At 36.5% G+C, this 60,948-nt stretch overlaps 4 protein-coding genes, 2 non-coding genes and 1 pseudogene across 6 annotated transcripts; 3 read left to right on the top strand and 4 right to left on the bottom strand.

Moving 5' to 3' along the window:
- Nucleotides 1–23,749: 23,749 nt before the first annotated feature.
- On the bottom strand, nucleotides 23,750–23,824 carry TRNAK-CUU (transfer RNA lysine (anticodon CUU)). The gene has a single exon. It is a non-coding gene; the product is annotated as a tRNA-Lys (tRNA).
- Nucleotides 23,825–25,577: 1,753 nt separating this feature from the next.
- On the bottom strand, nucleotides 25,578–32,698 carry LOC132607102 (syntaxin-71-like). The gene is made up of 9 exons (XM_060320921.1): nucleotides 32,413–32,698; nucleotides 31,933–32,058; nucleotides 27,610–27,769; nucleotides 26,844–26,929; nucleotides 26,644–26,712; nucleotides 26,522–26,566; nucleotides 26,184–26,246; nucleotides 26,013–26,089; nucleotides 25,578–25,858 (listed from the first exon to the last, which is right to left on the bottom strand). The coding sequence occupies exons 1-9, from the start codon at nucleotides 32,566–32,568 to the stop codon at nucleotides 25,843–25,845; spliced, it is 798 nt and encodes a 265-aa protein (XP_060176904.1). The 5' UTR covers nucleotides 32,569–32,698; the 3' UTR covers nucleotides 25,578–25,842.
- LOC132608390 (5S ribosomal RNA) lies at nucleotides 31,677–31,792 on the bottom strand (annotated as a pseudogene).
- Nucleotides 32,699–33,241: 543 nt separating the features above from the next.
- LOC132607101 (protein FAR1-RELATED SEQUENCE 7-like) lies at nucleotides 33,242–37,624 on the top strand. Its single transcript, XM_060320920.1, has 2 exons — nucleotides 33,242–35,759; nucleotides 36,980–37,624. The coding sequence occupies exon 1, from the start codon at nucleotides 33,423–33,425 to the stop codon at nucleotides 35,724–35,726; it is 2,304 nt and encodes a 767-aa protein (XP_060176903.1). The 5' UTR covers nucleotides 33,242–33,422; the 3' UTR covers nucleotides 35,727–35,759; nucleotides 36,980–37,624.
- Nucleotides 37,625–38,418: 794 nt separating this feature from the next.
- TRNAP-AGG (transfer RNA proline (anticodon AGG)) lies at nucleotides 38,419–38,490 on the bottom strand. The gene has a single exon. It is a non-coding gene; the product is annotated as a tRNA-Pro (tRNA).
- Nucleotides 38,491–46,136: 7,646 nt separating this feature from the next.
- Nucleotides 46,137–47,640, top strand: LOC132605408 (uncharacterized). The gene is made up of 2 exons (XM_060318564.1): nucleotides 46,137–46,400; nucleotides 46,953–47,640. The coding sequence occupies exons 1-2, from the start codon at nucleotides 46,197–46,199 to the stop codon at nucleotides 47,460–47,462; spliced, it is 714 nt and encodes a 237-aa protein (XP_060174547.1). The 5' UTR covers nucleotides 46,137–46,196; the 3' UTR covers nucleotides 47,463–47,640.
- Nucleotides 47,641–58,610: 10,970 nt separating this feature from the next.
- On the top strand, nucleotides 58,611–60,762 carry LOC132605407 (peroxidase 21-like). The gene is made up of 4 exons (XM_060318563.1): nucleotides 58,611–58,781; nucleotides 59,293–59,458; nucleotides 60,230–60,480; nucleotides 60,691–60,762. The coding sequence occupies exons 1-4, from the start codon at nucleotides 58,668–58,670 to the stop codon at nucleotides 60,760–60,762; spliced, it is 603 nt and encodes a 200-aa protein (XP_060174546.1). The 5' UTR covers nucleotides 58,611–58,667.
- Nucleotides 60,763–60,948: the final 186 nt, after the last annotated feature.

The following is a 60,948-nucleotide window of genomic DNA, read 5'->3' as shown; positions in this document are numbered from 1 at the left end:
TTATATCATTTGGACAAAATGCCATGAATTCACTGACTATAACCAGGGTTTAAGCATACAAAGTATTAGCATGTCTTTAGATTCTCAACTCACAGGGAGCACAGGGAGCTGGCATGTGAAGACCTAAGTAAATTATCAATGGGTTATCTAAAGCAAGATGGATCTTGACAGCACATTTGACCCTCTTCAGACTTCATGTTACATATTGCTAAATAGGATTTAAGTGATTTAAACTCCAGCAGGCAAATCATCAGGAATTTAGGCATGCAAACATGATTAGAAGGCATTCAATCTATACCAAACACATGACTAATCTCGTAGCAGTAGACAATGTCTGTATTAACTGACCTCTGGTATTTTAGACTTTAATTAAGAGTATACTTGAGTTAGAGTAAAGGGACATGATTTAGCCGTACTAATAATTCATCATGCATTTACTATCAACACTATGGCTGCATTAACAACCTGCTTAATTAAACTAAACAAAGAAATTAATTAACAACATTATACTTAATGACTACTTGTCAAACTACAGCTGGGCAATGATTCACGGACAAGCACAGTCAACTAAAACTAACAGATAATCACAAATGACTAAAACAAGCACACAACTAACAAAATAAAAAAAATATGCTAACAACTGCACTAAACTGTCATATAATCGATTATACAGGACCAGAAAATGTCAAAACAGAGAAGGAGTAGAAGGAGTAATTACGGACCTTCTTCGGGTGCAGCGAAGTGAGGCGGAGTCTCAAACCTACGCTCGAACACTTCGAATCTACTTCGATCCAAACCCGAATCAAACTTGTATATTCTCGGATCCGACGCAATACCAAGGGAAAAAATAAAGCAGAAGATCGATTTAGTATGTTAAATCGATATAAAAATGTTAGGACTGCTGCAAACTTAATGCTTTCCGGGGGATTTTTGGCGATAAAATGAAAGCTTTTCGATTTCTACCCAATTTTCCGGCTAAAGGGATCAATTTTTTTAAAGGTTTTTTTGTGTGGTTTCAGAACTTAGTTCTTGCGGAATTTTCTCAATACCCAAAAAAATCCAGATTCTATGGGGGGTTTTACCGATCGAAGAAGCCACCCCTCTTTCGAATCTTTCCCCTTTCTTTATAGTTGTTTGAAGGAAGCGAGCGAGGGAAGAGCGTGGGGAACAGGAAGGAGTGGAGCAGAGGGGAAGTGGGGGTGTCAGAGGTAAGTGGAGAGGACAGAGGGAGACGGAGGAGAGAGAACGAGTGGGGTGGCGATGGGGGAAGCGGTGAGGGAGATGGGGTGTGCGGCGGAGAGGAGGGAAAGAAAAGGAAAAGAATGAAGGGGAAACCCTAAAAGGGTTTCCCTCATTTTGAGCGGAAATGGGCCGGACCCAGTCCATTTGTGGACTGGGTCAAATTTTGGACTGAGTATTGAAAGAATGGGCTAGAATTAAAACATAGACTGGTCTAAAAAACTTGGGATCAAAATATGGGCTGGTCAAAATATTTATGAGTTGATTGGACTACTACATTTAAATAAAAGACCAATTTAAATTACTTAATATAAAATGTGCGATTACTAATACTCGGATAATAAATTATATGTCGTCATAATAGCAGTGCAATAATCTTTGAAATTCAACAGTAAGTAAATGCTGTTATTTAATTATGCGAAGATAAATGCGATGCGTGTGCGTAAGACGGTAAAAAATGTTGAAATGATAATTATGATAATACTAGTAATAAATAAATAAAATAGTAACAAAATAATAATAATAATAATAATAATAATAATAATAGTAATAATGGTAGTAATGACGGTAGTAAAAGATAATGACAGGATAATGAAATACCGGTATTAATAAAAGCTAATTATAGTAGAAATGCAAATAATTATTTTTTTAAAGTTGCCAAAATATTAGAAGTGAAAAATAGGTATTTTGGAGGAAAGGTGGGACAAAATTGGGTGTCAACAACTTGTCCCTCTTTGCCCGGTAATGATGAAAAGAGTTGTCGGGCAAAGACGTTGACTTAGTAGCCTATTTTGTCCCGGCTAAAGTATTATGGAGGACTAAGGGTAAAGAAAATTTACGGTCGAACTCTGGTCTCTGAATCGCCTACATATCTCGGGTTGCACGAGAAATCAGGCCGTGTGTAGTTTTGGGATGACTACGATACCTATGACTGGAAAACTCACGCTTGGCGCGAACCTTCGCAAAATATTGTCCCAGTGTCGAGTTATGATGACACTGGGTATTGTGATAGAACTCTGAAAATTGAGTATGCTGGAACGCGGGTGAGATATTTGGAATTGGAGCCGAGTGTTCGAGGTAGATCTTTGACCCTTGTCGGGAAGTCTGCTCATCCTTCCCGACGTATTGCCCCAGTTCGCTGCCGAAGAAATAGTTCCACGTTGCGCTAAAGCTCTTGCGAAACTTTAAACTAGACAAAAATAGTCAGTAAAAATAAATATTGAAGTAAAGCCATGCGAGTGCGGTGCAACGCGGCTGCGAGCATATGCAGAGGCATTAAGAGAATAATAATAAATCAAGGCAAGTGTGGTGCGGTGTCTTATGCAGAAAATTTCCAAAGGGCGATGCGCAGCCCGTGCAACATATGAAAGCGATGCAAAGGGCGGTGCGCAGCCCATGCATCATATGAAAGGCGGTGCGCAGCCTTGTGCAGAAATTATAAAAGGACGGTGCATGGACCAAGCAATATATGAAAACGATGCAAAGGGCGGTGCGCAGCCCATGCATCATATGAAAAGCGGTGCACAGCCTTTTATGCAGAATTTTAACAGGGCGGTGCATGGCCCAAGCAATATATGAAAGCGATGCAAAGGGCGGTGCGCAGCCCATGCATCATATGAAAGGCGGTGCTCAGCCTTATGCAGAAATTTAAAAGGGCGGTGCATGGCCCAGGAAATATATGAAAGCGATGCAAAGGGCGGTGCGCAGCCCATGCATCATACGAAAGGCGGTGCACAGCCTTATGCAGGAATTTAAAAGGGCGGTGCATGGCCCAGACAATATATGAAAGCGATGCAAAGGGCGGTGCGCAGCCCATGCCTCATATGAAAGGCGGTACACAGCCTTATGCAGAAATTTAAAAGGGCGGTGCATGGCCCAGGCAATATATGAAAGCGATGCAAAGAGCGGTGCGCAGCCCATGCATCATATGAAAGGCGGTGCGCAGCCTTATGCGAAAATTTTAAAGGACAGTGCATGGCCCAAGCAATATATGAAAGCGATGCAAAGGGCGGTGCGCAGCCCATGCATCATATGAAAGGCGGTGCACAGCCTTATACAGAAATTTAAAAGGGCGGTGCACAACCCATGCGACATATAAAAGGCGGACGAGCTTAAAATGTCCTATTAAAGGCGGACTAGCCTAAAATGTCCAATTAAAGGCGGACAAGCCTAATGTCATATTAAAGGCGGACAAGCCCAAATGTCCAATTAAAGGCGGACAAGCCTAAATGTCCTATTAAAGGCGGACAAGCCTAAATGTCCTATTGAAGGCGGACGGGCCTAAAATGTGGTGCTTTTGCGAACAATGATGATGTGCCTTTGCAGGGCATTTGAAAGTAATAATGTAATGCAGGTGCGGTTGCTTTTGCAGTGCGGGGCATTTGAAAACAGTAGTGCGTATGCAGTGCGTGGTATTTAAAATAGTAGTGCATGCGGTGCGGGGAGTTTAAAGCAATAGTGCATATGCAGTGCGTGGTATTAAAAATAATAGTGCATGCAGTGCGGGAAATTTAAAGCAGCAGTGCGTGGTATTTAAAATAGTAGTGCATGCAGTGCGGGGAATTTAAAGCAATAGTGCATATGCAGTGCGTGGTATTAAAAATAATAGTGCATGCAGTGCGGGGAATTTAAAGCCGCAGTGCATGGTATTTAAAATAGTAGTGCATGCAGTGCGGCGAATTTAAAGCAATAGTGCATATGCAGTGCGTGGTATTAAAAATAATAGTGCATGCAGTGCGGGGAATTTAAAGCAGCAGTGTGTGGTATTTAAAATAGTAGTGCATGCGCAGTGCATTTGAGAGCATTTGAAAGCAATAATATTTGTGCGTCGACATGTTTGAAAAATCATTTGCAAGACTCAAGCATTAATTTGTTGCGAATCTCGCAAATTATTGATACTCGAGAGGCATAATTGTTATAATAAAGATCAAACCGTTCGACGTGCAATCCTTGCAAGGCTGCGAACATTATATATTTTGGCTTCTGCAACTTGGGAACCGTGAAACAAAGCGAGCGTCCTTTCTCCCAAGTCTTCTTTTTGCCTGATGACTCTGTTGGCCATATTCTCTTTCCTGTTTCTCGATGTCGCTTGCGATGATGCCCTTAAAAATTGTCCCAGTTACTCGCATAAGAGGGTGTCGTTTTGCGATGATGCCCCTTAAAACTGTCCCAGTTTCTGGTATAGGAGGATATTGAGCTTTTGCAGTGATGAGACCGAGCCTGACATAGGCTGCCTATGTATCCCACTAAGGGAATTAGGTCAAGCGTAGTTCAAATTACAAAGCAGAATAAAATTGAAATAGAAGGCGGTGCTCGGTCTTATGCTAAAATTTCAAAGGGGCGGTGCACAGCCCACGCAACATATAAAAGGCGGTGCTCAGCCTTATGCAGAAATTTCAAAGGGGTGGTGCACAACCCATGCGATATATAAAAGGCGGTCAAGCCCAAAATGTCCTATTAAAGGCGGACGGGCCTAAAATGTCTTATTAAAGGCGGACGAGCCTAAAATGTCCTATTAAAGGCGGACGAGCCTAAAATGTCCTATTAAAGGCGGACTAGCCTAAATGCAGTGCTTGATTTATGATTACTAAAATTAGTGTGGAGAGAGGAGCTTTTGCGATGCTTTATTTGTATGCGGTGAGACGAGTTTGACGCAGTGCGTAATTTGCAGCATCAAATGTTCATGACGTAATGCCGAAGATTTGGGGACCTTCTACCCTGCCAAAATTTGCATCTAAAAAAGTTCCTGCACTCAAAGAAATTTGTAAGTTTCAAATTTAATTAGTATTAAGTTGACTTTGCCCTTTGCTCTATCTGAATCTTGCAATTGCCGACTTGATACTGTGCGATATCCTTCAAAAATAGCTAAAATATGCCCCTGCGTTACTCAAAGAAAATTTGTTAGTGTAAAATAAAATGGTTGCCTTGCATTGAACACCAAAGCTTTGGCGTTGAATCTGCATTTCTTGAGGTGATGTCATTGCAACAATCTGGTGACGCTAATACATTGCTCGAAATTTCGATTCATGCTTTTGTCGAATAATGATAGGCCATTTGCAAAGCTGCCCCAGTGTTGCTTCGTGGAAAAAATGGAATTTTCCACTATATTAAGACCGTGTCCAAGAATGGACTGCCTACATATCCCGGAGGAACCAGGTCAAAAGTAGTTCATACAAAGTTTTAGCAAAATTACAAGAAGGAAAGCTTATCATTAAGCACGTGGGTGAAGAATGCTAGTGACAGTAGATCCTTTCAATCATCTTACTTAGTTCCGCGCTTCCTTTTCAAATGTCTTGGTGCCAATTTTGATGAATCACCGGTAACAATAATTGCATTTGCAACTGGAGGGTCATCATTGTCGCACAATTTATTTTGTTGCACGCTTATCTTATCCTTTTCGATCATGTTCTGGATCTTATGCTTAAGTGCCGGACAATTTTCTGTGTCATGACCTGGAATATTAGAGTGGTAAGCACAACTCTTGGACCAATCAAAATCTGGCGGTAGGCTTTTAGGGATCCATCCTTTCTTTGGCTTCAGGAGTCCCTTGACTTTCATTCTCTCAAATATGCTGGTTAATGACTCTTCAAGAGGAGTAAAAGTGCGGAATTTTACGTGCTCTGACTGTCGTAAGCTAGACTGTGCTTGATCGGGTTGATATTGGAAGCCTCGTTGGTGAAGAGATATATGATCACGCGAAACTTGATAGTTCTGTCGTGATTGCGGCTGATATGTAGACCTGGCAGCTGAGTCGGTTTCTCTCTTTTCGCCTTGCAAGTTGTTGAATGTCTCAGCTTGTACTGATGAAGTGTCAACAATTCTTCCTGCTTGAATGCCCGCTTCTACTTGCTTTCCAATTTGAATTAGATCAGAGAAGTCATGTAACCGCGCACATAACAACTTTTCATAATATATGCCCTTTTGCATGTGGATGAAAGTTGAAATCAACTCATTCTCAGGTAATGGAGGACATATTTTTGAAGCTTCCAATCTCCATCGGATGGCATATCCCTGAAAACACTCATGTGGCATTCTTTCTATCTCAAGCATATCATAAAGATTCGGACTAACCCCGATGTTAAAATTGAAATGTTCTACAAAGTCGCGGGCCATGTCCTCCCATGTGTACCATTTGCGAAAGTCTTGTTCTATGTACCAATCTAATGCTAACCCCGATAGGCTCTGAATGAACAATTTCATTCGTATGGTTTCATCTTGTCCAATTCCCATTAATCTGCTACAATAGTCCTTCAAGTGCGTAACAGGATTTCCTCTGCCATTGAAGGTGTTGAATTTTGGCACTTTGTATCCCGGCGGCAACTCAATGTTTGGAAGCATGCGCAAGATTTCGTATCTTAAACTTTGGACATTTCTTGCCCGCATCTCTTCTTCGACAACTCTCCTTAAATTGTGAAGCTCTCTATCCGAGTCATCCCAATTGATTGCATTTGTTTCATTTCTCAATCTCTTGTATGGGCATACCGCTAGCTGATTTTGCTGGTTTTCTGTGAAGGGTGCTGCAAGTGCAGGCTTTTGAACATTAGGCACCAACGTGACTTGCAAAGCTTCTGGTTTAATAGAGAATCTTGGTGGTATATATGTAGGAGCTGGGTGAGGAGAAATAGTGAAGGAAATGTTTTGGGTTGAGCTGGAAGCTGAACTTGTGTTAGGAAGAAGGCTGAAGGTATCTCCCAAATTGACCAACACGCTTCTTTGTACTACATTCTTCTCGCTATCCTCATTTTGCGCTTGCGCCAATCCCACACCGATGTCGAATGATTCAAATCTTTTTGCCATTGTGTCTCGTCCTTAATGCAGATTCGCCGCCAAAACAATGTTCAATGCCAGACAACCTTTTAAAGAGAAAAGTAAAACTTCATAAACAAAATAAAATGTTAGTACATGAAGAAAATGCCCAAAATAATATATATATATATATATATCCCTTTTAAAGTTAGATTTGTTCGTGATCTAATTAAGCAGGCTCTAGATTAGAGATGACTTGAGTCATATAAAGGAAACGAATGGACGAAAATGAATCATCAGCTATTTAGCTCTGACGGTTGAGAATGAATCGAAAGAAAAGAAAACTACATTGGAGTAGAACATGCCATTTGAAGAAAGGTTGACTTATATCGAACGCCAAAGCTTGGTTCTGAGTTAATTCTTACTAATTTCAGCATATTTTTTAAAAATTTGTCCCAGTTTTAGGACGTTTTGAAAAGATGTCTTGGGTTGCATTCCAAAGTTGTCTCGGTCTCATGCTCCTTCGTTTGGGGAATACTAAAATTTGTAGTAAATAAGATCGGGCCTTATATAGGCTGCCTACGTATCCTGTATCCGACAGGAAATCAGGTCAAACGTAGTTCGGGCGGTGTGTAAAAAGTTTTTTTTTTTTAATGATGCAAGAGATTAGCTTAGAGAAGATCATGATTGATCGGGCGCAAGACAGTTGAATTTAAAATACCCGAGAGTTACGAAGCACTGGCGGGTTGCAAAATGTCAAGGACAGGAGACCTATGAGATTGTCCTTCGACTTGTATGCCAAAAAATTAAAATTAATGGGTACGCGAAGATAAATTTCAGCGACCCAGAATAACGCGATTGACTGAGCGAAGACTCCGCAGAAGCAAGGTACTTGAACAGTCATTCTTGAACAACTTGATGGCAAAAATCGAGCAATCGAGAAGTGCCATTTGATAGATTGGACCAATAAATTCGGACATCTACCAATTTAAGAAACGATAAATGCTGAAAATGATAGAATTTGAAAGTAAAAGTTCCATGACGTAAACCGAGTGCAAAATGGATTCTACGAGGCGTGGAGCTAACGGGTCAAATGTTTCGTCGTTTGAGACAGAAGATCATACCCGTAAAAGAAGGACACAAAAAAAAGCTCTAGAATTTGCAGTTTGATGCAAGACAAATTGTTCGACACTAATAGATTTGAGTAACTAAGCAAATAATGATAAGAGAATGCCTATTAAAACAAAGTTGAATGATAAGAGTTAACTTTAAGGATTTTCAAGGCTGGTTCATGTATGCGAAAATAAGGAAATTTCCTCCGACGATTAGAATTTGTCGGGAGTCATGCTAAGAATGCGAACGATCTTAAAAGTGCTCTAGAGTGGCTAAAGTGCGCTAACCGCGGAATAAATAGTTTTTTTTTTTTGAAGTGAAGATGATGCAAAAATAATTAATGAATAATATGCAATTGTGCGGCAAAGCAAATATGAATTTTACTTTTCTTCTGAAACAAAGATGATGTTAGTAAATATCAAGTAATAACTTTTCATAAATAAATTCAAATAAGAGCCTGCAAATAAACTTAAGTAATGAGCTTGGCATCAGGTGATAATCGCAAATAAATTCAAGTAAACCACTTAGCAAACCAGCACGCAACTTAAAAGCTTATAACACAAGTATATAAAATAACAGCCACGCGTGTTAATACGTAGGGGACCTCCTTATGCCCGAGGTAGGCCTAGCGTGTACTTGAAAGATGAAGGTGCCATTATATGTCATCCCATTTGCTCTTTAATTAATTAAGCGAGTCTATTCCCAAAATGAAGTACATAAATATTTTTAAGCTTTATTACATGCCAAATAAGAAAAGAAAAAATATTCCTAAAAATAAGCTAAGTTCCATTGCGTTCAAGCTTCATTCAAAACTTGCGATCTTCATGGCTATCTGCATCACAAAAGGTTAGTTAAACCCCACCATCCTAAAGTTTAATTAATCAGAGCAATGGTCGATATTTGGCCCAATCAACTTCAAATAATGCACACATAACATGATAAGCGTCGCTTGGGGTCATGAACCCACTTGGACATTTTGGTAACGTTTACTAATGGACTTAATACACCTTGGGTATTAAGCCTCTTAGGCTCGTGCATGTCCTTAAGAGGGTTTTGGTTTAGCTCTATCTTAAGCTGACTAGGAGTTGTTTTTCTATGACACAAGGCTCCCCCAAGCGGACAACTTGGGAGTGGAAAGTCCGTGGCCGTCGACTGCACCGCCGATCGACTAAATCCACTAGACCAATCCAAGTAAAGGGTAATTTAGTAGTGCACGGGCGCGAACCGCGAAGCCGCTTTAAGTGTGTGAATATGTGTGAGTTTTCCAGGAGTGGAAGAAATATGAACGGAATGCCAGTTAAAGAAAGCAGTAACATATTATTACATAGAAAATTTCACATAATAAAACAATCACTTAAAAGAACATAAAAGAAACAAATAAAGCAACAATAAAGGCAAAAAATAAAGAAAAACAACCAAACATCCAACAAATTAATTATTAACCTAAATTTGTTATGGTTAGAACCTAAGTTCCCCAGCGGAGTCACCAAGCTGTTATACCCTATTTTAACCGGGTTGAAGCGGAGTACAACATATTGGAGATTCCTAAATCATTTCATTTTAAGGAGTCGCCACCTAATTAATTTAACGGTGAATTAGGACACCTAACTTATTAACTAAGATAAAGATAGCTAAACCTCGTTAATAGTCTGCTTAATCAGTGTGATTCTAGGTAAGGGTTCTATATTATCCTAAAGGGAAGGGATTATGCATCCTTTAGAATCCGTTAACTACGGTTATCCGGCCAAAACTTAGGTCAATTAATCAAAGCTAAATAAGATGCTTGAAATTTTAAGAAAAGAGAGTAAAGAAATGTCGCTTAGCTTTTTTAAAGAAAAAATATAAAAATGATGCTTTAAGATAAGATTTAGAGAAAAATATAATAATTTGCATAAAAGAAAATTTTTAAATGCCATTTAAAATAAAATTTATAAAAGTTGATAAGGCTTAAAATAAAATGCTATTTTAGAATGAGATTTTGTGGAGAATGTAATAATTTGCATATAAGGAGACTTCAGATGTCATTTAAAATAGACTTATAAATGCTGCAAAGGCTTCAAATAATAATGTCATTTAGAATAAGATTGCATGAAATATACAAGTAGAAGAAAATGCGGATTTGTGCAATGTTTAATGAATATTTGGAATAACTAGTGAAAGCTCTTTTTATCCTTTTCATTACTTCTTATTAACTGTGCTTCGCTACAATTTATGATTGATTCAAACTTAAAGAGTTATTTAAAAAGTATACTTACATTCATATTTGTGCATTAATGACGTTTTGAAAATATGATTCCCTTTTACTTGAAATATATAGTCATTGTTCCATATGCATTTTTGCAAATCAATTATTCTAAAGAAAAAAAAAAGTAAATACTATAAATATTTTTGACGTCAGAAAGGGAATGAAATTTATGGAACTAATGTTAATATCTTTCTTAAATTTACTACCCGTTATAGTAAAGCAAAACCCGCTAATTTTACTAAGGTTCAATTTAAATCAACAAAACACAAAATGTTAGTCGGATATACGAATTAAATACACAAACAAGTAAAATCGAGGAGTAGATGAATTTAAATGGGCTCAGCCCATTTTAGGACTGCTGTGATCAGGAACGGACTCAGCCCATTTTAAAGGCTGTTATGATCGGCTGCTGTTGGGCTTCAGCCCAAAAAAAATTATTGTATTGCTGCGGACAGAGGGCTGATGAGGGATGACCCGAATAGATTGTGGTGGGCTTAGCCCAATAGCGCATACAGGAGAAAAACGAGTCCCCCAGACTCGTATGCGGTGATCATGCGTAAAACAAAAGGAAAATGATTAGTAACTGATCAACGAATGAGGTTAAACATGTAAATATTAGACTCCAAAAAAAAATCAATAAGTTATGTATATTATTGTATATATTGAGGTATATCTCATGTATATGTCCAACATGTAAACATATATCCTCTAAAGCTCAGATAGAAACAGAATAGCCACACTTAGAGGCGCAAGAATTCTAACATATAATGACTTATACTAATCATATTTTTCGCATAGACCCATAATAAGAGGAAATAGATTCAAAGTTCAACCAATGGTAACTTTCAGCAAAAAAAAACAACTAGCACAATAGGTATCTATTGTGATCAACCAGGGCAAAAATCCATGTATAATAAGTATATATTTTTCTTTTTGCACAGCTGCCAAAGCCTGAAATAGCCCCCCTAATGCATGTTTAACTAAACAGATCAAACAACAATTAAACCATGCTTAATAGCCAACCAGACTAGCATATGTAATTCTATTTTTTCGAATAAACAACTGGGACAATTCAACCTATGCTAATCTACATAATTTGAACAGCAGCATACCAATGCTGTCAACTAAACTACATAGACCAACTTAAAGAAGAAAAAAATGCAGAAAATTTAGAAGAGAAGGGGAATTGGAGCAATAAGTTTTAGGACACATTAGGCTATAGTTTGACCAACAAATCCAAATACCATGCAACTACTTTAAAAGCATACTTTGGATTAAAAGGGTCGCTTTAAGTTAAAGCATGAGACATACTGAGACAGATTAGGCTTGAATCAATACAACAACTAGACAAACTAAGCTAAAAGCATCCTACGAGGAGCATGACTTAGCTGTATAAATCAATTCAAACTATCACAGAAGCATATCCAACTAAACCAAATTCCAGCCCACCACAGTTCTGAAACAACCAAACATGTAGTTGATACTTAATGTCAACACAAGGAAAGATTATCCAATTCAATTTGTTATCACTAAAGAGTAAAACTATTGGCAAGTCCAAATAAAGAGGTTTCAAAACTGGACATTAGGGAACAAAGAGGAAATACACTCAAGACACATATATTTCCAAGTAACTTCTGATATCAAACAAGACCCATGGACTTACTAATGACAGGTTAAATCATGCTAACTCCATTTTTAAACAAGTCGCAGGCCCAAGCATATAAAACAGTACAACACTTAAGGTTCAAAAGGCATTCAAAGGTTTAAACAGATTTGGTTCAAGCACAGAGAATTTCAATCATACATGACTTGGCCTTAAAAACAACTTGTTAGGCAATATTTGACTACAGCAACTAGATAGCGACTTGAGAACATTGAATTATATCATTTGGACAAAATGCCATGAATTCACTGACTATAACCAGGGTTTAAGCATACAAAGTATTAGCATGGCTTTAGATTCTCAACTCACAGGGAGCACAGGGAGCTGGCATGTGAAGACCTAAGTAAATTATCAATGGGTTATCTAAAGCAAGATGGATCTTGACAGCACATTTGACCCTCTTCAGACTTCATGTTACATATTGCTAAATAGGATTTAAGTGATTTAAACTCCAGCAGGCAAATCATCAGGAAGTTAGGCATGCAAACATGATTAGAAGGCATTCAATCTATACCAAACACATGACTAATCTCGTAGCAGTAGACAATGTCTGTATTAACTGACCTCTGGTATTTTAGACTTTAATTAAGAGTATACTTGAGTTAGAGTAAAGGGACATGATTTAGCCGTACTAATAATTCATCATGCATTTACTATCAACACTATGGCTGCATTAACAACCTGCTTAATTAAACTAAACAAAGAAATTAATTAACAACATTATACTTAATGACTACTTGTCAAACTACAGCTGGGCAATGATTCACGGACAAGCACAGTCAACTAAAACTAACATATAATCACAAATGACTAAAACAAGCACACAACTAACAAAATAAAAAAAATATGCTAACAACTGCACTAAACTGTCATATAATCGATTATACAGGACCAGAAAATGTCAAAACAGAGAAGGAGTAATTACGGACCTTCTTCGGGTGCAGCGAAGTGAGGCGGAGTCTCAAACCTACGCTCGAACACTTCGAATCTACTTCGATCCAAACCCGAATCAAACTTGTATATTCTCGGATCCAACGCAATACCAAGGGAAAAAATAAAGCAGAAGATCGATTTAGTATGTTAAATCGATATAAAAATGTTAGGACTGCTGCGAACTTAATGCTTTCCGGGGGATTTTTGGCGATAAAATGAAAGCTTTTCGATTTATACCCAATTTTCCGGCTAAAGGGATCAATTATTTTTAAGGTTTTTTTGTGTGGTTTCAGAACTTAGTTCTTGGGGAATTTTTTCAATACCCAAAAAAATCTAGATTCTATGGGGGGTTTTACCGATCGAAGAAGCCGCCCCTCTTTCGAATCTTTCCCCTTTCTTTATAGTTGTTTGAAGGAAGCGAGCGAGGGAAGAGCGTGGGGAACAGGAAGGTGTGGAGCAGAGGGGAAGTGGGGGTGTCAGAGGTAAGTGGAGAGGACAGAGGGAGACGGAGGAGAGAGAACGAGTGGGGTGGCGATGGGGGGAGCAGTGAGGGAGATGGGGTGTGCGGCGGAGAGGAGGGAAAGAAAAGGAAAAGAATGAAGGGGAAACCCTAAAAGGGTTTCCCTCATTTTGAGCGGAAATGGGCCGGACCCAGTCCATTTGTGGACTGGGTCAAATTTTGGACTGAGTATTGAAAGAATGGGCTAGAATTAAAACATAGACTGGTCTAAAAAACTTGGGATCAAAATATGGGCTGGTCAAAATATTTATGAGTTGATTGGACTACTACATTTAAATAAAAGACCAATTTAAATTACTTAATATAAAATGTGCGATTACTAATACTCGGATAATAAATTATATGTCGTCATAATAGCAGTGCAATAATCTTTGAAATTCAACAGTAAGTAAATGCTGTTATTTAATTATGCGAAGATAAATGCGATGCGTGTGCGTAAGACGGTAAAAAATGTTGAAATGATAATTATGATAATACTAGTAATAAATAAATAAAATAGTAACAAAATAATAATAATAATAATAATAATAATAATAATAATAATAATAATAATAGTAATAATGGTAGTAATGACGGTAGTAAAAGATAATGACAGGATAATGAAATACCGGTATTAATAAAAGCTAATTATAGTAGAAATGCAAATAATTATTTTTTTAAAGTTGCCAAAATATTAGAAGTGAAAAATAGGTATTTTGGAGGAAAGGTGGGACAAAATTGGGTGTCAACAGTGACCAAGGGTTCTTTGGTCATGATAAAGGCAAAACGGAGAGTGGTCTTTATGTACTTATGGGTAGCACCATTCTAGGTACTGTGAATGCTGCAACCTCACAGTTATCAGATGATAACAAGGATTAAATGTGGCATATGAGCTTAGGTCACATGAGCGAGAGGGGGTTGGCAATTTTGAGCAACCGAAACCTTTTGAAAGATGACAGTATTAGTACGCTTGATTTTTGTGAGCATTGTATCCTTGGAAAGCAGAAACGGGTCAGCTTTAGCATGGGCAAGCACAAAATCGAAGGGGTACTTGACTACATTCATTCAGATTTATGGGGTCCATCTCAGGTTCCATCCAAGGGTAGAACGAGGTATCTTCTTACTTTCATTGATGATTTTTCACACAAGGTTTCGGTATACTTCTTAAAGGCTAAAAGTGATGTCTTTGAGAATTTCAAAAATTGGAAGACATAAATTGAAAATCAACGTGGTAGAAAGATTAAGTGTCTTCGAACAGATAATGGCTTGGAGTTTTGCAATGAAGAGTTTGATAATTTCTACAAGATTCATGGTGTATTGAGACATAGAACTGTTAGGCATACACCACAACAGAATGGAGTAGCTGAAAGGATGAACCGCACTTTTCTTGAGAAAGCACGATGTATGCTCTAATGCCAAGGTGCCTAAGAAATTCTGGGCGGAAGCACTAAATATTGCTTGTTATGTTGTTAATCGTTCTCCAGCATCGGCGATTGACTTCAAAACTCCAAATGAGGTATGGTCAGGTAAACCGACTGATTACTCATAATTAAGAATCTTTGGATGTCCCGCATATTATCATGTAAGTGATGGAAAACTAGAACCTACAACTCGAAAAGGTTTATTTATGGGATATGCTGAAGGGGTAAAAGGATATAGAATATGGAGTTTAGATCCTCTTAAGTCTGTAATCAGTAGAGATGTTACTTTTGATGAGGCCTCTGTGCTTAATCCTGGAAAGACTTTTATTGAGTTTGTAGGACATAAAGTTCTTACAACAAAAATGGTAGAGGAAAATATGAATCTCACCGAGCAGGAGGATCAAGTGACTCAAGTGGAGTCAGATAATGAAAAAAGCTCACACAGCAGTGCCTGAAGGTGAACCTTACAGTATAGCTACTGGAAGGGACAAACGAACTCCGATGCCTAATCCAAAATATTATCCTCAGCCTTCGCAAACTAATCTTATGGCCTATGCATTAGCTACTACCGAGGAGGAAATAAAGGATCTGCAACCCTCAAGCTATACAGAAGCTACTATGTGTGGTGAAGCTGATTAATGGCGTTTATCCATGACCGAAGAGATGGAGTCTCTGCACAAGAACCAGACATAGCATTTGGTGAGTCTACCAAAGGGAAAGAGAACTGTTGGTTGCAAATTGGTCTTCATAAAAAAGGATAGCATTCGGGTGTAGAAGATGCTAGATACAAAGCGAGATTAGTTGCTAAGGGATTTTGTTAGAAGGAGGGAATCGACTACAATGAGATTTTCTCACCAGTTGTGAAGCATAGCTCAATTCGTTTGTCACTAACTTTGGTTACCCATTATGACTTGAAGCTTCATCAACTTGATGTCAAGACTGCATTCTTATATGGTGAACTTGAAGAGGTGATCTTCATGAATCAGCCCGAGAGTTTCCTTATTGAAGGAAAAGAAGAACGGGTTTGTCAATTGAAGAAATTTTTGTATGGTTTGAAACAGTCACCACGATAGTGGTGCACAAGATTTGATGTGTTCATGATTACTAAAGGTTTCTCGAGAAGTGCATTTGATAGCTGCATGTATCACATAACGATATCTGGTAATTCAAATATTTATTTACTGTTATATGTTGATGATATGCTTATTGCTGCTAATAGTATGACAAAGATAAATGATTTGAAGAAACTGCTAAGTAAGGAGTTTGACATGAAGAATTTAGGTGAATCAAAGAAATCCTTGGAATGAAGATTCATAGGAAGAACGGTGAGGTACATCTCTCACAGAAAAAGTATATTGAGAAGGTAGTTCAGAGGTTTGGCATGAATAAATGTAAACCCGTTACTTTACCGTTAGCACAACATTTCAGACTTTCTTCTTTGATGGCACCGCAATGAAAGGAAGAGGTGGAGTACATGTCAAAATTTCCTTATTCTAGTGCAGTTGGTAGCATTATGTATCCTATGGTTTGCACTCGGCCTGATATTGCTCAAGCAGTGAGTGTGGTAAGTAGATTCATGTCTAATCTGGGTAAGATGCATTGGGAAGCAATTAAGCGAATATTGAGATATCTTAAAGGTTCTTCGAATGTTGGTCTAACTTTTTATGGGATGAGAAATGAAGGCTTCTCGACCCTTGGTTATATGGATTCTGATTTTGCAGGTGTTCTTGATAGAAGGAGATCAACAACAGGCTATATCTTTACTTTTGTAGGTAGTGCCATAAGTTGGAAGGCAACTCTCCAGTCTATAGTTGCTTTGTCCACAACAGAAGCTGAATATATGGCAACAGCAGAAGCAGTAAAGGAGACTATATGGTTGAAAGGTTTGGTGTCAGAATTGAGTAGGGTTCAACATGAACCAACTTTAAAATGTGATAGCCAAAGTGCTATTCACTTGATAAAAAATCAAAAATTTCATGATCGCACCAAAGACATTGATATCAGATTCCATTTTATTCGTGATGTTGTTGAACAAGGCATAGTTAAGGTCTTGAAGGTTGACAAAAAGGACAACGTAGCGGATATGTTGACCAAGGTGGTTCCTCTAGTCAAGTTCAGTCATTGTATGAATTTGGCAGGAGTTCGCATCAACTGATGCGTCAGGATGGAGAACGGTAGGGCAAGGTAGAGCTACTAAAATGTACAAGGTTTCGGTTAGTGTCTCTTGTTTCCTACACGGAGTTAGCTCACGTAGGCTTAGAGACACTGGACTGAATGACACTCATATGGAAGCTCGAAATTCATCTTAAGGTGGAGATTGTGAAGTTGAGAAGATATTAAAGCCAATTCCTACCTCAAAAGAGGAAAGAAATAAAAGGATTTTTTTTTTCTTTGTTGATTTTTCGAGTGTTATTGGGATTTAGATCCTTTCTAGGAAAGGATTAAACCTAGTAGTATAAATACATGCTAGCTAGGATTTATTAAGTAGGTCAGAATATAAAACCTAAGAGTATTCAATCTTGTAACTTACTTTCTCCCTTGATATTAATAAACGTGTCAGTCGTTCTCCGTGGACTAGGATCACATCTATCCGAACCACGTTAATTACTATATATTTTTTTTCGTTTCCGCGCTAACAAGTCTAACTCAACCTTAAAAGTTAGCTCATGAGGTAAGAATTACCTAAAATCAGACAAAGAGACCAAATAAACACTCACCATCTATGTGAGGACTCAACAAATCGAGTAATAATTATATACCAATAGTATATAACTGTGAAACAAATTAAAGCGTATAAAGAGAAAATATTGTTGATACATAAGTGCATGCTTTTAGAATCCTGTGCTTTAATTTTCATATCACAAAATAGTTCCCTAAAGAGGTTTTGGATCTGAACTTTGAAAATTAATTTTCTTTAGCAGGGAGCACTTCTTCCAGTATGGATTATACGTGGCACGAATTTAAATTAATCTGACATTAGTTTCGACACTGGATGGATAAACTAAAAAACTATGTATCTTTTTATTTTTCTTCGCTCTAATTACTTGATAATCTGAATATAAAGCGAAAAAAGTTTAGACACCATATATAGCTCTATATAATGTTTTCAAAGGCCTAGCATTACCTTCAGAAAATCTAGAAAGGCAACTCGCCAAGCCTATGGTAGACGTCGATTGGGTTGTCGATGGTTACGATAGACTATTGAAAGGCAATTTTTCATTAGCTGGACGACATAAAGTTGGAACACGTACGAGAGGAACATGTGAAGAAATTTTAAGTTCATATACACATTTTTTACAAGAAAGAAATAATCACAAAAAACAGTCAAATTTGTTAGCTATCATTTTCAGAAAACAATTTCATTTTATATATGATAGCACTTTTGAAAATAACAACTTCTTTTAAATTTGTCAGCACTCGCTTTTTCTGGCTTCCTGGTTGGCAAGTTCATCATCTTTTCTAACTGCAGAATTATACCAGATTTGAAATAAATAACTGTGACATCAAATAGTTGGGTGTTTTATATACTCGCATGATTGAATTAGATTTAGCAAAATATTATGTATGGCCCATAGCTCGTCCCAAAAATTCAAGCAGCACTAATTTTAATGCACATTTTCAATCTTTTAATTCTTCCTTTTCGCTGGACGTGACAGATATTACATGACTAGTCTCCAATTTTATTTTATTTTGTTGAAATGATTTGATTTAAGACGTTTGTCGCATCCTATTTCGTCAATCATGTTGTGATTCTTGTAGTTGTACCTTTGAAAATTAGTCAAGCAAATACAAAAACCTAATTCTACTACAGTACGTAGTCTAGTACCCATCATGGCCTTTGAGAAATGTGCTCTAATATATTGATAGAACAGTTTGAACTTCGAAGAAATAATGGATTGCAAGGAATAACTTGCACTCCATTTTTTCAAACTCTCCTGTGGTTGCAACATTTAATTAACTCATACACCCTCCATCTCAATTTATATGATATTTTTTGCTTCTCGAGATTCAAATTATATGAATTTTAATCGATATATTTTTTAAAATGTATTTTTTTCATCATATTCACATGAGAAGAATTGCAACTTACCAATATATTGCATTTTCCTAGTTCAAATTATCCGTTAATTTTTTGTTTCCTACTCGGTGTACTGTGTTTATTTTGACATTAAACTAATTTTGATAAAATGCTCTCTACAAAAGGTAATTCCTTTCTCAGGGCTCAAATTGAACCCAAGACAATACAATTGATTAAGACCGAGAAGACGATATACTTATCATTCCACTGCAATCTTTGATGGGAGTTCATTTTCTCTTCAATCCTTTGTTTCACCATTATAAAACAATTGCATGCAGCTCAATTAAAGTGGTCCTTGCACTAGCATAATCCACTATTAAAATAAGGAGCGTAGTTGACATTATTACACAATATGGTATTATGATGAGCTCACAATATACAATACATAATTCAACTGCTAGCTAGCTTTTGGCTCCATGCACTCGGATCCTACTGCAAACTGAATTATTCTTTCTTCCTCTAGATATAGCATTTGATGTTTACACAAAAATATTTCACTACTAAAAAATCATTATTTTTCCACTAAAAAAGGTTCAGTCCCACAGATATTTTGATTGAATTAGTGGGTAGTACTTTCATACGGAAAAATTAGAAAGTTTCCAATGTTTCAAAGAGAACATGTTTTCCACCAGTGATCTGATTGCATAAAAGTTCTTTATATTAACTGTGTAGATGACTTAAACTCTAATTAACGTATCATTACACGTAGGGATATATGTGTCACGCCCCGAACCATGGCCTGGACGTAACACGACACTCGGTGCCTGACTGCATGTGACCGAGCGAACCACATGGCCTGCTGAATCATCATGATACATAACATAAACGGAATATAACGTGAATGCATGATGAGCCTTTATAAAACATGGTAAGTCATAATACTTAATAGAATACTTGTTTAAACATGAGTGAGCCAAATTGGCTATACGACTCCAAATGTCTGACATGACATAACTGACTTGTCTAGTCTATGAAACCTCTATCATGAGTCTGACTGGAAAACATATTTACTGGGACAAGGCCCCCAGCATACCTTTAGATGCAAAACTAAATAAAGAAATACAATGTCTAAACCCCGAATGAGATGGGGCTCACCAATAAGATGGTACGTGCAAATCCTAATGAGCAGAAGCGTCGTCCTGTAAATCCGTACCTGCATCGTGAAATGCAGGCCCCCGGGCAATAAAAGGGGACGTCAGCACATTGAATGTATTGGTATGTAAAGTAACTGAAAGAAACAACATGAGACATGGAGTAACATGATAAGAACTGAAACTGAAAACCTGGACATGAACATGAGCATGTGTACATACGTATATATATAACATAAGTAAAAACATGATAAGTAGGGAGAGCATTTCATAAACCGACACATGATATCACCACGTGGATACGTGGAGTCTGGTACCTCGCCGGACCAGCAGAGCCCTTATACCTTGCCAGGGTATAAGGTGGTAACATGCCTGATAGATCCATTCAGTGTAAAATTAAGGTATCGTCCTAACTGGGCGGAGCGATCCTTGTCCTATGGTGGCTACATAGTTTTAGGCTATCTGAGCCTTCTCGGTAATTCGTGCAACTCCCAAAAACATGAACATAATATAGTTGGCTAAGAAGCCCATGACTTTCGTGAATTAACTTGTACTTGTCTTGTAATCATGATTTCACGAAATAACTTGTAAACATAGTTTCATGAAATAGCTTGTAAACATGTTCTTGATTTATGAGTAATACAATAGTTCATAATCATATATTTGTAATTGATTTGAAAACATGCTTGTAACTTGCAAAATAAAATCATAAAGTTTCATATGAACATGATGAGAACACATGAGGAAGAATTCATGATTCATGGATTAAGCTAGGGCTCCTAATAACCGTAATGGAAGATTAGGAATACAACAACGAATATAGATACAAAATTCATGTACATAAATACTTAAATACGGGCTACCAATATGTTGGGTTTAATGCCCTAAGATTAGAACTTCATGGATATCAAGGAAACGAAGCATGGGGAAGAACATAGAGATTCCCTCATGTGGATGGAAGTTCTACATACCTTAATTGCTCCAAAACTTGAATTAAAGACTTGAATTTTGGAGAAGATTTCCTAAATCTTGATTCTTGAATCTTGAGATGGGTTTTCTTGAAAACCCTAGATTAGGAATGATGATTTCTTGTTTACATTACAAGGATATATGTTAGAATTGAGTTGGAATAATTAGAATGGACTTGCCTTGGTGTTCTTGATGTTGGAGGAGAGTAGGAAGTCGTTCTAGGGTTTGAGGGAGTGAAAAATAATGAGTTGAACTGATATGGACGAATATATAGTGTTCTGGAAAATTGCAATTTACGTCCAGCAAAATACTGGCCGTATTTCAGTTTACGGGTCGTATTTTGAGTTTACGGGTCGTATTTTGCAATACGGACTGCACTGCGTCTCTTCAGTAAAATGACCATAACTCTTTGCACAGATGTCCGTTTGACCCCCGTAGGATACCGTTGGAAAGGTATTTCAAAGTTCTACAACTTTCATCAAGGAAGTTTTCCCAAATTCCAAATACGTTTTGAAATACGGGCCGTAAAGTGGAATACGGTCCGTATTTAACCATATGACCTCAAAATGTCAAATTCCAGAATGTTCAGAAATTCTTGGTTTCAGTTTACGATCACTGTTCATGGGCGTAAATTGGAATACGACCACTGTTCATGGGCGTAAACCACCATATCACAACTGAAAAGGAAAATTTCAATTCCCACATTCTTTATCTGATTTTCTAAGTCTAGGATCGTGATCAAAACTTTCGTTAAAGGTACGGGGTGTTACAATATGTTCCCAAAATTCCCCTTGTATATTTATGTAAGTTAGTAATTAAGCTGATTATCGACTTGGGGCTACGGGAGGATGAGATTACTGATTTCCTCCCTGATTTGGGACTCTGACTAATTCGAATTCGCGTCACTTAAAGTCCATTGAAGGATGAAGCTCTTCATAGCACGATTTTTTTTTATTTTCGAGACTCGGACTGAGACCTATGATTAAGGATATGGTAGTGTGTGCATGGGATGAGATTTGATTATAATATCCGACCACGTACGAATATTACTTCGCATAGATTCCTTTCTTCACTCCCCTATGCACGCAAAATCTTATATTGTAGTAATAATCATTGTTTGGGGACGAGATTTGTCATTTGATTAAGGTATCGTCTTATATTATACTAATGTTTTATAACTTCTTGTATCCTCAGTATAACTAGATGTGGTTTAATTTGTTGTTCAAGATTTTTTTTTTCCTAGTTAAAAAAATCTATTGCAAGTATTATTTTAAGTTGAAACTTGAAGATAATACTCCTTTTTTTCCTTCAAAAAATCATAGATTATTCCTCAAAATTCCGAATTTGGCCACCATCTGGGATTAGAATGGCTCAAAACCTTCTTCTTTTTAAAGTTTAATTCTTGCAAAGTAAATTTGATGACAAAAATAATTAAATCTGGAATAGTTTTGCACAAACTCCATTATATTTGAACTCTCCAAATCGAGATCTGAAAGAGTAATTAATCGATAAGTTCTTTTTTCTTTTCGTTTCGTGTTTTCCATAATTAATCCATGGTGTTTTTTTTTTTTTTTTTTTTTTGGAAAAAGGCAGATGGCTTTTTCAATTACATAAAACAGTGACCAAACACAAGGCACGTTCCCCAGAAGGAAAACATCTCCGTTGTTTTATGGGACTAACCAACACATGGGCTGTCTTGCTATACAATCTATGGGATCCAATGCTACCATATATAGAATACATTTGTAGATTTCATTTGTACCTCGAAAAAGAAAAGATTGCATTTATAAGAAAAGAAGAAGTTAAAATAAGATAAATTTCGAAGTTAGATTTCATAAAAGCAAATTTCATGAGTTTTAAGCTCCAAGAAAAAGATTTAAAATATGTTTGTAGTAAACGTAATGGATATGCAAGCAAAGTTTTACATTGAAAATTGATTAATTTTTCTTATAAAATTATAAAGATATGTTTATGATGTGAAGTCTTTTCGAAAAAACATATAAATCAACCTAAAGCAATCAGTGTTATAGGGTTGAATGTATATATCATGTTAAGAGTGACTTAGCCCGACGTAACAAACATTATCGAATATGTTTTAGCATGATAATCTTTTAAATTTGAAATTTTATACTTTAACATTATTTGCACGCTGAGTACTAGGGGTGTTAATGGGTCTAGTTCAACAAATTATTTCAAAAAAATTACACCATGCCAATTTTTCAGTTACTCTATTATTTATAATTAAATTGGACTTTCTTATAACTTCTAACCATGTGGGCTTCTCTTCTCCTTGGTTAATTTTCAGTATTTTATCCTTAAAGCATCACATAAGGGTCACACTGTTGTTAGAATGTTTCATTTATTATGTAAAATAAATTTCTCCTAGTTTTGATATATACAAAGTATATATTAAGACATTATTTGAATCACAAAGTGAATGATATGATGTGTCTCATAGAATATGGAAAAACCAACATCCACCTCAAATAACTATCAGCAATTAGCAAGAATGTAGCTTCATTAACGGATCTTTTATCTTGATTGCATTTTTTTGCATACATGCAAAATGTAAAATAAAATTGTTCTCCGCAATTATCAAAAAACAAAATTTAGTTTTATGAAGCCAAATGTAAATGAGTGTCCTTGAAATTATCCTTAATAATAAGTAGAATAATAATATTAAAAATTTATATAGATAGTTTTCATCTATTGTATTCTTTAGCTAAAAGAGAAAAGTACAAAAATATCAAAAACGCCCACCGTGGGGCTCGAGAACCCACGACCACAAGGTTAAGAGCCTTGCGCTCTACCAACTGAGCTAGACGGGCTTGTTGTATTGTTGGATAATAAATGAATACCTTTTAGCCCAGGATTACATATATGCAGCCCCTTATACGTATCCTTTTTTCCATTTTGACACCTCAACTAAGTTTTGTTCCTATTGAACCCCTGAACTTGGCCTCAACTGTGTCTATCAAACACAATCCAACTTACATTGAATGTCAATCGCATCCTACGTGGAAAATTTAACCAATTAAAATGCCGCACCCATTTTAGTTATACACATCAGATAAGAAGAAGTGTGCTACTGTATTATACAAGTGAAGAACCACCACTTAAACTAATCAAATTACAAAATTGGAAACTAAAACTGAAAACTGAAAAATAAGAAACCAAAACTAGAAAATAAGAAGCCAAAATATTAAGCAACACCATCCTATTATGTTATTCCAGAATCCCAAAAAACTTCAAAATCAATCTCAAAAGGCTGATCTTCAATTTCCGATTGGCTGAATTGCTTGGCTCTTGAAAAAAGATCGTTATACACATATTTTAATGATGTGTATAATTAAAATGCGTGGAGAGTTTTAATTGATTGAATTTTCCACGTATGATGCGATTGATGTTCACGCGCAAGGCTAAAGAAAATGAAACTCACCATATATGTTATGTAAGTTAGATTGTGTTTGATTGACACACTTGATGCCAAGTTTAGAGATTCAATGAGAACAACACTTAGTTGAGGTGCCAAAATGGAAAAAAGAACAAGTTTAGGGGGCTGCACATGCATTAAGCCTTTGTAAAACTTTAGCTAACTTTTTTATTCACGATCCTCCAATCTTTTTAAACGTAATTCTCTCTCGAAAAAAGTTGCTCTGAATTATTTCAACATATTTCTTTTTATAAAATTATTTAGACATGATATGACGCAATTTCAGTTTTTCGAGAACATGACCTTTAAGTCATGGAAGATATGGATAAGGGTAGAAGGTTAGTCAGTAATAGATCGTTGTCTCCCTTATCCTTCCACACTAATAGTCATAATCAGTGGCGGAGCGGAGCCAGAATTTTTACTAGGGAATTTCTAAAATATAAAGAATTAAACACAAGAATAAATCAACGGGGTTCCACATCTACTATATATTCATAAAAAATAATTTTAACTTTGTATATAAATCTCTGCCTCGGATTGTAATATTACTCTGTAATTTCGTGTCTTTTGATTGCTATTACCATCTATTATTTCTTATACTTTGATTGTCGCATTTTTTTTTGTAGTTTCTGCTCTTTTAATTGTTGTTACAATATATTATTTCTTATACTTTGATTGTTGCACTATTTTTTTGTAGTTATTGTTCCTTTTTCAAAATGTGTTGCCAAGCTTTTCGTAGTATTTTATCATGGCTTCTTCACTTCCGTTATTTCTTTTTCCAGCCGACTTTGAAATGTTTTTTTCTCCTTGCACCGAGGGTCTATCGGATAGGCTCTCTACCTCCTAAGGTATAAGGTCTGCATACGCTCTACCTTACTAAAACTCACTTATGAGATTACATTAGGTATGTCGCTGATTTCTTTTTATAAATTTTAAGTAAAAATTTGGAAAATTAACTAATAGATGTACTTAAATATATGGGAAAAATATGTTTTCAAATTCTATCAAATGCATTGATCAAGTCTTCAAAAAGTCGAGACATATACACAGTACTTTTCCAATAAAATATTTCAAAGACTTCTTCCCGAAAGTTTCCAAATGGCTGAAAATGTAGAACACTTAAATATACAGAACATGAAGGCAGAGAGTAAAATGACAATCTCGTTCAATTGGCATTACTTGGAAAATAAACAACAACTACATCTCAATCTCGAACTAGTTAAACACACAAGCAAGATAGAAAACAACAATAACTACATCTCAATCTCGAACAAGTTAAACACACAAGCAAGCAGAATATGCTAGGCTTAATTAATCACCAATATTAACTTGTTTTACATGCACACACAGAAAAAACTAAACGGATCGTGAAGGCCAACATACAAGTCGATCCAACAGGACTTTAGCGGAGTTTTACTTCTTCAAGACACTGCAATTGATGAGAGTCACCAGTTAGCTAGAATATTTATACTAGTAGTAACTACGAAAAAGGATCAATACATTACATGTAAATGACGTGCTGACAACATAAGATGAAATAATGAAACAAAAAGAAAAGGACAAGACATGATCTGGAAACTCACTTGTACAAATAGGCTGCAATTCCAAGAATAATGCACAACAAAATGATGTCGATGCAAAAGTTCCGACTAGATCTCAGCTGGAAACAACCAAAGTTTGACAAACAAAGCTCATGAGTAATCCTTGTGTGCAGATCACTTACGGCAGCTGAAGACAGCGGTAATTCAGTTTACCTGGTTAACAGTATGCTTAAGCCTAACGTTGGTATTCTTCAAGTCCGAGGTTGCCCTGTCCACCTATTGAGAAGTCAAACCATATCAATTAACTGTAATTCCTTCCATATCATGTATAGAAGGGGAGCCTTGGCGTAACTGGTAAAGTTGCTGCCATGTGACCAGCAGGTCACGGGTTCGAGCCGTGAAAACAGCCTCTTGCAGAAATGCAAGGTAAAGATGCGTACAATAGACCCTTGTGGTCCGGCCCTTCCCCGGACCCCGCGCATAGCGGGAGCTTAGTGCACCGGGCTGCCCTTTCCATATCATGTATTACATAAACCAGTTAAGTTACCAACCTTTGTGTCAATCTCATCCATCAGAGGAACTTGTCTATCCAACTCCTGCAAGCATTGCACGATATCTTTAGTGCCTATGTCAATTGGAATGATAAAAAATAGAAACCATAAATGCAGCAAACCTCGTTCATATCGCCGGCCATGTTTTTCAAAGTTTCCAAGCCTTCTCCTATGACCTCCAAACCTTGGTCCTGAGTGACGTGCAAACTAAATCTTAAACATAGTCCAGGAAGCAGCAAAGAAGTGCAAACATAACCTCTATTAAGGGGGGAAAAGCCTCATTCAAAGAATTTCATGATAAACTACCCAAAAGAGCACATGCCTGTCTCATTTTCCGCATTTCATACTCTCCCCTGAATTGACTTGACTCTTCGGTTTGTTGAAAATATTCGTTGTCAAATTGTCCATCTGTAATCCAAATACACTCTGTAAGTAATCTAATAATCAACTCTAACCTACAAGAATGATGATGGATTAAAAGATACTTTTATTTCATCATAAATTGTGTTGTTAAGGCTCATTTTAGGCACAATTAAAACCCTTAAGCTAGGCGAAGCTCAGGCTAGGTGGTTCGCGTTTAGAAAGCGCTTTAGCACAGGTGTGCGCCTTATCGGCTATAGGCTCTATCTTGAAGAGGGTGGTACTGAACAATAATTATAACTGAAAAAGAGATACATTAATTGTTAAAGAAATGTTATGAGTGAATATGTTACTTCTTAGGAAAAGGAATAAGACCTTCAATATAGGAAAACTAGTCACTTAAGCTGCATTAGAAACTTAAAACTGCATCTTTGCATCTAAACAAAAGATTAAGTTGGATTTTGAACTTAATGTACATGTTTTACTACATAAATATATAGTTTTTTCAGTTATTTTTGGTTTGTGTTTGTAATTACATTTCCTTGCACTAAATAAATACTTCTATTTATTTCTTCATTGCGTCTTTCTCTCCTGAAGCTCGTGCTTTAATTGTGGCACGCTTAGAGCCCCAGCAGACCTTGGGCGCTTTTCACCCTTGACAACACTGAATACACATGCAGAGAACAACTTACAGGAAAATCAGTCAAATGGCAGAAATTATCAATCACCTGAATCAAATTTAATTTCCGTGCGAGAACCTGAAGCTCTCCATCCCCCAGATTGCTTGGGTGGAGCTGCAGAGCCATCTGGTATGGAATTTATTCTATCTGGCAGTGCAAGAACCAAATCATTACGGGCAGCAAGTTCTTCACCCGAAAGACCTTTGACCTGAAATTGGGGGAGTTTTAGTACCAAGGCAACTATTTACTACCGCAGATTACCGTATAAACACAGATTTACTCTTTTGGTGAGGCGGGAGAGCAGCAAAGTAGTGAAGATTGAAAGAGATATTAGTTATCACGTAACTAAAGATGAACAGAGTTCAAAGTGTCAACAACCAAAGCATTCTGAGCTACATTAGCCCGTCTTTGCCCTTGTGTCCTTGTATACTATATAAATGAAGCAAGCTGCAAACACCAGTTTTGCAGATTAAGGTTAATAACTCGGCCACGCCAGTCAACTGAGGCAGCACAGGCTCATAAAGACAAATGCTCTAGCATTAATAAGTAGAGGTAGAATAATGCAAGTTTTCACCCGAGTCCTTATGCACTCTACAAAGGAAATGTGCTGCAATGACTAGGTTAAGAAACATGTATGAGGCTAGATCACCAGAGCATCAGCATCCACAACCTCATTTTGGTAATGTCTACCCCAACCATCTCCAGATGAGTCACAAACTTTTCTGGTCAAATAATCAAATACAATCAAAAGCTTCTTAGTTTGTTTTGGGAGGGGGTGTATCCTCACCTCTATCTATCTAATTATTTCTGGATATACAAACGGAAGCTCTCAAACTATTAATCCCTCAATCTGATGGAGTACCATTGGTTCAGTACATCTTAATCCAGCGATTTGGCATTTTATCACTCACTCCCATACTTAAGTCACTTTGCTCAGTACCTTCCTAATTATCTTCAGCTACTTTTAAGTAGCACGAACATGAAATCAGAAAAACAATTGATTATAAGTCACAATACAAAATCTCCTGGAAGCTATATAATGTATATGCAAATGTTTATGTAGCTTCAATCTACCCCAGGGCCCAGGAAACATAAGCAAGAAAAGAAATTGACTGCCAAGGGGACATATTCAGGGTATAATTCATCAATCTCATAGATCAAGTTATTCTGAAGAATCAGAAGAACAAATTTTAACATTCTGAATAAAGGATAAAAACGGCATACTGGCTATCTAAATTTATTAGCTAATTTCACCAATCTCGTCTCTTCCTGCCGCCTAAGTTGCTCGGACTTGGGTGCGGGTAACCGATACGGCAAAATCTAAATTTTAAGATTCGAGGGTGCGGATCCAGATATGGATACGGGTGCGGGGATTCGGCTAAGAAAATTCAAATTATAAAAATAGAGCTATAACAACCCCAACTTCTTCTTTCAAGCTCTCGCCTCTCTGGTTCTTCCCCTCAAAAGAGAAAAAGAAAGCCATTCAAGGCCTTCCACCAATTCTCATTACAAATCGCTGCTACTGTCTACCAGAAGTCAGAACTCAGAACACAACCCCTTGAATTCTTGCTTGTCTCTGTTTGGTCTGAAACATGAAGCACCAAATATGAGACAAACGGACTATAATATTGAAGGTATGCCATTTCCCATGTCTTAATTCTGTTTTATCTATCATTTTGAGAAATCAAAATCTCAATTTTTCCCCAAATTTGTCCATGGACTCCGGTCAAAGTATCCGAAGTTGGTTGACTGTATCCGAGACGTATCCCACACCCGCACTGCGTTGAGACGGGTGCGGCAGCAAAAATGAAGAGTCCGCGCAACTTAGGCTGCCACTTAGTCAAATAAGAGTAATGTGGATTCTAAGTTTTCATAAATTTCCTTGCAATAAAAAGGACCCTATTTATTTTCTTCCCCAAAGTTTTTCTTTTGTACTACGGCTGTTCAATTTTTTATTTTTTTTGAAACTACTACGGCTGTTCAATTTTTTATTTTTTTTGAAACTACTACAGCTGTTCAATATTAAAGTTCCCGAGTCTCTTTTGAGTAACTGGGTTTTTGTTTCCCCTTATTCAAACACTCAACTTTACTTCTTTGTGCTCTATTTCCAATCTTGTCTCAAACTCTTCCACTCCCTTTGACTCTTTCTCATAAGCTTGACGGCCTCTCTCAGATTGTTCTTAGAATTTCAAGTCTCTCAAGCTGCAAATGCCAAGCCAGCAGCCCAATGCAGCATCATCTTCATCTCTCTCACGCTCTCTCTCTCTCTCTCGGGCGCGCTCTCATAGATATAATCTCTCTTCCTCAAGACTTAAGTAAGATAATTGCATGACCAATTGTAATTTTTTTTTTGTATACTCTTGAATCTCAACATATCCCTGGATTGGAAATAAAAATTCCAAAAAAGACCATATTAAGATATTTTGCCTTTCTTATTCCCTTCTTCCACATCTAAAGAAAAATATTTCACTCGTAGAAATTTACACGAAATCATTCTCTTTCAGGAAAGAATATACCACCAGATCTCTTCTCACATATTTTGTCCAAACAGTCCATCTTTCTCCAAAAAGATGCTTCTTTTTTCTGCTAACCCAACCAGTTTAGGCATGAGATTCACTACTAGTCAGAAATTGAAGCCAATAGTGGTGATTCTTATGAAGTTCCGCTGAATGACAGTAGTATTGTGAATTTCTAGCACTACTTATTGTAATTTGTAACAACCTATTTATCATCCAAAAGGTGAAGTTGTATACTAAGAAAAAGGGGAAAAAAAGGCAGAGAAGGGAAAAAAAAAACTAGAGTAGTGGAGTTCACCGGAAATCAAATGGAGAAGAAAGTTTCAAAACCTTTTGGAAGCCAAATCTAATGGATCTGCTTTCACCACAGAAATTTGATGGCGGGAGTTTGGGTGGGAAAAAGAAAGGAATTGGGTTTTCCCTATGAAATGATAGAAACGTCCCTAATTTTAATGCTTTGATAAAAAATAAAAAAGGCATTTTGGAGAAATAAAAAGTGAGTACATTGCTAACCTACTACCTTCATGTAGTAGGTTAGCTGCTAGCAAGACCCATATATATATAAACTTCCTTGCCAATAAGCCTCTCTTGAAGAGGTAAGAGGTGACACTAGATAATTGCTATTTCACTTTATTGTAATGTTTTTACAATTTCTTTGTTAATAATAATAAGCGTGAATAACAAATATATGGACAAAGAAATTGTAAAAACATTACAATAAAGTGAAATAGCAATTATCTAGTGTCACCTCTTCAAGAGAGGCTTATTGGCAAGGAAAAATATGTCTTAGAGCCTTGATGATGACACTGAAGCGCACATAAAGCGAGGCGAAGTGCTCAACATGTTTTGAGCCTCGCTTCAGGGCTTAAGCGCGCCTCTGACAACATTGGCTATATCAATCCTATATATCCATTACCCATTATTCAAACACATCTATGTAGGCACGTTCCAACCAATTCAACATCCTTAGAGTTCATCATAGGTAAATTACTTTTCTGCTAATTATCAATCTATGCAACCCTCCTCATTTCTCCATAGTTATGATCACCTATAGTTTTCAAAACTCACATATCACTCACTTACAAATCCAAAGGTACAACTTTACACACACTTCTCGTACGCCTCCCCCCAACTCTTTTCCATATTGCTTTTCATCAAATTCCAGAGCAAATCAACCAAATTAACACAGCCACTAAAGACTAACAGAACAGATTAAAAAAAACACCACAACAAAATCCAAGTACAATATAACCCATCAGGTAATTTCAACATGATTACAGAACCAAATCAAGCAAAAAATAAATCCGAAAGTACAGTTTTTGGATTTATCATCATAGATAGATTACTTGTCCCCTAATTATCAATCTATGCAAAGCTCCTCTTTTCTCCGTACTTATGACCACCTATGGTTTGTAAAACCCACATATCAATAACTTACAAATCCAAAAGTACAATTTTTACACACCCTCCTCTCCTCCCAACTCAGTACTTTATCTTGCTTTTCATCAAAATCCCGAACCAATCAACCAAATTAACATAACCACTAAAGACTAATAACAACATACCCAGTGTAATCCCACAAGTGGGGTCTAGGAAGGAGGGATGCAACACGAGTACTTCCTGGGGAATCACCCCTGGTACTACTCTCACCCAAGCACGCTTAACTTCAGAGTTCTGATGGGATCCGGTGCATTAGTGCTGGTATGATCTCATCCCCGCTAAAGACTAACAGAACATTTTAAAAGAATAAAACAAATCCAAGTACAATAAACAACCCATCAGCTAATTTCAACATAATTACAAAACACAAATAAGCTAAATCAAAGTCAAAGTAAAAAAAAAAAAAACCACACACCTTCCTCACAGCCAATCTCTGCAATTTCGGAACTTCCTCAAGTAACTTAGCTTTAGTTCTCCTAATCTCCGCATTGATCGCCACAACAGATGCTCTATTCTTCTCATTAGCTGCTGTTTCCGCTTTCTGTAACCGCCAAAACAAAAAAAAAATCTTTAAAAATGTGAATCTTTTTTTAAAAAAAAAAAAAAAAAAAAAAAACTCCGCATTGATCGCAACAACAGATGCTCTATTTTTGTAAATAGTAGCTGTTTCAGCTTTCTGTAACCCCAAATAAAGATCTTTCAAATTCTCAATTAAACTTTAAAACACAAAAAAAAAAAAAAAAGAATCTTTATTTTTAATCTCAGCATTGATCGCGACAACAGATGCTCTATTTTTCTGATTAACAGCTGTTTCGGCTTTCTGTAAAGATGTTTCAAATTCTCAATTAAACCCTAAAAACGCAGACACAAACAAAAAAGAATCTTTTGTTTAAACCTGAAGAGCAGATTCGATGTCGGATTCAACTGAAGAGTAGAGACGAGCAAAAGCGTCGTCGCCGGAGATGTTGGAATCTTTTTGTTTGTCGATGTCGTACTTGTCGTATTTCTTACATATTGTGTCTACACGTGTCAGTATATCTATTACGCTCATTTTCCTCTTCTTCTTTGATAGATCAAGAATGGGAATTTCAGTTTGTAGACGGAGAAAACACTCTGTCTTCACAAATACAGACTGGAGGTTTCTTTTTTTCAAAACTTCCTTTTTTCCTTCTTTTTGTTTTTTTCAAAAAAGAAAATTATGAGCATAGGGGGGTTATTTCGGGTTTACGGTTTTGGGTTGGGTTTATTTTTTATTTTTTTCATTTATTACAGGAAGCAAATAGTATTTTTTTTCAAAATTACTTTCTATAGTGTCATATAAAATCTAAAAAAAATAGTACTAATTAATCTTTAATAATTTATCAATAAAGTATTAAAAAAATTATATGATGGTGGGTAGTTGTGACTGCTAAAAAATAATACAGTAAAATGAAATGATTATAAAATGTCTTTTCTACTCTCTCCGTTTCAATTTATTTGAATCCATTTGACTGGGCACGACATTTAAGAAAGATGAAAGACTTTTGAAACTTGTGGTTCAAAATAAACCTTGAAAATTTGTGTGGCTGTAAATCATTCATAAAGTGAATTTGTTTTCAAATTAGGAAAGAGGTCATTCATTTTGACACGAACTAAAAAGGAAATAGATTCAAATAAATTGAAATAGAATATATAAAAAAGGAATTCATTAGATGCAAATAAATGATGCCTAAACAAATTTTCTTAGCAACACACAATTGCAAAATAGTCAAAAGTGTATACATTTTCACAAAAGTAGATAAACAGCAAAAACATTAAAAAAACATAGAACAAGTGAACCGATAGGGGACGTCATAGAAGGGAACAAAAAACCCCCTCTCCAAATCTCTGTAAAATCAAATCTATAATGCAAAAGACATTGCTATTATGAGTAGAGAAGACATAGCCAATACAATGACAATAAAACCAAAACCAACCATCCCAAAAAACGACCACAACATAGATGTTAATGAAGAAGATGATTCAAAACTTGAACCAAACATTGGGTTAGAATTCAATACCCCTGAAGAAGCACAAGAGTTTTACAATCTCTATGCAACAAAAATTGGATTCAAAATCCGTATTGGTCAACTCTACAGGTCAAGAATTGATGGTTCCGTTGTTTCAAGAAGATATGTTTGTTCAAAAGAAGGGTTTCAAACTACTTCAAGAACGGGTTGTCCAGCTTTTATAAGAGTTCAACGTATCGATTCTGGTAAATGGGTTCTTGCTAATATCAAGAAAGAACATAATCATGAACTTGAACAATCAGGTGAGATTTGTACATCAAGAATTCAAAGAAAAATTGCCCCAACCCCAAAAATTTTAAAATCTTGTATTGTATCAACTAGGAAAGGACTTAGGTCAAATGATGAAGATGGACCATCTGGGGTTCTTGATTTTAAGAGGCTTAAAAGGGAAAACAATGATGGGGAAAATAGAGGTGAAGAACCTTATAAAGGGTTGGAATTTGTTGCTGCTGGTGAAGCTTATGAGTTTTATCATACTTATGCTGCGAATACAGGGTTTAAAGTTAGGATTGGTCAGTTATTTAGGTCTAAGAATGATGGGTCGATTACCTCGAGGAGATTTGTTTGCTCGAAAGAAGGGCATCAGCATCCGTCGAGAGTGGGTTGTGGGGCGTTTATGAGGATACAAAGACAAGCAACGGGGAGGTGGTTGGTTGATCGTTGTCAAAATGAACATAACCATGAACTTGGACCTCCCAGTGATGCTAGTGAGAGAGCTTCGAAAGGATTTCAAGAAGAAGAAAGTAATGGATTGGAGAATATGGATTTAGTTGAATCGAATGGAGGGCTTAGCCTTGTTACTAGAAGTAGAGAGAGTAAAATTGGGAGTGATTGGTACAATGAGCTTTTCGACTATTTTCAAGCTCGGCAAGCAGAAGATATGGGATTTTTCTATGCGGTGGAAATGCATAACGGTAGAGCCATGAGTGTATTCTGGGCTGATGCCCGGTCTAGATTTGCGTGTACTCAGTTTGGGGATGCAATTGTTTTAGACACAGCCTATAGAAAGGGTAGTTACTCATTGCCACTTGCTTCATTCATTGGGATAAATCACCACAGGCAACCGGTACTTCTTGGTTGTGCCTTAATTGCTGAAGAGTCCGAAGAGTCATTTACTTGGGTGTTTCAAGCATGGCTGCGGGCAATGTCAGGGCGTCGACCTGTCTCTATAGTCGCTGATCAAGACTGGGCCATTCAACATTCGATTGCTCAAGTTTTCCCGGGAGCACATCATCGTTTTTCTACATGGCAAGTTGTGGCTAAGGAGCTGGAAAACATTGGTGAATTACTCTCGATGAATCCTGAATTTAAGTATGAGTACGAAACTTGCATTTTCCAGAGCCAGACGGCTAATGAGTTTGAAGCAGCATGGAATGTTCTTATTAACAAATATAATTTGAGAGAGAACACATGGTTAAAGGAGATGTATAGGATGCGCAAGAGTTGGGTGCCATTATACATTAGGGGCACATTCTTTGCTTGCATTCCAATGGATGGAAGCTTGAAATCATATTTTGGCACCATATTGACATCTCAAGCACCACTTAGTGAATTCCTTATACGGTATGAAAAAGCCCTTGAGCAACGTCGTGAAGAGGAAAGAAAAGAGGATTTTAACTCATTCAATTTGCAAGCAGTTCTGCACACGAAGGACCCTATAGAAGACCAGTGTAGAAGGCTTTACACTATTACCATGTTCAAAGTGTTTCAGAAAGAGCTTTTGGAGTGCTATAGCTATGTTGGAATTAAGATAAATGTTGAAGGTGCTATTAGTAGGTATCTGGTGCAGAAGTGTGGGAATGGAGATGAGAGGAACACAATTGCCTTTAATGCCTCAAATCTTAATGTCAGTTGCAGTTGTAAAATGTTTGAGTTTGAAGGTGTACTGTGTAGACATGCCTTGAAAGTATTCCAGATAATGAACATAAGGGAGCTTCCATCTCGTTATATCTTACATCGTTGGACAAAGGATGCAAAATATGGTATACTACGGGATGTCGATTCGGGGGGTGCTACTCAAGATTATAAGGCATTGATGTTGTGGAGCTTAAGAGAAGAAGCAAAGAATTACATTGAGGCAGGAACAGCATCTTTAGAAAGATATAAACTTGCATTTGAGATCATGCAGGAGGGTAGAAGAAATCTTTGTTGGCAAAACTAGGGAAGTGCAGGGTTTGACAAACATAGATAAGAGGTATTTTCCTCCTCTTCTGCCTTTTATTTCGTTGCGATGAGTTCAATTGTATCTCCAGCGATGAATTTCAAAATTTGTACGGAATGTGGCTAATGTTTGGTGCTTTCAGAAAATAAAAGAAGAAAAACCACTTATATATTTCATTGCCTTCTCCTCACAAAATTAGTCAAGTAATACATTGCTTTGTGAATCTGTGATTGATTATTCATCTGAATCAGTGATCATAAACGTAGGTGCATTTTATTTTCCAGCGAAGTTTTCCGACGTTTGATTGATCATTGTATTAGTCAAGTATCTCTTTCCATTTCTGTTTTTGTTTGGTTAAGTTGCTTTCTCTTTAGCTTTTGTTTTTTTCCCTGGTTGATCAATGCTTTCAAAATTCTTATTTGTAAGTTAATTCTTTGACATGATGGTTTCTGAGCACGAGTTAGCCTCAAATTATGTAATTGTTTTCCAAATAATATATGTACCGAAGTTGATGTACAAGCTTTTATTTAGCGTATCAAATATACCATTCTTATAAAACTGCCCTGATATTTTTCGTTGCCAGGTGACATTTTTTTGCATTTTTTTCTCGGCTTTTTCCGTTTACTGTCAATTGTTGGGTTTGGGTTCAGTAACATTTCGGAACATGATGTCCAAATGTAGTGAGTATCCAAGAAAATTCTGAATCTGACATGAAGCATTTAAATCCATTATTCAATTCTGAATGAAGGGAGTGAATATCTATTTGACACTAATTTGTTAGTTTACTTGTTTGAAGAGATACTGATTATAATCATGAAGTAAGAAGGTACGATCTTATCTTTATACAATCATGCTGCATATATAGTGGCTGAGTCAAAAGAATTATTGCGAGGTCCATTGCTAGTCTTTAATTTAGTGTACGAGAAACCTTAAAATTTTAATCTCCCCTGGAGTGGGTTGCTGTAGTTTGAGTACTACATTTTAGTTTTTAAACTCTTCTCGACTCGCCTTGATCGTGGAGCACTTACTCCAATGTTACTATTTCCCAATTAAACTGCCTGATTCCTTATATGAAAAAATTGGATGCTGGAGGGGCCTCTATTTGAATCATCTACTTCAGATTACTTTAGTCCTTTAGTAATATCCGTACTAGGAAGTTCTTCCCGAATGTGTTACATTGAACTTAGTTCCTAGGTCAAAGACTCTTGGCCGTCTTGAAAATTTATCTTGAAAACTTAGTGATATTCTTGCAGAACATTGAAGCTAGTGTCAGAATATGAAGATCAATTCTGTGATGTTTTGACGGTCTGGTGTACCAACAATTTTGGTAAATTCCAGAGCTTTCAAGATGTACTGCATATTTGGACCAGATCAGAGTATTTTGCCAGTGATAAGTCAAAGATTGTATGGTGCTACCCAAAAATATTCCTTCCCAAGCAAACATATCATCATATGGCTAATTTTCTTTCTCAATCACAATTCACAATCACAGACTGCAACTGTGAATTAAAAATCTTGCTACATTTTGTTGCTACAAAATGATAGTCTCCAGGGCTTCTCAGTTAAAACTGGACAAGTGTGGTACTGAAAGAAGCTTTTGAAGCATGTGCAAAATGGAGAGTTGGAAAATCCATCATCAACCTGTGGAGACGATATGGTGCATTTGGAAAGAAAGAAACGTGTGCTGCTTTGATAGAATTTAGATGAATCTTTTTGCTTGGAGCAGACTATGTACTGTAAATAGTATTGACTCTCTTTTGGATTTTGTAAGCTCCTTCAATTTTTTCTAGGAGTCATCTGAAATTGTACAGGATCTGTTGTTTTTGTAATCTTTTCACATCTTCTGGATGCTGAATGAATGAAATCTACTTATTTTGTTAAAAAGCCGGACATTTGTGGTACTATTCTTTGATCAACTGCATCTTGACTTTAAGCACTTCAGAGATCAGCTTCTGGTTTGCATGAACATGATGAAGCGACCGCTTCTGAGCTTATCAGAAAGTGTGTAGTGATATTGCTAGGTGAACTTGAAAGATATGCACCTAACTGTTTTATTAGCCATTAGCATTATTTCAGGGGGGAAGGAGTCCTCTTTATGTTTCAGCTGTTGCTCTCTGCAGATTGGACGGCGAATATGACGCCAAGTATGCAATGTCAATGATTTTATCCAAACTTTGTCAAAGCAAATTTCTCTATTTCAGAAATGCTGCTTTGGTCACTCCAAGCAGCATCTTAATTTTGAGCCATTTATTTCACTTTACATTATGTGCTGATTTTGTATAGCAACATCTATAGATATTATTATTGAAGTTGGGCACTTTTTCAGTCCAGTTCTGCTCTCCTTTGATTAGACTATTAATACGATGCTGACTATGTATTCATGATTGTTATCGAGGCATATAGTCTAGCGGTATCAAATGGGTATCATTTACATAATAGGCATTGGTTTGGTTCTTACTGTACTTTCCCTTCATCCTATTAATATTATCCTATGTAATAGGAAAATAAATAAGAAAAACATAATTGGATCACATGTTTTGAGTTTTTTTAACCAAGAGAAATTCGGAATACTGGAGAATTGGAAGAAAAAAAATCTATGTTCATTTTCTTTGGATTAAAGGATCAGCATCGACGTCTGCATAAGTTGGAAACAAGAAAAAAGAAAAGGAAAAAAAAAAAAAAAAAAAGAAAGGGGGCATTCCGAGAATTGAACTCGGGACCTCTCGCACCCTAAGCGAGAATCATACCACTAGACCAAATGCCCATTGTTGGATGCTGTATTCCATAAAAATTATCAGTTTATAATCTTATTAGAAAAAAGTACAAGGACTGATTTTGAGTATTCTATTTGTGAGAATCATCTACTTTTCTTTTTGTGTTTATTATCGAATTGAATACAAGAATCTTAAACCAGCAGTTCCAGAGGGGAGAAAAAAACTAATCCAACTTACCAACATTGGTGTTTACACCAAAACAATAGATGCATGCCATATGTATGAATATACAATAACATCACTTAATTATGATTAATTAATGTATATATTCACTTTATTAAATTACTTAACTACAGTAAATAACATGATTTTGGTATAAACACCTGGTGCGGGTAAGTATTTAGCTAATTGAAGGAATAAAATGAATAGCTAAAAGTTTTTATCTAATGGATCCTCTGCCTTTTCTAACTGTTAAAAAGTTCACTTTTTTCTTTCTTGTTTTCATTTCTCCTATTTTATCCTTTTCCTATTGGCAGCCTCTTATGTGGTATATATAATTCTTACAATTATCCATAGTTGTGGCTGTTCATGGTAAGTTCTTTCTCCAATTTGTCTGTATTTGCTCCAAAGTTGTCTTTTCCATGGTTTTCTGCATGAACTTAATTAAGGAGGGACCACTTGAACTAGGGGGGAATGTTTGTTTTCCTTTGGCATTATGTGCTCCTCTCTGGCAAATTTGTTTCTCCATGCAACTAGTCTGGTGTTGTAATTGTTGATGAACCATAAAAAATGAAGCCTTTTCCTAAGCTACAATTGTATGTAGTGTTTGTCAATGAAAATGCATCATCAAGAATGACTCTTCATTTTTAGGACCACAGCATTGTAATCACAAGAATGCTTTTGGACCACTGGGGAGTATGATGACACGGTTGAGATCCTCATTTTTGATCAGAGGATTCGGGTTTAAGTTTTAGAAATAAATAACCTCTTGATAGGGAAAGCTTTAAACTCTTAGTGGACCTACCCAATGTTATTTGGTGCATGGTATAGGCTGGGATATATCAGCACCAGGATAAATTTATACCTCCTACTAAACACGGTACAAAATGAAGCATAATCCCAAGGGTGGGATATCCCACCTTATCCCACTAAGGTTGGGATTATTTTATCCCATCTGAAAGATGGGATAAAATAATCCCAAAAGGTGGGATAAATTAGTCCCGGGATTATAATTCCGGGATAATTTTGGCTACCTACCAAACGATCACTAAGTGTTCAAAGCATTAATTTATTTAAATCAGTAAGTTACGAGTAATTTATTAAAACCAGTAATTTACAAAAATCAGTAACTTTCCAGAAATTTCCTAAAAACCAGTTTCTGTTTTGTAAAAACCAAGTCAACGTTAAAGACAGAAATTAGATGAGATAGAAAATTTACGAGCCTACAAGTTTCTTGTATGTCCTTAAGAAATCTAATCCCCTCACCGTTGCCAAGGTTAATGGATTAATTTCTCTCAGGATAGAAAGGAAAATTATTCTGCAATAGCGCCAATGCAAATTGCAGAACTTCAGCGAACTCAAATGGTGACAGCAAATCACACTGGACAGTTACATTTTTTGGTTTGAAAAATATGCAGAATGCAGAAGATCAGAGAGGGGAGAAAAAAAAAAAGCAAAGTTTCAGTTGTTCGAAATTTTCCAGTTCGGTAATACCAGTTATTACCGTTGGGAATAAACAAGCATGCGTTTTTTATTAATTAAAATTCCCGCAGCGACGACGACAACGCGAGGGGAGTCACTCTTGTCAACTCTTTAAGAGTTAGAAGAGGTGATTCTATATATAAGAACACAAGAAGTGATTTCCCCCACCAACGAGGGACAAAGTGCCACAAAATGCTTTTGCAACATGAAATTTTGTTTGAATTACATTTCCCTCCATTTTATTTTCTCACCATTTTTTAATTCACACTACACTCATCTTTAAAGCCCGTGTCTTTAAAGCCCAACACCCAATGCAAATCAAAATTAGTCGAGTCAGATGATTTCAAATTTATAATACCTAAAGGAAAATGATAATGATGATGATGGTGATATGAGACTCTAAACAAGTCTAGATTGGATTGTATGCAGAGGCGGGACTATGATTTATAGTTTATGAATTCTGAACCGAATTCTGAACTTGCCATTGAAACCACAATTCATTTTAGTTATTTGGTTCACGATTTTATATTTTGTACATATTTAATAGATTTCTAATACAAATAAAAAATGTAACCAAAAGCCACTAAATTTGTTTAAATAAAAGATGTAAGCAAAAGCCACTAAATTTGTTTGAACCCATACGTAATATAGTAGCTCGGCCCCTATTTGTATGACGGAAATTTGGCCCCACTCTCTTACATCGGATACTTCTTGTAGTACATTTCTCATTTACAAAGCAAAATCTAACATTTCGTTCTTATCCGATTATGAATCACATGTTGGCACTTGGCAGTTAGCTACATCAGAATGTATGTTGAACTAGCTTTATTCAATTGATCCACTTAAGTCTATACATAACGCTGCTACAGTAATTTGTTGTATGGGCTGTCTAATTCAGGACCTTATGTATGCCTGTCAACCGGTTCCAACCGGAACCGGTTAGGAAACCGGCCGGTTCCGGTTCCAAAACCGGAACCGCCTAACCGGTTCCGGTTAACCGGTTTTAAGGTCCAAACCGGAACCGGTCCGGTTTGGATTCGTTAAAATATTTTTTTTTTTGTTTTTTGTATTATATATATATATTATAGTATTTATTTGTATATTGTAGGTATATTTACATATGTTATACAATTTTATAATTAAAGTTTAAATATTTACTGACTAACAGCCTAACAGCAAGTCAGCAATACAGAATAGTGCTTTTCGTACACATATATATGTATAACTTACATATACTTATACTATATATATGTATAACTTAATATATATACTAAATATATGTATAACTTAATATATATACTATATATACTATATATATAGTACTTAATATATACTATATATGTACTATACTATATAGGATAGCTTAATATATATATAGGTATAACTTAATATATATACTATATATACATATCTACTATATATACAATATATACTTAATATATATACTATATATATTTATATAATATATATACTTATATACTATATATACTTATATATGTGTATAACTTAATATATATAGTATATATACTATATATACTTACTTATTATATACTATATATACTTACTTATATACTATATATGTACTATATACTATATATAAGTAAGTATATATAGTAAGTATATATAGTATACTTACTTACTTATATATGTGTATAACTTAATATATATAGTATATATACTATATATACTTACTTATTATATACTATATATACTTACTTATATACTATATATACTTACTTACTATATATACTATTTTTTCTATATATACTTAAAATATACTAAGAATATATGTTTAAGTATACTATATAACTTAAGTATATTCTTAGTATATTTTAGGTATATTCCTAACTTAATAAAAGTAAAAATATAAACACAAGTAAATAGAAGAAAGCTCAATGAGCCATATATTTTATTCATTCTTGGATAACATTTATTTGCAAGTTGTATTTTTTTTTAACTTGCAAATAATACATGAGTTATACAAAAATAGTAGAATAATAAAATCACCAATTTTGAACCATTTCGTTAATTTCCCCCACATCATATTCGGTCATGGAAATATCTTCAAAGTCTTCCATTTGGTCCGGTCCACTAGCTATCAAATCTTCAATTTCTTCCTCTTCGCCTTGCTCCGCTTCTGAGTTTTGGTTGCGTCGCTCCGATCTAATCCAATCTCGAATGCACACTAGTACTTGCAAGCTAAAGCCGGATAATGAATGTCTATGGTCTCCAATTTGCTGTCTTCCTTGGCTAAATGCGCTCTCCGAAGCCACGGTTGATACTTGAACCGTAAGGATATCTCGAGCCATTCTTGAAAGTATCGGATAGCTTGCCTTGTACTTCTTCCACCATGCTAAGACGTCCACCTCATCCAGTTGGCTGATATCCACATTTGGCTGCATCAAATAAAAGTTAAATTCATCAAAGTTTGCAGTAGAAGAAGATGTAGGCTGTGAATGTAAAACTTTTAAACCCGACAAGCCCTTTTTGCTACTATGAGAAGTAGTAGGGCGTGGAGCAACTGGTGTAGCACGTTCTTCCAAACTAGAATAATGAGTAAAAACTCTTCTAAACTCATCATCAATAGCGAGATCGGCTTCAGCTAAAGATGGTTGAACTCCCTCTTCAACTTCTAAAAATGTATAAATTTGACTAACCAAATTTTTAGTATAAGACACTTTTAAACAAAGATTTAAAAGGGAACCCAATATAAATAAAGTTGGGATGGGAAAAAAATACTTCTTAAATTTGATTATCATTTCAAAAATAGCCACTTGATAATCGGGTTTATATTTATACTCTTGTAAAACTCTAGCTATTTCCGCTAAGTAGGCTAAAATTCCAGTTACCGTGGGATAGAATTGTCTAGAAAAAGTAAGAGTTGCATTATAAAAAATTTCTAAGAGTTCAATACATTCTTTAACATCTTCCCAATGCCTATAAGTTAACCAATCCGCACTATCAATATTATATTTGTTGTGAACTTGTTGTATGAGAATCCTATACTCATATGCTTGTTGTAGCATAATGTAAGTGTAGTTCCACCCAGTCTCAATTTCTACTTGAATTTTCCTAGGTCTAAGGTTATTTTCTACACAAGCATTCTTAAAATCTCTAATTCTTCCCCTATTAGCATTACAAAAAAGAAACGCAACTGCATTTCTAACTTTTTGAACAGAATCATCAAAATGCATAAGACCATCTTTAACAATTAAATTTAAAATGTGACAACTACATCTTACATGAAAAATATTTCTTAGAGGAGGGTTTATTTCTCTTTTTAAAAGACCAATTGCCTTTGTATTATTAGAAGCATTATCTAAAGCAATACAAAGTGTTTTTCTATAAATGTTAAAAAATCTCATTATAGTAGACATTGAATCGGCTAAAAATTTTCCATCGTGACGACCTTTTCCTTCGTCGTATAAAAAAGATATAATTCTTTTTTGCATAACCCAGTTGTCATCAACCCAATGACATGTAATAGCAAAGAAATCTAAATGGTTAATACTAAGACCCAAATCAGCGGTAAGACAAACATTACAATTTAAAGAATTAAATACATGGCGCAAATAAAATCTATATTTTTTAAACAAATCTATAACATCGGCTCTACAAGTACTTCTAGGAATACCCTCAAATAACGGGTTATAACAACGTTGAATGTAAGTAACAAACCCTAAACCCGAGGGAAAGGAAAATGGTAAACAATCATAAGCTACCATTTTAGCTACTTCTACGCGTTCTTTTTTCTTGTCATACTTAAAATTTCTACCGGTTCGTGGGTCTATCGTCATTTGAATCCCCCCCACATTTGAACCCGTTTGCTCTCCCCAAACATCCATATGTTTGGTTCTCATATGAGCATTTAGTGTACCCGTTCCACCATCCTTACCAGTTCCTTGCTTAAAACTAAATACTTGTCCACATAGGGTACATGTAACTGATTGATTTTCCCTATCCTTAGTCATAAATTTCCAAACTTTAGTTGTTGGCCTACGAGTTCTAGGCGGTTTGTTTTGTGTATGTGATTGTGCAGGACCTGTATCTCCTATAGGATTTTCGGGGGGTTGTGTTTCATCATCATCATCATCTAAGTCTTCATTAAAAGTGTCGGTAAAATGTTGTTGCATTGCCTCATGACCTAAAAGTGGATTATTTCCACCAACATCAATACCTAAATTAGGTGTTTCTTCCACAAATGTTTCCTCATTAAGCGCACCCCTAACAGTACGACTACTACTACCGGCACCACGTCTTAATCTCTTTGACATTATTAAATAGAAATAATTTAAATCACAATCAAATAAATCACAAGAAAATAAATTACAACAAATTAAATTGCTAGAATTAAATTGCGTAAATTAAATTTCGAAAAATAAATTGCTAGAATTAAATTGCAAAAATTAAAGATAGAGTTGGAACGAAGGTACCAAATTGCCGGAATAATTTCCAACAAAGCGAAGGCGGCTAGAATTGCAAATCCACCAAAGCTACTTCGGATTGTTGCAAAATCACCAACTCCACCAACAATATTATAATTGCAAAATTAATAATTGAAAGTTCAAACTATAATAAGACTTTGTGGCTAATTATTGCAAAGTAACTATAATTGAGAGATTGAGATTTGAGAGAAAGATGAAGAAGAGTGAATTGAAATGAAAATGAAGAAGGGTTTATATAGGGGTGGGGGAGGGGTTAAAGTGTTAAAAAAAAAAAATTTGGGGGCCAAAAATTAAGAAAATGACCGTTTGGCAACGGCCATTTTTGCAAATGGACCGTTGCCAACGGTCCATTACCGAGGCCCAAGTCCAACGGCTCTTTCCTTTTTTTTTTTTTTTTTTTTTTAAATTTTAACCGGTTTAACCGGTCCGGTTCCGGTTAAACCGGTTTAACCGGTTCCGGTTAAGAAAAATTTGGAACCGGACCGGTTAACTAATATCCGGTTAACCGGAACCGGTTATACCGGTTCCGGTTTAACCGGTCCGGTTACCGGTTAAAACCGGTTACACGGAACCGGTTGACACCTTTAACCTTATGCATAAGCATTTCATGAAATACTGTTAGTAACTTCGTTTCCCTGTCATTGCTGAATTGTCGAATAGCACCAAATAACTTAACAGTTAGAACAATTTTAGAGTATGTCTCGCTTAGCTGAATTTAAGTAGCTTTTAAACACTTGGTGCTGAAAAACATTTTTAAGTGTTGGAGCTTATTTTTCAACAAGTTGTTACATGTTTTGGTAAAAACGTTAGTATCTGAAAATAAACAGTCAATTAGTTTGGCTCTAGAAGTTAGAACCAGAAGTCACAAGAGTAATTTAATGTCAGAGTCAGAAATTTTAACAGGATTATTCAAAAGCACGCAAGAATGCTATACCTCTAAATCACATACGATCAAAAGCAATTTTTGAACCACCATTGTCATTACATACCTCTCTTATATCAAGGGGATTCGACGAATTTATTTTTACTCTATTTGCATAATATATTGTTTTTGACGAAGCAGATTCAGTTAAACCCCCTTGAAAACCATGTAGCTCCGAAGCGATTAGCTGCGTACATCAGCAGGTGCTTTGACTGCTCGTGGTAATCCAGAATTAAATAGAAACAAAAAATGAAACGTAGCAGATCAAGGTCGTCTTTAAGCACAAGTTTAGAGCAACTTGTCATTTGGCATTGTGAAAGATGTGGAAAAAGTATCATTATTACTTCTGACCACATTTGCCACTGTCAAAATGAACCCCACACATTTTTGGATCATATTGAGACTTGCCTTTTCTTTCAATACCACAAACCATATCATTCTCGAATAATAATAATAATAATAATTTTAAAAAAAATCTTTTATTCCAATAAAAGATACCCTCTGCCCCCTTCAATATTTCACCCCTTGAACATTAATAATAATAATAATAATAATATTTATAATAATAATAATAATAATAATTTTAAAAAAATAAAAATTATTCCAATAAAAGATACCCTCTGCCCCCTTCAGTATTTCACCCCTTGAACATTAATTCCTTACTCATTTCATTCTTGTCCTGATAACTATGGCAGAAAAATATAGTATAGGTTTGTTAGGTGTCATGGATCATTTGTGGTTTCACCAAATTATTCTCCTTTCAGAAACCCATTCTGTTTCATTTCCTAAAAATGTTGAAAAAACCCTGCCTATTCAAGACTCTCTGACATGTTCTCCTAAAAACCAATATCAAGAATTGTCATCAGTTGAATCAGAAAGCACTCTTCTACAGGTAACAAATTTTCTCCTAGTTAGGCTAGTCTTCTCAAACCCCCCTCCCCACACACACAGAACCACAACCCCAACACCCCAAAAAAGATGTGCTTAAGTTTTTCCCTTTGTAATTGAACTAGTTATAATAAGTTCTTTCAGAGCACTTGAACTATCCATAGTTGTCTCTTTTACGGCCTTGCACCCAATAGTTAAGTAATTTGTTTTTCCGCTTTCTATTGCATGCTTCAACCGTTTGTTTTTATAGTAAGTGAATTCTAACTAATAGGGAAAATGCCTATTAATTAGTTCCAAAAAAGTGACCGCTATTCATCTAGACTAGAAATAGAGACCTTTAAAAATGTACTTGCTTTTACTTATTCTTTTTTTCTCGAAATTAGGTTGGTGTTCAGTGTTGTTCTCTCTATTTTCAATAATACCATACTAGACTTGACAAAAAGGTGTTATCTATTATTCTATCTCAATTTTACTAGATGCTGAAAAGAAATTTCGATATGTCAATGTATAGAACTTAAATTCTTATTGAATTAAGGTTGTCTGTCTGTCATTCAAGGATGTTTGTGAAAAACAAGAAGCCATTGAGAAGGAAAGACCAACAAGACTTAATCTTGTAGCAACCAGAAAAAGCAGGTCTCATTCATCATCACCTGCCACTGATAAAAGATATTCAAGAACTGACAGATACTTGAAGGATTCAGGAAGTATAGTACTAGAAAAAACTATGAGTTGCAGGACCTTAGGCGAACTCGAGCTTGAAGAAGTAAAAGGTTTCATGGATTTAGGCTTCATATTTCGCAAAGAACATATAAGCAAGAGAATGATAAGTGTTATTCCTGGTTTACAAAGACTTGAAGAAGTAGTAATGTCCGAAGATGAAGAAAAAATTTGTGAAGATTCAAAAGCAAATAGTGTTAATGGTATTGTAGCAGAAGAAGAAGACGATAAAAGGGAAATTGCGCGGCCATATTTATCCGAGGCATGGCTTATTAAAAGGCCTGACTCACCATTGTTAAATTTGAGAATACCAAGAATTTCTGCTGGTGCTGATATGAAGAAACATTGAGATATTGGGCTAAAACAGTTGCCACTGTGGTTCTTCAAGAATCATAATTTTGTGTAGTCAATTTAGCTAAATAAGATGCATTGCATATATGTAGCCTAGTCTTAGCAGATTTTATTTATTCATATTGTTATAGTGCCCCCCCCCCCCCCCCCCCCCCCGCGCCTTCCTTTTTTTTTTTTTTTTCCCCTTTGTAGTGTAGATTCTGCCGACAATTTGTAACTGTATAAATCTAAGTTGGTCAGGTCCAAAGTAATATTCAATGTAATTTCTGTTATTCTGCAGTTGGTGCTGGTTTTAAAGCTTACATTTCATTGTTTTAACTAGTTGATTTGATCCTTTTGGTGAGGAAAATTGAACTGTCACAAAGCAAAAAAGTATTGCAATCCACCATTCATGTACCGGATAATTGGAGTTTTCTTTTATGTTTAACCAAAAGTTGAGTTTGAACTTTGTGAATAGACAATGTTTCACCATTTAGATTTTGTCACTATTTAAAAAAACAAAAAACAAATATAGCCCTCGGGAAATTAACTTCCGGATAACTTAGACTCATGTCTAATATTTACTCATATATTGTTCAGCCTTACAGACAAAACATTAGACGGTGGTCTAACATTTGCAATAACTTATAAAATTTTAAACTGTGATCCAATGGTGTCTCATAAGATTTTTAATTTACTCAAAAAATATTTTTAGTCTGTGATATAGAAGGATCATAAATTGCAAGAGGAATAAAAAGATCATTTACTAAATAGCTGTAATCAAAAAGGGACAACCGCCAAATGTTCACCTAAAATCATCCATTTGTGGACTTCGTTCCGAATATGTAAACAAACTAAATCACAGTAGATGAGCTAAGGTTAGTTTCGAAGTTCAAAATAACATATTTAAGGTCATTGGATATAATGTACTGAGTAAGAATTCACTGGGCAGAATTGCCCTTCTTTTGGGGTGGTCTTTAAATTTTGCCCCTCATATTTGTAATTTTTAAATTTTACCCTTCCGCTAAAACCCATGGGTTCTAGGTTCGAACCTCCACTCAGTCAAAAATTTTTTAAAAAAATCGCAAGGCAGAGTTTAAATTTCGCTATGCCCCCACCGGCAAAATTTTAGTTATGTTTAACCAAAAGTCTGCCGATGGGGGCATACTTTGCCTTGAGTCATATATATATATATATATATATATATATATATATATATATATATATATATATATATATTTACTTTTCAAGGTAAACTTTTAGTTATGCCTTAACTAAAAGTGTGCCCCATAAGGCATAACTAAAAGTATGCCCCATAAGGCGGAACTTTTCCTTCAGGAATAACTAAAGTTATGCCTGACCCGGCATAACTATAAGTTCCGCCTTATAAGGCAAAGTTTATGCCTTAAGGAAAAGTTCCGCCTTAGGGGCATACTTTTAGTTATGTCTTAACTAAAAGTCTGCCCCATAAGGCATAACTAAAAGTATGCCTCATAAGGCTGAACTTTTCCTTAAGGCATAACTAAAAATTTATCTTATAAGGCAAAGTCTATATCTTAAGGAAAAGTTATGTCTTACGAGGCATACTTTTAGTTATGCCTTAACTAAAAGTCTGTCCCATAAGGCATAACTAGGAAAAGACTTTTAGTTAAGTCTTAACTAAAAGTCTACCCATAAGTATGCCGGACCCGGCATACACTTGTTAAGGAATAACCAAAGTTATGCCAGACCCGACATACTTATGCCAAGTCTACCCATAAGGCATGAGTATGCCGGGTCCGGCATAACTTTGGTTATTCCTTAACAAGTGTATGCCGGGTCCGGCATACACGCGACTCAAACCTTGCCTTGCGATTTTTTTTTTAATTTATGCTTGAGCGGGGGTTTGAACCCAGAACCTCCTGATTTCTGCGTGAAGCTCAGGGTTGCAACGCGAAGGGCAAAAATTAAAGACCAGCAATATGGGGGGCAAAATTTAAAGACCACAAATATGAGGGGCAAAATTTAAAGACCATCCCAAAAGAAGGGCAATCCGCGCAAAAAAAATGGAATTCACTAGTACTTTTTTGTAAAACTTACACAAATAACTACCTTTTAATAGCTTCTAACAAGCTATAGCTATAAGTTGAAGATTTACAATTCGTAGCTGATTTTGGTTGTATGTCAGTTGTATCTCGCGTTTTTGAAATACAGTGAAATATAGCGAAATACAGTGAAATACAGCGTGGCTGTTGAATAAAAAAAAGGCTATATTTATGGCAATAAAAAACTTTTTCAAATTATATATATGGTAATTTGTATTAATGGTTCCATGATTCATGCAAACCTCATGAGGTTCCACTACAGCTAACGTCTCTCTTTCAAAATCACTCCATTCAAAAGTTTTTTGCTAGTTTTTGTTGTATTTGGTTGTATTTCGTGTTTTTGAAATACACGAAAATACAAAGTTTGGCAGAGTAAAAATAGGTTGTATTCATGGAACATATTCTCTTTTTTCATTTTAAATGGTAAGTCAAATTAAATCAACCATGTATCACGCAACGGCTGAAGTTCCATAACAACCCACGTTTCTCTCTCCAAATTGCTCTATTCCAAACTTTTAGAAATATTTCAAAATATAGAAAAATATACACTCGAATACAATGAAATATGGTTGATTGTTTTAGAAATATAAAATTGCAGTATGTGTATATACAATGGAATACAATGAAATGTATCAGAAACTGTGTCGTAAATTTGAAATACATTGAAATATAGCGAAATATACTGAACAGTACATTGAAATATACTGAAAACAGTATATTGAAATATAGCGAAATATACAGAAATATACTGAAACACCACAACCACAAACTCTACCGAACCACCACAACAACTGGAAAAACCCTCTTCCTTCCTCCGCCGCCTTTCTTCCGATCCACCATCATGCTTCACTCCAAAAACCCTACCGAACCACTACAACAACTGGAAAAAACCTCCTCCTTCCTCCGCCGCCTTTCTTCCGATCCACCACTGTCCTCCTCCACTCCAAAAACAATACCGAACCACCACAAAAAACCATTAATACATGAAGCATACAGAGTTCAGATCTGAAGAGCTAGAACCTTAAGATTTTTTTCGAGTTTGGAGATGGAGATGGTAGTAATAGTGATGGTGGTGGTGGCGGCTCCGATGAAATTTATGTCCTGAGAATATAAAATACGCAAAATTAATCTGATTTGATTTCCAAAATGTTCATAAACCGAACACATCTGGAGACATTTACACACTTTGTGCAAGGATGAGATGCCCAATCAGCTTTTCTCAAGAGAAAATCATTCGCGGTTTAATTTATTAATATTTCTACACTTACATCTACCAAAGTTGTTTATGGCTGCTTCGATTAATCGTTGGCAATCTTCAACTTTGGAAACATCAGCATGTACAGGAATAACATTTGGTGATCCAAGCCAATAGGCCATGTCTGCTACTTGCTCAAGACTCTGCCGCCTTCTTGGGTTTCATCGGAGATGGAGACGGTAGTAATGGTGGTGGCGGCTCCGATGACACAGCGGCGTGGGTGGTGTAGATAGAGAAAGGAGAGAGGGGTACGTGAGGGGAAGGAAAAGAGAGGCTAGAGATAGAGAAAGGAAGGGAGAGAGGCGACAGTAAGGGGAAAGTGAGAGAGGAGAGAGCATTTTTTTTAGGGTTTGAAGAAGATGATAAATCTTAAATGTGTAGTGAGGGAGAATAGAGAGGTACATGTATTTCAAAAGTTATTGGACCAGTTATGAAATGTAATTTTAAAAAAATAAAGCTGCAAAAATTAAATAAAAAATAAGGTAGTTATTATTTATAAATAAGTCTTAGAGGTAGCTATGGCAGATAAATTTTCCTACTTTTTTTGGATCTAAAAAATCACTATTAGATCTACATGTGTTAAATTGGGCCGATAAGGTAAAAGAACGAGCAAACAAATTTAAGCAGTGACCTAATTTTCTTCTAACATCTCTAACAAACCTGTTTTTCTTTTAGTTTCCGCTCCAATGACAACACTGACATATTCTTTTGTCAAAATCTTAGTCAATTATTTTAGGACCTTGAATTAAACTATTCATCTTTGTATATGTCACTAAATTTTTTGATAACAAGATCTAATGTATTATATTAGATTACATGACTTGCATTTTGTTAATTTGAAATAACTTTTATCGATATAAATAAGTACAATTAAAAGATGTTCGTTGTGAAGCTAAAGTATATATCTTATAAGAATAAGACAACTATAAAATAATAATATTAAAACAAGAACGCAACACTAAAATAGGTCATGTACCTCCAACCTCAGAAGGATCGTCCAGTTTAGCAGATAACAAGAACAAAAAGGGGGGAAAAGTACATTTATATCAATTCAAAGAGTAATGTAAACAATATTTAAAGTTAAATTTAAATTTAAATATTAGAAAGCTTCTTACGCCAAGAGAAATTCTCTCTCCATATTCAATCCATTATCAGTGCAGTTGCGCCATCCAAATGCCTAAACAAATTATTTTAAAGAGAAGCAATGTCTATATGTCGACTCGATCACTCTCAATTTTTAGAAATGGCGAACCCAAACCCACCCCCAGCTGATGAAATTGATCTGCCTGCACCAGCCGTTGCTCCGCCGCTACCCCACCCCAACCCTAGTCGGTTTCCCTTGTTACCTATGAAAAAACCTTCCTACCTATTGACAAATGACAACTCAATCGGATGATTCTACCATTGTATTTTTTTTTCTAGTTTACATCCAATTTTCCAATGGTTGATTTATTATCTAGGATTGCTTTTTCACTTTCTAATTTTCATGTATTGTTCTCTATCGGATGGTTTTATCACTGTATTATTTTTTAGATTACATCCAATTTTCCAATGGGGATGTATCATCTTGGAATGTTTTTCACTTTCTAGTTTTCAAGTATTGTTATATCGGATGTAGTTTTCCTACGGATCAACATATAACGAATATATACATATATTGGGCTTACAAAAATGTCTATATGTCTTCCACCCCGAGTTCTTAAAAGTATCCTACTATGCTTTCAGCTTAGTTTAATGCTCAATTTCCTGTCTTCTCCTGATTGCTATGTTCCTAGTTAGCTCAAGTCCTACAGGTCCTACAAGCCCATACACTGATATACAACTTTCCAAGCAAGCAATATGGACCACTATGGCAGGTCATATTATAAGGCTTTGTTAAGGTAACTAGAATCGTCCTCGATCAAACAATAGTACGCCAAATTTTGTTTGTCACATGAATTGAACGACGTTTAATTTCCTTCTCTTTGTTCCAGCTGAATGTACCCATCCACTCTTTTGAGAAATGTTTGTGATCACAATAACTCAAGCATCACCAAAGGTGATGGTGGAGGAGTGTTAGAAATGCTCAATTCATTTAATTGGTGATCTCGAATTTGAGCTCTAGGAAGTTTGTCGTAGGAAGCGCTTGTATGACGTGCATAAATATATTATTAACTCTTTAATTCAATAAGACAAAGTGATAGTAAAGAGCTGTTTAATTGATCTTCACTTCATACACCTTAGCAAACCACATTTTCTCCTTTTCTCCTCTAAACTAAAAATAAAGTTCCATCATATCCACCACATCACTTAAAACCTAGCTAAAAGGCTTTTCATTACCACATCGATGGTTTAGTTGATTTGCTCCATTAATCCTTCACAATGCTGCTAATATGCGGATTAAACTAAAAAAAAATTACTAGTGGGGAAGGTGCTTGGTATTAAAAGTCATCAACCAAATTACCAAACACCAAAGCTTATGCTTCACAAAATTTGCTGTTGTTGCACTCCCACTATGAAATTTCTCACTAATCTTTCTGGGCGGAAAATGAGTTGACAAGAACTAATGTTTTTCGTGCTAGTCTTTGCTTAACTAACAAAGGGACAGGGTGACCAAACCACACAAAAATAATCCAAATCATGTCCATAATCTATGTTCTTCTCCGACATTAAATCCCCTTTTCTCCTACACATGGATTCCGTGACGTGATACTTAAGTAAAGTAGAATGATTTTTTTCTCTTACAAAAGATAATTTAGCAACTTTAGGGCAACAGATTGAAATTGGGTGACAATCTATGAAATGAACCACCCAACTCAAGAATATATAATATAAATAAATAAAAAACTGAAGGCTCCAAAAGTTCTTATTTTGCCATGATGTCGCAAGAGATTTAAAAGCAGTGGGTTCAGATTTACTTAAATTAGATGGTGGGAGGGTGGAAAATGGTTATTTGTAGTGAAATTAATGGTGGTTATGATCTGCTTGCTATTATGAATATGGATCAATGAGCGCCCTATTAGGCTATTGCAATCGAATTCTTATTTTACAAGTGGTTGTTAAACATGATTAGTGGAGTTGGTATGAACAAATCTTAGATCCGGTTGAAGTACATTTCTGCATTATTTTATGCTTTAAAACCTATTAAAACCTACCGAGTAGCCGTTGGTCCGTGTGGCCGTTGGTCCGAGTAGTCGTTGGTCCGGGTGGCCGTTGCACGCGGGTTACGCGCCAGTAACGTCCTGTCCTGGTCAACTACCCACCATGCGTGTGTCAGACGGCGCCGTCAGTCTAATCCTACCAAATTCGTGCAGAGCTGTCCTTGTTGCTATTATTTTATTAGCTCACATCATATGAGACCCATGGAGGTCACACTATAAATAGAGCACATCCCCCTCGTTTGTAAGGGTTGGCTTCTTCATCCTCCAAGAACACTTGTAATAGAAAAATATATATGCAATCTCTCTCTCAATATCTGATCCGGCCAAGGCCGTTTGTTTCCATTTACGTTGTGTTTCTTCCATTAAGTATTCAACATGGCTTCTAAATGTTCATGTCCGTAGCAAATCACCGTTACTAGCCGTTTTATCGCCAAATACTCACACACTTATTTTCCGCTATCAAATATACATCAAGATCCAAGCACATATCCTATACTCGCGTACAAATTCAATTGGTATCCCAATTTCGGGGTAAACAGTTTGGCGCCCACCGTGGGGCTAGGATAATAGTGATCTTTGATCTTGATCTCTATCTTACCCATCAAAATCGGAAACATCTGATGTCCGTCTCGGAAGAAACGGACCAAATAGCTTACAGTGGACAATCTGGTCACGTCAACAACAACGAGATCGTGGCCGAAAATGAAGGCAGCGGGCCACGAGGATTGCCAAACACCACTGACCCTTTAAATACTAATAATTCAATTACTTTGTCCGGGACACAAGTCCGGAAAGAACCGGATACCCCGAATGATAATATTGACTTGCGTTTAATTTTTTAAATGTTGCAGGAACAGAGAGCGGCGATTGCCGAACAGGGAATCACAATAGCCCAGCTGCAAAACGGAAGAGGTAAAACGACCCCGGAAAAGGCGAAGAGTGTTGCTGAACCCAGAAGAGATGAGGCACGGATGGTTGAAAGCAATGGCTCCGAAGCTGGTCCATCCACCGAGGTTCTGAGAATGCTCGAAACATTGGCGAAGCGGGTGGACTCGACCGAAAAAAGGGTGGAGACATACAACTCTCGGGTGGATCAAATCCCGGGGGCTCCGCCTATTTTGAAAAGGCCGGATTCAAAGAGGTACATCCAAAGGCCTTTTCCTCCGAGTGCCGCTCCGAAATTGATCCCGAAGAGGTTCAAAATGCCGGATATCCAAAAATATGACGGCACAACGGACCCTCACGAACACGTGACCTCATATGCCTGTGCTATAAAAGGCAATGATATGGAAGATGATGAAATCGAATCCGTGTTGCTGAAAATGTTCGGGGAAACTCTGTCAAAAGGAGCATTGACTTGGTACGATCATCTGCCCGAGCATTCAATCACTTCTTTCGAAATGCTCGCCGATGCCTTCATAAGAGCACACGCCGGAGCCAAAAAGGTGCAGGCTCGAAAGGCGGATATTTTCCGTATAGCCCAAAGAGACAAGGAGCTATTGCGTGAATTTGTCAACCGGTTCCAAAGGGAACGAATGGAACTCCCCCCGGTTCCAGAGGAATGGGCCGCACAAGCTTTCACAAAGGGGCTCAATGTTCAGAGCTCGACGGCTTCGTTCAAATTAAAGGAAAGCTTGCTGGAATACGAGGCTGTGACCTGGGCGGATGTCCATAACCGATACGAGTCAAAAATTCGGATAGAGGATGACCAACTCGATCTTCCCTCGGGCCCCGTAAAAATGGATAAAAGCTCGGAGAGATCACGAAAGAATTACGAACCGGAGGCCGGACCATCGAGGGAAAGGTATCGGCCATACTCTCGAAAACCAAGCTTCAGGTCAGAAAAATCAAGGGATGGCCCGAGTCATTTCTCCGGGCGGGGGTGATAAACGGGCCGAGTCCCCGGTTAGGGTATACCACCGAGGAGTCAAACGAGGAGGCCACAACTGTGAAACTCGATCTCACAGATGAACTTCGCGAAAACGCGTTGGTCCATATTGCAACCCAGAAGCAGAGAATGGGAAGGTACTACAATCGGAGAACCAATTTTTGACATTTCTAAGTTGGGGACTTGGTGCTTCGGAAAGATACCTTGAGCACCAAGAATCCCAACGGAGGAAAACTGGGTCCGAACTGGGAAAGACCGTACAAGATAACCAAGGTAACGGGAAAAGGATCGTGTCAGCTGGAATCCGTGGACGGGAAGCGATTGTGCAACAACCGGAACGTGGCTCATTTGAAGGGATATTACTGCTAAGGTATGGACACCTCATGTTTAACCTTTTTCTTTTTTGCAGAAAGTCAAGTACCGGATAAAGTTAGGATCTAGGTCTGAAAACGCGTGTTGCACTCTTTTCTTTAGTACGGTTTTGTCCCAAAATGGGTTTCTCGACAAGGCTTTTAATGAGGCAACAAGTACAACGTGTTACTTAACAAAATAAGGACAAACTGCCGGGAACTCGGGGTCACGGCCTACGAGTGGGGGCTTGATAGCGCTCGCCTGATCTTGCAGCTCGGATAAGCACTAGGGGACTTATACCCACATCGAGGTTTACCCCGGTTAATGGAAAATGGAGGAGCTCAACAAATCAAGACCGGACCTTCTGCATTAGGTTTCGGTGTAAGGACCAAACGATCATAATGAATCGTGTCCCATTCAACATTTGCTACGGCAAAACTAAGGCCCGGCCACCGACCACAGCCTCCGATGTAAGGACCAAACGATCATAATGAATCGTGTCCCATTCAACATTTGCTACGGCAAAACTAAGGCCCGGCCACCGGCCACAGCCTCCGATGTAAGGACCAAACGATCATAATGAATCGTGTCCCATTCAACATTTGCTACGGCAAAACTAAGGCCCGGCCACCGGCCATAGCCTCCGATGTAAGGACCAAACGATCATAATGAATCGTGTCCCATTTTTCATTTACTACAACAAGGCAGAAGGAATTAAAATTCTCATATGTACAAACATTTTGCAAAAGCAAAGTCATCAAAAGCTGGTATAACAAAATCTTGGGTGTCTTTCTGTTAAAAGGACTTCGCCCCGATGGTAACCGCCGTATTCCGGCACTGCCCCACTCACATACTCTATATCGAGGATTGTGCCCGAAATTCGACAAAGGCGACAAGGTCACAATGACCCAAGCCAAAGCTCGGCAAATTCCCCCAAAACGGGGATTGCTACATCAAAAACTTTGCCAAGGTTGAAAAAATACCGACCCTGAAGAAAATGCCTATCGTAATTCGGAGACATCTGAACTTATGAAGCATCGGATAAGTCCCACGGGCACGGTGAATTAACGACTATGAGTCGACCTGTCCTAAAACGGACCAACGATCATGACCAAAATAATGGCAAACATTCAAAACGAAGAAATAAGAAGGTAACGACGAGCTGACAGGGCCACCGGTTTCGGAAGTTATCCACTCCCCGTTACTCCGATAGATCAGAGATCCGGGAAGTGTGGGGCTATCTGTATACGGTAAAAACCGGATGCAAGGCAAACCGGTGGAGCGAGGGGGCCGACTGATCTGCCTTCTTCGTCATTGGAACGACCAAGCCCGGTGACCCGAGCATTCGTGGCCGTTGGTCCGTATAGCCGTTGGTCCGTACGGCTGTTGGTCCGAGTAGCCGTTGGTCCGTGTGGCCGTTGGTCCGAGTAGCCGTTGGTCCGGGTGGCCGTTGCACGCGGGTTACGCGCCAGTAACGTCCTGTCCTGGTCAACTACCCACCATGCGTGTGTCAGACGGCGCCGTCAGTCTAATCCTACCAAATTCGTGCAGAGCTGTCCTTGTTGCTATTATTTTATTAGCTCACATCATATGAGACCCATGGAGGTCACACTATAAATAGAGCACATCCCCCTCGTTTGTAAGGGTTGGCTTCTTCATCCTCCAAGAACACTTGTAATAGAAAAATATATATGCAATCTCTCTCTCAATATCTGATCCGGCCAAGGCCGTTTGTTTCCATTTACGTTGTGTTTCTTCCATTAAGTATTCAACATGGCTTCTAAATGTTCATGTCCGTAGCAAATTAAGCAAATCACTGTTACTAGCCGTTTTATCGCCAAATACTCACACGCTTATTTTCCGCTATCAAATATACATCAAGATTCAAGCACATATCCTATACCTGCGTACAAATTCAATTGGTTTCCCAATTTCGGGGTAAACAAAGGTAATACTGATACCCATCAATCGAGAAATTAATGGAAATATATTCTTCGTCACTCATTTTATATAATTGTGTTTGACTTGATACAAATATTTTTAAAAAAAATTGGTACATACCAAAAGTACGTACCCTTAGAACTTGTGGTCTTTAACCACGCCATACCATTTCTATGGGTATAAAATTATGTTATTAAGGAGTTGAAATTAAAGAGTTTTCAAATATATAAATGTGTCCCTTTTTTGTGAAAGTTTTAAAAAGGAAAGAGTACCATATAAAATTGAACACAAAGAGGACTTATTATTTATATTGCTCGGATTCTTTAAAAATACCGTCAGATGCGTGTCCAATCCTCTAAAAATAGTGTGTTTCTTTAAGGACTGACACAAATATGATAGCATTTTGAAGAGTCCGAACAACACAAGTTTTTATTATTGTGGCAAGTCATGAACGTTATAGCTCAATGAAATGGTGAACATTGGTCTTGAAGTCATGTGATGCATCAATACTGTTGGACACAACAAAGGAACAAAAATCAGAGAAGAATCTCAAAGGAACTTTGGGATGAGAAATTTCAAGTATATAGAGACTATCAAAGAGGCCCTTGAGAATGAATGTCCCGACACTGTTTCTTGTGCTGATATTGTTGCTCTCTCTGCTAGGGATGGTATTGTCATGGTAAGTTAATGTATTTTAAACTCCTCTCAACTACATTTTTTCCTTACAAAAGTGAGTCCTTTCACCGTATGAATGACAAATAGCGGTATAGGCTGAATTTGGACAGGTTAAAATACATTGAATCAATGAATGGATCCAACCATATTCAGAATAATTGAGCTTATATGGACTGAATCAACCTGCCCAATTCTTACCAAATTTGTTTTGTTATAATCTGTTTAAATATCAGATAAAACTAATAAAACTTTCTATTCTTTTTTATTATAGTTATATATATTATATTCAAATAAAAAGGATTTTATTTAAATCTTTTGACAAGATTTCTCATGGATCAATTTGGATACATACTAAGCCCAAATCAGGATCAGCCAACTTTAGATATGATGAATTTGAACGAGTCAAGATGAATTGGATTAAAAAATGAACAAATCATTAACCTGTCATCCAAACTTGACTAAATTAAACGAATTATATTTTTATGGCTAATTTTACTCTATAATTTTTGACACAGTTAGGAGGGCCACAGATTGAAATGAAAACTGGCAGGAGGGACAGCAAAGACAGCTACTTAGCAGAAGTTGAGAATTTTATTCCTAATCACAATGATTCGATGTCATTAGTTCTTTCCCGATTTCTGTCTATTGGTGTTGATACTCAAGGAACAGTTGCTCTACTTGGTAAATATCAATTCCCATAAAACTTTTCTAGAAAAGTTCGGAACGGAAGAACTTATTAATTGTTCATTATGTAGAGATTCTGTTTTTTTTTTATCCTCCAAAGTGCTTAAGTTATATGCATTTTGCCTAAAGAATACTTACACTATCAATGTAATTTAATAGTCAATTGTTTCTCTATTTTTCAAGTTACCGTTAGGCTTAACTTGAAAACGTAATGTTTGTATAGATCAACTTAATTTGATAATGTAACGATGTTTTATACTGTCATGTCAGTGCATAAAGCATAAACACTTTTTGAATTAACTATTAGTTTAAAAAAAATATATAGAAATTAGCTATGAATTTCGTCGCTAAACTGCTCGTAGCTAACAATATTTTTTGATGATTCATCGCTACATAGGATTAGTGACGAAATTTGCTATTTAGCTACAAAATTTGTCCCTTGCTAATTCTTGCTTTTTAGTAGCTCCTTCCCTCCCATTTTATGTGAAGGGATGTAATTGGAGTACGAAAGTAGAAGTATATACCTAATTTCTATGTGAATTCCAGCTTATATTCTTCAAGTTCTTTAAAAGAAAAATTATGCATTTGAACAACTACTAGTATAAGCTAAGTTTGTATAGTTAGTAATTCAAGAAAATTTTAAAAACAAATTAAGAAGATCATAGAAAAGAAAAACTAAACTTATTTGACTTTCCAAAATAATAATAATAGTGTTACATAAAATGGAACATATAACACGAGTATAATGGTCATTTGTGCTGGATGCAGGGGCGCACACAGTAGGACGAGTTCATTGTGTAAACATAGTACACAGACTTTACCCAACTGTTGATCCAATGTTAGACCCGGACTTTGCCAATTACCTCAAGACCCGATGCCCAAATCCACAACCCGACCCCAAAGCAGTTGAATACGCCAGAAACGACCATGTAACTCCAATGGTATGGGACAATTTATACTACAAGAACATTATGAGCAACAAGGGGCTGTTAATTGTGGACCAACAGTTGGTTTCAGATTCAAGTATTCAACTACTTATCCTTTTGTTGACCCACCTTAGGTATACATGCCACTGAGGCCTTGGGTTTTTTGGTTAGGATAGATCAAGTATTCTAGTCTCATCTCAATGATCATGTACAAAGTTTGGGATGCCAAACTTAACTTGTAACTTTTTGCACATCAATGATCAATGGAGGCTCAGTTTAAATAAATAAATAAATAAATAAATAAAAACTACTTATCCTTTTGTGGAGAAATTTGCGGCTAATAATTCCTATTTGACCAGTTTGCTAACGCTCTGATTATCTTGTCGGAAAATAATCCGCTTATTGGTGATCAAGGGAGATAAGAAAAGTTTGTCGCCATGTCAACAAGTGATTAGTGCTATAAAGCAGGGACGGAACTATAGTTCTGCTTATGGATTCGGTAAAATTCTTAGGATTCAAACATTTGAATGCTAAGAATATAATCATTGTAGTCTTCCTCTC

Source organism: Lycium barbarum, chromosome 8 (genome assembly GCF_019175385.1).
Source record: "Lycium barbarum isolate Lr01 chromosome 8, ASM1917538v2, whole genome shotgun sequence".
Taxonomy (NCBI): domain Eukaryota; kingdom Viridiplantae; phylum Streptophyta; class Magnoliopsida; order Solanales; family Solanaceae; genus Lycium; species Lycium barbarum.
The sequence above is the reverse complement of the archived record's forward strand: the minus strand, read 5'-3'. Positions and strand labels throughout refer to the sequence as shown.

What these genes read in the sequence shown, in the direction of transcription:
- LOC132605408 (XM_060318564.1), top strand. Translation starts at nt 46,197, where the DNA reads ATGGCAGAAAAATATAGTATAGGTTTGTTAGGTGTCATGGATCATTTG. An exon ending in CAGAAAGCACTCTTCTACAG is followed by an intron (nt 46,401 to 46,952) that starts GTAACAAATTTT and finishes CTGTCATTCAAG; the next exon opens with GATGTTTGTGAAAAACAAGA.
- LOC132605407 (XM_060318563.1), top strand. Translation starts at nt 58,668, where the DNA reads ATGAGAAATTTCAAGTATATAGAGACTATCAAAGAGGCCCTTGAGAAT. An exon ending in CTAGGGATGGTATTGTCATG is followed by an intron (nt 58,782 to 59,292) that starts GTAAGTTAATGT and finishes TTTTTGACACAG; the next exon opens with TTAGGAGGGCCACAGATTGA. An exon ending in AGGAACAGTTGCTCTACTTG is followed by an intron (nt 59,459 to 60,229) that starts GTAAATATCAAT and finishes TGCTGGATGCAG; the next exon opens with GGGCGCACACAGTAGGACGA.
- LOC132607102 (XM_060320921.1), bottom strand. Translation starts at nt 32,568, where the DNA reads ATGAGCGTAATAGATATACTGACACGTGTAGACACAATATGTAAGAAA. An exon ending in AGAGATTGGCTGTGAGGAAG is followed by an intron (nt 27,770 to 31,932) that starts GTGTGTGGTTTT and finishes CCCCAATTTCAG; the next exon opens with GTCAAAGGTCTTTCGGGTGA. An exon ending in TTAAGCATACTGTTAACCAG is followed by an intron (nt 26,090 to 26,183) that starts GTAAACTGAATT and finishes GGTTGTTTCCAG; the next exon opens with CTGAGATCTAGTCGGAACTT.
- LOC132607101 (XM_060320920.1), top strand. Translation starts at nt 33,423, where the DNA reads ATGAGTAGAGAAGACATAGCCAATACAATGACAATAAAACCAAAACCA.